The 72,089-nt window shown below is 34.9% G+C and overlaps 1 protein-coding gene, 2 long non-coding RNA genes and 2 pseudogenes across 5 annotated transcripts in view; 2 read left to right on the forward strand and 3 right to left on the reverse strand.

The window, feature by feature from the left end:
• The window catches only part of LOC107635307 (uncharacterized), a 2,810-nt gene extending 226 nt beyond the window's left edge, over positions 1–2,584 (reverse strand). The window contains exons 1-4 of the long non-coding RNA XR_001619201.3: positions 2,429–2,584; positions 2,279–2,332; positions 2,045–2,200; positions 1–14 (exon numbers count right to left, since the gene is read on the reverse strand). The exon at positions 1–14 is cut by the window's left edge and continues 226 nt beyond it. This is a non-coding gene — a long non-coding RNA (uncharacterized LOC107635307). The remainder of the gene's footprint in view (positions 15–2,044; positions 2,201–2,278; positions 2,333–2,428) is intronic.
• Positions 2,585–10,339: 7,755 nt separating this feature from the next.
• Positions 10,340–18,444, reverse strand: LOC107635313 (uncharacterized). 3 transcript variants are annotated; one of them, XR_015902470.1, is made up of 6 exons: positions 18,245–18,444; positions 17,749–17,876; positions 17,095–17,196; positions 16,756–16,859; positions 16,454–16,580; positions 10,340–11,028 (listed from the first exon to the last, which is right to left on the reverse strand). It is a non-coding gene; the product is annotated as an uncharacterized LOC107635313 (long non-coding RNA). The 3 variants fall into 3 exon arrangements; XR_015902471.1 differs by having other exon boundaries at positions 10,435–11,028; positions 16,454–16,516; positions 17,095–17,205; XR_002347334.2 differs by having other exon boundaries at positions 10,435–11,028; positions 17,095–17,205.
• Positions 18,445–32,405: 13,961 nt separating this feature from the next.
• LOC148578510 (uncharacterized) lies at positions 32,406–33,278 on the forward strand. The gene has a single exon (XM_088503075.1). It carries the CDS (start codon positions 32,406–32,408, stop codon positions 33,276–33,278), a length of 873 nt encoding a protein of 290 aa, XP_088359201.1.
• Positions 33,279–34,605: 1,327 nt separating this feature from the next.
• LOC148578511 (uncharacterized) lies at positions 34,606–35,227 on the reverse strand (annotated as a pseudogene).
• Positions 35,228–39,695: 4,468 nt separating this feature from the next.
• Positions 39,696–39,814, forward strand: LOC148578512 (5S ribosomal RNA; annotated as a pseudogene).
• The last annotated feature ends 32,275 nt before the right edge of the window (positions 39,815–72,089 follow it).

Consider the following 72,089-nt stretch of genomic DNA (forward strand, 5'->3'; position numbering starts at 1 on the left):
TTCTCAACCTGCATCTGAAAAACAACAATATTGTATGAGATAAGAATCGGGGATTCTCAATATGGTTAAGGTGCCCACATATATAATAAACAAGGTCCCGGAAAAGCCAAAGGCAATCCTAGAATGCCGACAATCAGATTATAAATCTTAAGGAACTAAAGCTGAAACCATAAACGAGGGTATGTCTCTAAGGTTCTAAACTTGATCAACATCCAATCAAAACCCTCAATCTCTTTGCCTTTCCTCCATTCCTTCAACTCCGATGAAATTGCATAGACAGACAAAACAGACATGTCAAACACATACAGAAAGTATATATAACAAGTAGGCAATTAGCAATTAACGTGAATAAACAATTAAGAAATCCAAGACAATGCACACTCAAATAAAATATACAAATACACATGATGCATGCCTTTCCTAGTGCAGGCCATGAGCTCATGCGTCGGTTGTCTACCCGCAACCCGACGTTACTCGGAGTGAACCCCGAATATGGTCCCTTTACTGTGTCAGTTAGACACCTTGGCATCACGGTTACTCGTGTCAGTTAGGCCTCATCATAATAACATTTTAATGTGTATCACAATAAGGAACAGTGCTATCAGTTAGGCGAACATTCCTACATTAGTAATCTCAGGCTATCCGTTAGGCGGGCACTTTCGTATTAGCAGTTTGGCACAAGGCCCATTCAACATACACTTTTCATAATTTATTATTTGTTTCAATTATCTCTTTCATACATGGTTTCTCATTTCCTTTCTCTTTATTATGCCTCCACATCACCAACACTTTAAAACATACCTCCACATCACTGCCTAACTACACATACTTCTGCATCACCAATTAACTTTAAACCTTCTTGGGGACAACTTACACATTTTCATTTAACTAAGTTCCTGAACTTTTACAGAAATTCGGACATAATCTCCCCTAAAATAACACTAAAACCACCTTTATGGGTTCCCTCAGTCTTAACAATGTTCAAACTTTCCTTAACAATTTACCAGATAGACATTTTTAATTGGTCATTATACTCTCTTTAATCTTCTTAGTTATTGTAAAATCACGGGTTTAGAAAATAAAACTTGGTTCTGGGGCATTCCGACCATAATTGAAACTTGTACAAATCTTTCAAAATTCTGCTATCATTGCAGAAAAACAGCAGCGAGCAGTAAATTTGTTAAATTTACTAAAAATCCAATTCTCACAAATACCTTTCAAAATTCACGTCCTTAAACAAGACTCTTCCAGATTTCCAGAAAACTGAATTTCAGATTATTACCATGTCACATGAAAAAGTTATGAGCTTAGGAACATAGCCCTGCCGTTTAAAAAATCCGTTTTCAAAATCCAGCGAGCAACTCACACTTTTTGCAACATATATAATTGGTTAAAAGATTTTTGATACAAAAAAACTAAAGATTTTGGACACATAAGGCTTGAAACTGCTGTTGGTTTCAGCTCAAAAGCTCATCAGAATTGTAAATTAAGTGGGTTGGAATTTGGTGCTTTTGCAACAGAGAAACGAAATTTTCTGCAGAATCCATCAATCTTTAAAATTTCATTTCTTCCAAACTACTCATCAATAAATTCTGAATTTTTTATGAGATACTCATAACACATTAAAGTTTCATAAAAAATAGTTTCATTCAAAAATAAGGCCTGGTCTGCTCCCAGAAACTGGTTTATTCTACTGTCAATTATGCAGAAAATTCTGCCTTGGACCTTTTCAACAACTTTACATACCATAACTCACATTTGAACTTATATCCCTTCCAAAATCACATTTCCAACCTTCCTTCAGTTATCTAGAGTTGCTTTCACAGCCAACATAACCCAAAAAGATCATCATCCTCATCATTCATCATTAAAATCATCATATATCAATATATTCTCACTACAACATCAGTTGCCAAAATTCATATTCAACCCAAATCAACAATTTAATTCAACAACCAACAATCAATTCAACTTATCCTATGGGTCAACTAGCCTAAGTTTTCACGACACGTTACATATTATATACGAGAAACCAAAATCATACCTTGACCGATTCCTCGTAAAACCCAGAACGTCACAATTTGTTACCGTTCCATGATACCCAAGTTTCCAAAGTCTCACCAAACGGGTCTCTATCTTTCCAGAGTCCAATACCAAGTCTCCAACACCACCAATTTGTTTTGAAAGTTCACAATCCAAACTAATTTCACCAAATAATACTAAAATTACCATAGGGTTCACTAATTAGATAACTTGAAAAGAATTAAATGTTTCTCACCTTACTAATGCAAAACTGGGATAAGACCCGCAAGTCCACGAAGCTAATTAGAACCTAAGACACCAAAATCATATAAATTCTCAATTTCAACACCCCTCAAATTCGAAACTGAGAAGGGAAGATTTGGGTAGGAAAAGATGAATTTCTTACCAAATTATGGGGTGGGTTTCGTAGAGGATTCCGAGACGAACGCGTGATCGCTGACGGCTCGTCAATCGGAGCTCCGGATTGAAAGTTACGACGAATTAAAATCAAGACAAGGGGTTAGGTTTTGGAGTTCATTGTTCTTTCCTTCCCCCAATTCAGTTTCTGTGTGTTTCCCATTAAAGAAGGGAAGAGAAGGCTGATCTTATAATACTTAGTGGGTTTTGGTTGGGCCTTGGGCCCAATACGGGCCCAATTTGTTCGGTTCAGCCGGTTTGGCCCAATTTTGGGCCAGATTCTTTAAATTTAGTATCAAAATTCTTATTTTAATTAGCTCTTTCATATTAAATTATAAAATTTTATTTTTTAATTTCTTAGATTAATAATTAATTTATTAACTAATTATTTACTAATTTTTCGGATTTTATAACTAGAATGGAGGGTAAAGGGGATAACTACAATTTTTGTTAATCTAATAATTCAGAAAAAAAAATATGTTAGATGATGATGTAAAAATATTTATTTCATTATAACGTAGTTAATGATATTTGGGTGTGATTTTTATTTTGTATATTTTTATTTTACTTTATTCAAAAAAAAAAAAAAACTACATTGTACTTAATTACTCATAAACATTTAGAACACCGATGAAGCTACCCATAAAAGAACAAAACTGACGTTGTACTCATGAAAGAGAAGTGCATTTGACAAAAGTATCCAAATCCTAAATTTTCATTACCTTCTTTAAAAAATTACTCAAAAATTTCAAATTATCCCTACCATTTCGTTATCTTCGACTTCTACCTCTTCATCCTCCACAAGTCACCACATTTGCCTCTTCCTCTACCACACGACATTGCCAAATCTTCCTCCACTGGATTTGGAGTAGCAACGACCCTCACAACTATATACAAGCTGCCGAATCTTTCTCTTATTTGTACCGTATGTAGTTGTGAGGGTCGTTGCCACTTCAAACTCAACTGTGACAGAGGAAGATTCAATAGTGGCATGTGGTGGAGGAAGAGACAAATACAATGGTTTGTGGAGGATGAGGAAGTAGAGGTCGAGATAATGATCGAAAAAGGTAGGGATAATATGAGAATTTTGAAAATTTTGAGTGATTTTTTAAGAAGTCAACAAAAATTTAGAATTTGGAATCTTTTGTCAAACAGGCTTCATTTTTCATAAGTATAACGTTAATTTCATTTTTTTTAGATAATTTTATCAGTTTTCTGAACATTCATAGATATAAATGGTAGTGTTTTAAAACATAATAATAATAATAAGAATAATAGTAATTATGCAGCGATACTATGTTGTTTCCAAAAATATTGTAATAGTTAGTTAATCTAGCTTTTGCAGCAACAAAATTTGGTTGCTAAAAATTTTTCGTAGCAAAAAACTTATTATCATTGATTATGATTTAGTTACGAATTATCTTGATGCAAAATCTATATCTTTAGCAGCAAATAAAGAAGTAGTTGCAATGATTTTCGACAACAAGTTCTAATACAGCAACGTGCAGCAAATTATGCAAAAATTATAAATGGCAACCAATTTCGATAGCTACTTTGGTATTCAGTATTCACTGGATTTTTTATTTAAATAAATTAAAAAAATATTTTAATTACTGAAATAAATAATTATAAAAATAATTACTGAAATTCATTCTCCAGGCTGATCTCGTTTACAGTGTAAACGAGATAAGCCTGGGGAATGTCTATATATACATGTCGTTGATAGCTTGGCTCCGGGTCCCAATTCGAATCTTTCGACCACTTTCTCCTCTCTTTTACCCCTTTCTGACCATATTACCAAGTAATACAAAGATGGCACTCGCAGATACACGTGATCGGGACATCAACCGGCTGAATGTGACATGGCACTATGCTGGGGCAGAGGACTTTGCGGTTAGTTATATTATGTTGACTTTTACGTAATCTCATACATGTATGCAATGGTTAGGGTAATTGTGCACAATGACGGATCTAAAAAATTTTGGTAGTTGGGGAAAAATTTATATAACATGATAATAATTTTTATAATAAAATAGTATGTGTACATAAAAAATTAAATATTAAATTATCTATTAACCACTATATATCTGTGTATAAATACATGTATTGTTTAACTTATTTTCAATATGTATTTTATATTCATGACTATATATTTCTGTTAGAAACAAATAAGAATGGTTTATCAATATTGTTATTCTTTTATTTGTTCATTTACAATTTTACAGCAGGAAAGCTGAGTTAACATTCATTTTAGTACAAAACTTCCTCAAATCTTAAAGTGATCAAAATTTTACATCCCTTGTTGGTACCAGTAGAATTTTCACTAACAATTTGCTCTTGCTTATCTTTTATCTTCTTCAATAGAATTCCTACCTTGTTCAAGTCTAGTTCATCCCAAAGGTCATCTAGAATCACAAGGGTATTTTTCTAAGATAGGAAAGGAGAGCAGCTCAACACAAGGGTATCTTTTATTTGCAATTGGCATGATTTCTTCATTGTTTTTTACAACATCAACTAGTTGTTGCACTGTTAGCTCATTTCTTTCAAGCTCCACATTGAGTTCTTTTAGATCCTTAACATGGTTTTCATAATTGATAATATAATCAAGTTGTTGAATACTCGCATCCAGGAGTAAGTCGATAACCTTCTCTAATGGTTTATATTACATCAAGAACAATAGAAGAAGCAAGGAAACTGAGAACTGAATTGCTTGCATTTCAAAAGAAGTGTGTATTAACATTGTGTATACAAGAGTGAAAGGAACATGTATTTATACAATTGTAAGTGGAAGATTCTAGAAATAGAAAGCTAACATGATCATAACCAACTCACAACAAAAAACAGAAACTAGTAACAAACTATAACTACCCTTCATCTCTATTGTTTATTTTACCATTAGTACTCCCTTCAAACTTAGATGGGGATTAAGACTCACTCTAAGATTGATTCTAAACTTATCAAAGAGCTTAATAGAGAGGGATTTTGTGAATATATTAGCAACTTGTTCCAAGGAAGGTATGTAAACTATGTAAAGATTTTTTGGATTGACAGGCTTCCTTAAGAAGTGTAAATCGAGCTCGAGGTGTTTGCAGTTGCTATGCAGAATGGGATTAGCTGCTAGGAGGTAAGCTGATTAATTGTCACAGTAGATGGTTAGGGGAATTTGTTGAGGGATTTTTAGCTTGCTAAGGAGTTGTTGAATGGAGATGATTTCTAATTGAGTAGAGGACAAATACCTGTATTCTGCATCAGTGTTTTTGACACTTTACTAACACCGAATTGTTGCCCAGATAGATGCAGGACCCTGCTATAGATTTGCGATCATCTACATCACTAGCCTAGTCTGCATTTGCATAGGCCAGCATTCTAAAATTAAAACACTTGTAAACACCATACCATGAGGTATTGTGCCTCTTAGATATCGAAGTATGCATTTAAGAGCTTTCCATTGCTAAATAGTAGGATGCTGCAAAAACCGATACACACGATTAACAGAATAATCCAGGTTAGGTTTGCTTGTAGCTAAATATTGTAAAGTTCTTACTATGGACCTATATAGTTTTGGATTATCAAAGGGATCAGAATCATTGACAACTAATTTGAGGTTGAAAAGCATTAGGGTTGGCACTGGATTGGCATTTATCATGCCAGTTTTTATTAATAACTCTAGCATATTTTTCTTGAGATAACATGATGTTGCCGTCATTCTGATAAGTGACTTCAACGCAAAGGAAGAAGTTGAATTTACTCAGGTCTTTCAATGGAAAAATAATATTTAATTTGGCTATTAAAACTTCAATTTATGTAGCATTGTTACCTATGACAACAATATCATCTACATAAATGAGCATATAAGTAATATAGATTGAGGTTTGTCTAATAAAAAGAGAAGTATCAGAAATAATGCTATTGAATCCAAAGTGTTGCAAAGTAGATTTTAAAGTTGAGAACCATGCTCTTCGTTCCTTTTAAAGGCCATAAAGAATATTTAGTTTGCATTCTAGATTTCTAGTTGAGAGTTCATAGCTCTAAGGCTGTCATATAGACTTGTTAAGTGAGAATGCCATTTTAGAAGGCATTATTGAAGTTAAACTGCGTCATAACCCATTTTTGAGATAGAGTAATGCTGAGGACAATTCGAACTGTGGATGGTCTGATCACAGGGGAAAATTTTGTTCATAATCAGTCCCTTCGACTTGGCGAAAGTCTTTGGCAACAAGCCTGGCTTTATATCTCATAATATCACCTTTGTTGTTTCTTTTAGTAGAAAAGTATAGGGGCACTAAGGGGTGGTTCAACTAATGTCCATGTTCCACATTGCCTCAATGCTTGGTACTTAGCATTTGTAGCAGCCTTCCAATGATCACACTACAAAACTTGAGTCACATTATTTGGCAAATTTTGTGTTAAATCATGAGGAGTAGTACACTGTATATAGTAATTTTCCTTACACCAGATTTAAACTTTGTTACTATTGGATGTTGGTTGCTAGTACTATCAATAATAGGTGGTAAACAAACTTCAATTCCATTTATTGGGATGATGTTGGTATTGTACAAAGATATTTTTTATGATGAATCAATTTGAGTGCATGGTGTTGTGTTAACATTGTCCTCTTCAATGGAAATTGAGTATGTGTAAATATAAGAGTAAGAGTGTATGTCATTGTAGTATTAGGAATAGAACTAATAGACATAAGAGGAAAAGAAAGATAAATAGTCACAGAATTTTGATTGCGAGTAGTAGATGTAAGAGTAGTATATGTGAGAATAATTCAGCATATAAAAAATTGTTTTTATCAAATTGCATATTTCTTGATAAGTATATTTTGCCTGATTTGGTCATGCATTTAAAACCATAATGATTGTTGTCATATCCTAGGAAAATAAAATTTTCATATCTAAATTGTAATTTATGTTTATTATATGGTCTTAAAAAGAGAAAGCAAGCATAATAAAAAATTCTAGGCAATGTGTAATTTGGTTTTTCATTGTACAATTTTTAAAAGGGTGATAAATGATTAAGGGTCCGTTTGGGAAACACCAAAAAGCTACTTTTTTTCAACTTTTGACTTATAGAAAGTTACATTAATGTGTTTGGTACAATTTTTTAGATAAACTTTTAACTTTTCAAAAAGTTATTTAAGAGCTTTTGAAAAAGTTAAAAAATGTGACTTCTCCTATTTTCAAAAGCTATTTTATCACTCTTATTTAATGCACAACTTTAAAACAAGGACTTCTATAATAACTTTCCAAACTCAAAATAACTTATTTAAAAGTTAATATTAATAAAAGTCCTTATATTTTAATCTCCTTTTTCAAAAGAACTTATTTAAGAAGTTTAGTCAAACTGGCCCTAAGTGTGCAAGTAGATAACCTACTTAATAAGTAGACAGCAGTTGAGACGGAATTTTCTTAAAATATCATAGGTAAAGTAGCGGTAAATGATAGATGTTCCAAATAAAATTTTTAGAATGGTTAACCACCAAAATTGCACCCAAATAATATTGTTGCTAACAAAAATATACTCGAATTTTGTTATCGACAAAAATGCTCTCAAATAATTTAAAAATGGCCAACATTAAATATATATTCTCAAAAAAATGCTTTAGAGATTCAATTTTGATGCGATTTTTTACATGCATAATTAGATAAATAAGTTATTTTTATCCTTAAAATTTGGTGACTTTTTGCTTAGTATATATTTTTTGTGATTTTTTTGTCAACAGCTAATAATACTTTTGAAAAATAAAATGAAAATATAGAGATCAAATTTTTATCCTCTTTCTTATGTGTATTTTTTTAAACAGTTATCTAAATATTTCTATAAAATTTTGGATTAAATGCATAAGCAGTTTGTCAAATACAAAAGTCGTTTGCCACTTACAAAAAGATAATATTCTTTTTAGACATTTTTGTCGTATTTTTAAATTATTTGAGAGTACTTTTTCGATAATAAAATTCGGGTGCATTTTTATGAGCGACAATTATTTGGGTGCATTTTTTATAGTTTACTCTTTTTAGAAATAGGTGCATATATGATGTGAATTAGTTAAGGATGCATAGATGTGTGTGAAAAGTGAAGTATGGATAAAGCACTATGGGTAATTAGGTTTATACATTAGGATTAAAAAAGTTGTTGTAGGTTAGATAGAGGTTTAAGCTAATCAAAGTTTAAATTTTTGGTCCACTTAACTAAATACATCCTCACCTTTTTCCTAACTACGTTGCAACTCTCTAAAATTTTCATGATATTTATATGCATTCATTAAATATTTGTTAACTGTTAGAAGAAACTGCTTTAGAATGTAAAGTCAAAAGAGGATTGAGTGATTTAAACTTATATACTAGATCGATAAACACATAAGTGTGATTCGATTATTCAATTCTATGTTCTTCTTTTTCATGAGAACCTTATCTTGCAAGTTTGTAATTCTTTTAAAACTCAATCTGAGTGATGGAATTGAATATATATATATATATATATATATATATATATATATATATATATAGCCCTCCATACTTATATATGTTCTTGATTATATTTTTATTTTAATCAAATAGATAGAAGTAGGTAGAATAAATGAGTGTCAGGTAGCTTCCTCTTAGTGAGTATTGATATTCGTTAATTTTATCTTCATTAAGTGAGGAGGAGTTGATAAATTCATATTTTATGTAATTTTTTATTGAAAAAAAAGTGAAATTTATCAACTTGAATTTTATCCTTGTTAATGCACACTTTTATGAATTTTTTTCTAATTGAACTTAATTGATTAAAATATTTTTCTTAGGCCTTTAAAATTGTTAAATTAATTTCACTTTTAGCCCTCCATACTCATATATGTTCTTGATTATATTTCTATTATATATATATATATATATATATATATATCCCTTCATACTCATATATGTTCTTGATTATATTTTTATTTTAATCAAATAGGTAGAAGTAGGTAGAATAAATGAGTGTCAGGTAGCTTCCTCTTAGTGAGTATTGATATTCGTTAATTTTATCTTCATTAAGTGAGGAGGAGTTGATAAATTCATATTTTATGTAATTTTTTATTGAAAAAAAAGTGAAATTTATCAACTTGAATTTTATCCTTGTTAATGCACACCTTTATGAATTTTTTTCTAATTGAACTTAATTGATTAAAATATTTTTCTTAGGCCTTTAAAATTGTTAAATTAATTTCACTTTTATTCCACATGCCTTGATATGTTGTTTAAGCTGTGTAAGATTTAGTATGCAACGATGGCTTGAAAAGATGAAAAAAAAAAAGTAAAACATGATGCATACGCATCATAGCTAGCATGTGACTCACTTAAAATAACATGTGCAATCAGATTTTAAATATACTTCTCTCTAGAATTCCTAGGATCTATAGCAAAATTCTCTCTAATTTTAGGATTTTAATCTTGTCCAAGTTTAATCCTTGTTCATATTTTCTTGTTCTAGCACTTTGGTTTGCTTAGATTCTCTTGTTATTTTTTTTATTTTGTCTTTAGTTTATGAACTCTTGTTGGATGATTTTTGAGTAATGAATTTGATGTTTTATATTACTCTTACTTACTTGAGATAATTAGGTAGTTATAGCTTTTACTAATTGTTGCGATTTATGTTGTTTTATGTTTATGCACTCTAAGTATTTGACAAAATGCTTGAACTAGTTATAAAATATATTTTTTTTATTCTTGAATTGGATTGAAAATTTGGGTGATCTTTAGTTATTAATTTAGAACTATTAATTACCCTTATTTTTGGTAACACTAACATTTTACTAAATTCAATTAGTAAGTTGGTTAATATTTATGAATTAGGTTAATTAAGCTTAATTGACTTTTCTTAATTCATAAAGGTTGACGAATTAAGTTCACTCTTTGTAATGATCATATTGTGATTAGTGATAATGATAATGATTTTTTAACATGTAACCCTTGTCAAGATCTTTTAGAACTTGAAAAGGGGGTGTTGACACAAAAGCAGAGCAAGACATAACAGAGAAAGAGAATCACACAAGCATATATCCTGGTTCGGTTTCCAAGTGCAATGAAACCTACATCCAGTCTCCACCACAACCATGGTGGAATTTCAACTATAATCAAACTTATTACATACACCAATTCCAATGAATTACAACCTAATTCATCTAGTATCACCTATCAAATTTCTAACCTAAACCTAGTATCTACCAAGTGCTATCTCAACTTGACTAAGGAAAACTCCAATCTAGTTCAGCAACCACCAAATGCTATCCCAACTTAACTAAGAAGAACTAATCCTAGTTCAACAAAAACCAAATACATAAAAAATTACTTTGGCTTTTTCAATTTATCTCTTTTGCCTCTTTTCACTAATGGCTTTTTCATTTTCTCACTTTACCATGATTAGCCTTTTTCTCAATTACAGAAAAATAGACATAAAAAAATCATAACAAAAAATCTCAAACAAAGTTCAAAGAAGAAGGAAACAACACTGCACGAAAATTCTCATTCTCTTTCCAATATGCATAGTTGCAGTCAACACTAAGCAAGAGGAAACTTGAATTCATGTCATGCTGCAATTCTTCAAGTTGTGCTGCAATCAACCCTAAGCAAGAGAAAACATGAATTTAAGTTGTGTTATAGCTGTTCAAGATGTAGTAATAATAGTACATTAATTTCAAAAGAAGGAACCAACACTAAAAATTGAATTCAAGTTGTGTTGCAATTAACTTTAAGCAAGAGAAAACCTAAATTCAAGTTGTGTTGGAGTTGCTCAAGGAGTGGTAGTAATAGTACTTTTTTCAAAAGAAGGAACCAACACTAAAACCTGAACTCAATTTGTGTTGCAATCAACTCTAAGCAAGAGGAAACATAAATTCAAGTTTGCTATAGTTGTTCAAGTTGTGTTGTGCTGCATTTAACTCTAAGCAATAGAATCTAGTAGCAGTAGTACCTTGTTTCAAAAGATGGAACCAATACAGAAACCAAAATTCAAGTTGTCCTACAGTCAACTCTAAGCAAGAGAAAACCTAAATTCAAGTTATGTTATAAGTAGTAGTTTCAAGTTGTGCAACAAGTAGTAGTAGTTGTGTTGTCAACTCTAAACAAGAGGAAACTTAAATTCAAGTTGTGCTACTAGTAGTAGTTGTTGTGTTGTTGTCAAGTCTAAGCAAGACAAAGTACTAATAGTAGCAGTAGTTCTGCTGTTGTTAACTCTAAGAAAGAGGAAACCTAAATTCAAGTTGTGCTACAAGTAGTAAGAGTAGTAGTAGTTGTTTTGTTGTCAACTCTAAAAGAGAAGAAACATAAATTAGTTGTGTTACAAGTAGTAGTTTCAAGTTGTGCTACAAGTAGTAGTATCGTTGTCAACTCTAAATAAGAGGAAACCTAAATTCAATTGTGCTACAAGTAGTAGTTTCAAGTTATTCTACAAGCAATAGTTTCAAGTTGTTCTACAAGTAGTAGTAGTTGTGTTGTCAACTCTAAACAAGAGGAAACTTAAATTCAAGTTGTGCTACTAGTAGTAGTAGTTGTGTTGTTGTCATGTCTAAGCAAGACAAAGTAGTAATAGTAGAAGTAGTTCTGCTGTTGTTAACTCTAAGAAAGAGGAAACCTAAATTCAAGTGGTGCTACAAGTAGTAGTAATAGCAGTTGTGTTGTTGTCAACTCTAAACAAGAGGAAACCTAAATTCAGTTGTGGCTACAAGTAGTAGTTTCAAGTTGTTCTACAAGCAGTAGTTTCAAGTTGTGCTACAAGTAGTAGTAGTTATTTTGTCAACTCTAAACAAGAGGAAACTTAAATTCAAGTTGTGCTACTAGTAGTAGTAGTTGTGTTGTCAACTCTAAGCAAGACAAAGTAGTAATAGTAGCAATAGTTCTACTGGTGTTGACACTAAGAAAGAGGAAACCTAAATTCAAGTTGTGCTACAAGTAGTAGTAGTAGTTGTGTTATTGTCAACTCTAGAAGAGAAGAAACATAAATTAGTTGTGCTACAAGTAGTTTCAAGTTCTGTAGTCTCAAGTTGTGCTACAAGTAGTAGTAATAGTAGTTGTGTTGTTGTCAACTCTAAACAAGAGGAAACCTAAATTCAGTTGTGCTACAAGTAGTAGTTTCAAGTTGTGCTACAAGTAGTAATAGTTGTGTTGTCAACTCTAAACAATAGGAAACATAAATTCAAGTTGTGCTACTAGTAATAGTAGTTGTGTTGATGTCATGTCTAAGCAAGACAAAGTAGTAATAGTAGCAGTAGTTCTGCTGTTGTTAACTCTAAGAAAAAGAAAACCTAAATTCAAGTTATGCTACAAGTAGTAGTTTCAAGTTGTACTACAAACAGTAGTCTCAAGTTGTGTAGTAGAGGAAACCTAAATTCAAATGCTACAAGTAGTAGTAGTAGTAGTTGTGTTGTTGTCAACTCTAAAAGAGAAGAAACATAAATTAGTTGTGTTACAAGTAGTAGTTTCAAGTTGTGCTATAAGTAGTAGTAATAGTAGTTGTATTGTTGTCAACTCTAAACAAGAGGAAACCTAAATTCAGTTGTGCTACAAGTAGTAGTTTCAAGTTGTTCTACAAGTAATAGTTTCAAGTTATGCTACAAGTAGTAGTAGTTGTGTTGTCAACTCTAAACAAGAGGAAACTTAAATTCAAGTTGTGCTACTAGTAGTAGTTGTTGTGTTGTTGTCATGTCTAAGCAAGACAAAGTAGTAATAGTAGCAGTAGTTCTGCTATTGTTAACTCTAAGAAAGAGGAAACCTAAATTTAAGTGATACTACAAGTAGTAGTAATAGTAGTTGTGTTGTTGTCAACTCTAAACAAGAGGAAACTTAAATTCAGTTGTGGCTACAAGTAGTAGTTTCAAGTTGTACTACAAGTAGTAGTAGTTGTTTTGTCAACTATAAACAAGAGGAAACTTAAATTCAAGTTGTGCTACTAGTAGTAGTTGTTGTGTTGTTGTCAAGTCTAAGCAAGACAAAGTAGTTGTGTTGTCAAGTCTAAGCAAGACAAAGTAGTAATAGTAGCAATAGTTCTGCTGCTGTTAACACTAAGAAAGAGGAAACCTAAATTCAAGTTGTGCTACAAGTAGTAGTAGTAGTAGTAGTTGTGTTATTGTCAACTCTAAAAGAGAAGAAACATAAATTAGTTGTGCTACAGGAAGTAGTTTCAAGTTCTGTAGTCTCAAGTTGTGCTACAAGTAGTGGTAATAGTAGTTGTGTTGTCAATTCTAAACAAGAGGAAACCTAAATTCAGTTGTGCTACAAGTAGTAGTTTCAAGTTGTGCTACAAGTAGTAGTAGTTGTGTTGTTGTCAAGTCTAAGCAAGACAAAGTAGTTGTGTTGTCAAGTCTAAGCAAGACAAAGTAGTAATAGTAGCAATAGTTCTGCAGCTGTTAACACCAAGAAAGAGGAAACCTAAATTCAAGTTGTGCTACAAGTAGTAGTAGTAGTAGTGTTATTGTCAACTCTAAAAGAGAAGAAACATAAATTAGTTGTGCTACAGGAAGTAGTTTCAAGTTCTGTAGTCTCAAGTTGTGCTACAAGTAGTGGTAATAGTAGTTGTGTTGTTGTCAATTCTAAACAAGAGAAAACCTAAATTCAGTTGTGCTACAAGTAGTAGTAGTTGTGTTGTCAACTCTAAATAAGAGAAAACTTAAATTCAGGTTGTGCTACTAGTAGTAGTAGTTGTTTGTTTTGTTGTCAAGTCTAAGCAAGACAAAGTAGTAATAGTAGCAGTAGTTCTGCTGTTGTTAACTCTAAGAAAGAGGAAACTTAAATTCAAGTTGTGCTACAAATAGTAGTTTCAAGTTGTACTACAAAGAGTAGTCTCAAGTTATATAGTAGAGGAAACCTAAATTCAAGTTGTGCTACAAGTAGTAGTAGTTGTTGTGTTGTCAACTCTAAAAGAGAAAAAACAAATTAGTTGTGCTACAAGTAGTAGTTCCAAGTTGTGCTACAAGTAATAGTAATAATAGTTGTGTTGTTGTCAACTCTAAACAAGAGGAAACCTAAATTCAGTTGTGCTACAAGTAGTAGTTTAAAGTTGTTCTACAAGTAGTAGTTTCAAGTTGTGCTACAAGTAGTAGTAGTTGTGTTATCAAGTCTAAACAAGAGAAAACTTAAATTCAAGTTGTGCTACTAACAGTAATAGTTGTGGTGTTGTCATGTCTAAGCAAGATAAAGTAGTAATAGTAGCAGTAGTACTGCTGTTGTTAACTCTAAGAAAGAGGAAACCTAAATTCAAGTTGTGCTACAAGTAGTAGTAATAGTAGTTGTGTTGTTGTCAACTCTAACCAAGAAGAAACCTAAATTCAGTTGTGGCTACAAGTAGTAGTTTCAAGTTGTTCTACAAGCAATAGTTTCAAGTTGTGTTACAAGTAGTAGTAGTTGTTTTGTCAACTCTAAACAAGAGGAAACTTAAATTCAAATTGTGCTACTAGTAGTAGTTGCGTTGTTGTCATGTCTAAGCAAGACAAAGTAGTAATAGTAGCAGTAGTTTTGCTGTTGTTAACTCTAAGAAAGAGGAAACCTAAATTCAAGTTGTGCTACAAGTAGTAGTAGTAGTAGTAGTAGTAGTAGTTGTGTTGTTGTCAACTCTAAAAGAGAAGAAACATAAATTAGTTGTGCTACAAGTAGTAGTAATAGTAGTTGTGTTGTTGTCAACTCTAAACAAGAGAAAACCTAAATTCAGTTGTGCTACAAGTAGTAGTTTCAAGTTGTTCTACAAGCAGTAGTTTCAAGTTGTGCTACAAGTAGTAGTAGTTGTGTTGTCAACTCTAAATAAGAGGAAACTTAAATTCAGGTTGTGCTACAAATAGTAGTAGTTGTGTTGTTGTCATGTCTAAGAAAGACAAAGTAGTAATAGTAGCAGTAGTTCTGCTATTGTTAACTCTAAGAAAGAGGAAACCTAAAATTCAAGTTGTGCTACAAGCAGTAATTTCAAGTTGTGCTACAAGTAGTAGTAGTTGTGTTGTCAACTCTAAACAAGAGGATACCTAAATTCAAGTTATGCTACAAGTAGTAGTAATAGTAGTTGTGCTGTTGTTAACTCTAAACAAGAGGCATCCTAAATTCAAGTTGTGCTACAAGCAGTAGTAGTAGTAGTTGTGTTGTCAACTCTAAACAAGAGGAAACCTAAATTCAAGTTGTGCTACAAGCAGTAGTAGTAGTTTCAAATTGTGCTACAAGTAGTAGTAGTAGTAATAGTTGTGTTGTCAACTCTAAACAAGAGAAAATCTAATTTCAAGTTGTGCTACTAGTAGTAATAATAGTTGTATTGTTGTCAACTCTAAACAAGAGGAAACCTAAATTCAAATTGTGCTACAAGTAGTAGTTTTAAGTTGTGCTACAAGTAGTAGTAGTTGTGCTGTCAACTCTAAACAAGAAGAAACCTAAATTCAAATTGTGCTACAAGTAGTAGTTTCAAGAAGTAGTAGTAGTAGTGTTAGTAATAGTGTTGCAACTCTAAGCAAGAGAAAACCTAAATTCAAGTTGTGCTACAAGTAGTAGTAGTAGTAATAGTACTAGTTGTATTGTTGTCAACTATAAGAAAGACGAAGTATTAGTTGTGTTAAATTCAACTCTAAAGAAGAGGAAACCTAAATTCAAGTTGTAGTAGTGGTTGTGGTGCTGTCAACTCTAAGCAAGAGAAAATAGTAGTAGTAGTTGTGTTGTTGTCAACTCTAAGCAAGAGGAAATCTAAATTCAGGTTGTGTTACAAGTAGTAGTTTCATTGTCAACTTGTCAACTCTAAGCAAGAGGAAACCTAAATTCAAATTCTGTTACAAGTAGTAGTTTCAAGTTGTGCTAAAAGTAGTAGTAATAGTAGTGTTGCAACTCTAAGCAAGAGGAAACTTCCATTCAAGTTGTGCTGCAGTCAATTCTAAACAAGAGTGATATGTGCTCAAGAGTATCAAAGAGAAACTAGTAGTAGTAGTAGTAGTAGTAGTAGTAGTAGTAGTAGTAGTAGTAGACAACATAAATGAAATCAGAAATGATCAAAGTGAAGGAATTGCAATGGAGATCGAATTCAAACTAACCTTGAATGCATACCTCATGGACTTGATTGCTTCACCGATAAGAAGCTTGGCCGATGTGATAGCCTTCAACAAGAGACACTCAACTTGGTTACTACTTGAGACAATTTTTACGTTGAGCCTACTAGATCTTTTCACCACCACAATGATTTGACAACCAATGTGTCATTTATGGAGCAGCAAAAACACAGCATTCATGATAAGAAAATAGAGATTCAAATATTAAACAAATGTGAGCCCCTCTTCAATTTCGGAAAGAAAAGGATTCAGGATTAAGACAAGAACAATTAAATCATGGTATCTACCATCCGTAGTTCAGCCAATTTTCCCATATTTAGAACCCAATCTTCTGTGCATATCCACTTGGTAACACACCATTTTGTTTTATTTGGATTTTCTCATGCCACAACTGCAAGAAATATGGCATCAAGGTCAACACTCTAAACAGCTTTCCATTATTGTGTAGTAGATAGATCTAACAAAAAAGAGGAAGAATTTATAAACCAAAAAATCACATTAAAATGTCACATGTCCACTTCCCTTCCTTTTCTTTCAGCCCAACTTTAAACTATCTTACATAAGAGTCTTACAACAACATGCTAAATTGACAAGATAATTTTTAACATAAAGCAAGAACAAGGTACCTCATCCTTCAAATTCAAAACCTTCAATCACCACAATGTAGGGAGCATGGTCAAGAGGGGGCTGTAATAGGCCTTGAGCCTCTAACCAACTAATCTTCAGCTCTACCAAAACTTAAAAGTACATCAAGTCAATAGATATGCATACAAATTGAATATATTGAATCGAACAAATTTGGTGTTTAAACTGACATGTTTTGGATAACAGGATTAATTGAAACTGTTCAAAGCCTTCCTAAAGGCTAATCTATTGGATTTGTTCCAAAGAAAATATATAAACTCTTTAGTTGTTTTAGTTGTAAATAACATACTACTCACTGCAGAAACTTAGCCACAAACATAATAAAATTGGTCAAATCAAAGGTTTCTAATAGTTTGTTACAAAATTTCAGATTGGGGTTGGTTTAAAGTATGTGAACAAGCTAGAGGAATCAATGGAATAGGGTTCTATGCATCTGAGACTTTTGTAGCTTCTGGTAAGTGAGAACAAATAATTCAAGAATAATTGTGTTTCTTCCTATCATATTTATTCATTTATGACTTGACTTATAGCAGGGCTTTCTTTTATATTGAAAACAATAATGAATAAGCCAATCAAACGGAATATGTTATGGACAGATTGATGCAAAAATGTAGTGAAAAAGAGTGAACAGAAACCTTTGGCAATTTACGGAACATTTGGTGATTGCAAATGTTTTGAAGAGCTGCCCTAAAAACCAGCATCTTCAACAGATTTACTTCTGAATGCAAACTCAGTTTCTCAGCCACTTTCTTTCTGTACACATCTTGCAAAGGAGAAAAAAAACCACAGAAATTAAAGCTCCTAAACCCGAAACAAATGTAACTTCCCTAATTTGAACAAATTCATCAGATCCTCAGAAAAATAGGGAAAAAAGAATACAAAATTAAACAAGAACCAATGACTTTGAGGCATCCAATATTTTAGAAGGGGAAAAAGATTTCAGTTATTAGGGAATTTGAAAGAAGACCATCAAAAACCTTCAAGAACATCGACAACAATGGCGTTTCTTGAATGTTAGATGACTCGTCATTGAAAAGACTGACAACATGAAAATCAGCAGCGCATAATTTTTGGCCATGAAAATTGAAATAAATGTTAAAAAAAAAGAAAAGAAAAGAAGAAGCCAGGTACATTGAAATTGCTGGTTGTGAATCTTTTTGGTGCTGTTTATGAACGAACGAGCTTTGGCGGCTCGGTTCGGCGGCTCGGTGGTGGCGGTCCTCCCCCTCCCTTCCTTCTTCTCCGTTCAGCCCTCTCTTCTCTCTTCCCTTTCTTTTCTCTCCGTCTCAGCGTTTGGGGATTTGTGGTGAATGAATGGAAAAGAGAGACAACATTAGGGGAAGGCGTTGATGTGAAGCAGTTAGGGGGACGATGTGGTAATGGCGGCTAGTTAGAGTTTTAATTTGGAGATTTTTGGATAGTTTAATAATTTTAATAAAATTAAAGATAATAGAATAATTAAAAAAATTATTTTAATTTAATACCAACATCTTATAAAAAATATTATTTAATTATTAATTTATAAATTATTTTTTAATAAAGATTTTAATTCGATAATTAGAGAAAATAATTAATTTTTTTATTTATAAAATTAAAATATTAAATTTTATAATTTTTATTATTTAATTAAATTGTATAAAATTTTTATTCTTTTGTAACTGTTAAACTGTATAATTTAAATATAGAAAATTATTTAATAATTATAAAATTAGGTAAAATTTTTAATTTAATTGTCAAAACTTGATTTAATTATTTTTAATAAAATAATTTTTAAAAATAAAATCTTTAATGAATAAATAAATTAAAATTAATTCATAATAATATTTTTTCAAAAATTATGGGTCTTACACATTAGCTATATATCAGATGGATGTTGCTAACTTCTTTTATTTTTATTTTACTCTTTCTTAAGTTATTAGTCTTCCAGTCACATTTGGTAATAAATAAAAATACCTAATTCTGTTGTACTTTTTTATAGAAAAATCTTTATTTTATATTAATAAAATAACACTTATCTTTAAAAAAAATATAAATTAAAATATAAAATTAAAAATATTTAATGACTAAAAAAATTAGTCAAAAATAACTATAATTTGTCTTATTTTAGTATTTATTAATTATTATAATAAATGTTAAATAAGACAAATTTTGTTTTTTTTTTTTAATCTTGCTAGCATTATTGTATAAAATATACATTGACAATTAGTTAAATAACACATGTATTCAGTCACAAAAAAAAATAACACATATATTTATACATAAATAATAATTAATTTTAGTGTATAAATAATATTTTTTTATCATAGATATATTAGATAAAGTGATGATCACATATATGTATCACAAAGTCTTGAATAAATTTTGATCTTACATTCTTAATATATATATATAGATAACTTATGAAAAAGTTGCCAGGGACCCGATTCCATATTCTTCTGTAGTTTGGAGTTTTAAAACTCCTTTATATTATTAATACTATAATATACGTTGGTGTAATATTTGAGGAAATATTTTATTAATGTAACTTTTAATGTACATTGATAAGATCATAATATATTTTTTTTGTAAAACTACAAAGTACAAACACATTAATTATATCCTCTAAAATATATTTTCAATAAAATGATAATTATAATTATTATTGAGTTTTTTTAAATGACTTACTATTAGAAATTTAACATGTTCTATTGGTATATAAGTTATTAAAATTATTAAATTCGTTTATAAATTCTAATTAATTAATAACTTTTATTTTTATTTATTTTAATTATTTATTTGATATTATAATTTATCTCATAAAATTTGTCTTATATATTATTCTTTTTTTTTATCTATAGTATTATGATTTTAAAAATTAACTATATTATAACATACTATTTAATTAGGATATATATAAGGAACAGAATTAATATTTTTTAAAGTGTTATTTTAAATTAATTTATCAAAAGATATTTCAAAAGAAAAAAAAGATATTAAAAACAAATTTAGATGCATTGAGGTACTGCATAATTTTTTTTAAAAGATTTTATTGGAGATGTTTATTTTAGGTTATTAGTTGAATGTAATTTTAGATTTTTATTGATAAAAGATTGAAAAGGATATTATAACAAAAAAATCAAATTAAAATGTCACATGTCCACTTCCCTTCCTTCCTTTCCTTTCAGCCCAACTTTAAACTATTTTATTGACAAGATAATTTTTAACATAAAGCAAGAACAAGGTACCTCATCCTTCAAATTCAAAACCTTCAATCACCACAATGTAGGGAGCATGGTCAAGAGGGGGCCGTAGTAGGCCTTGAGCCTCTAGCCAAGTAATCTTCAGCTCTACCAAAACTTAAAAGTACATCAAGTCAATAGATATGCATACAAATTGAATATATTGAATCGAACAAGTTTGGTGTTTAAACTGACATGTTTTGGATAACAGGATTAATTGAAACTGTTTCAAAGCCTTCCTAAGGCTAATCTATTGGACTTGTTCCAAAGAAAATATATACGCTCTTTAGTTGTAAGTAACATACTACTCACTGCAGAAACTTAGCCACAAACATAATAAACTTGGTCAAATCAAAGGTTTCTAATAGTTTGTTACAAAATTTCAGATTGGTGTTGGTTTAAAGTATGTGAACAAGCTAGTGGAATCAATGGAATAGGGTTCTATCAACTTCTATGTATCTGAGACTTTTGTAGCTTCTGGTAAGTGAGAACAAATAATTCAAGAATAATTGTGTTTCTTCCTATCATATTTATTCATTTATGATTTGACTTATTGCAGGGCTTTCTTTTATATTGAAAACAATAATGAATAACTGAATAAGCCAATCAAACGAAATATGTTATGGACAGATTGATGCAAAAATATAGTGAAAAAGAGTGAACAGAAACCTTTGGCAAGAACATTTGGTGATTGCAAATGTTTTGAAGCGCTGCCCTAAAAACCAGCATCTTCAACAGATTTACTTCTGAATGCAAACTCAGTTTCTCAGCCACTTTCTTTCTGTACACATCTTGCAAAGGAGAAAAAAAACCACAGAAGTTAAAGCTCCTAAACCCGAAACAAATGTAACTTCCCTAGTTTGAACAATTTCATCAGATCCTCAGAAAAATGAGGGGAAAAAGAATACAAAATTAAACAAGAACCAGTGGCTTTGAGGCATCCAATATTTTAGAAGGGCAAAAAGATTTCAGTTATTATGGAATTTGAAAGAAGACCATCAAAAACCTTCAAGAACATCGACAACAATGGCGGTTCTTAAATGCTAGATGACTCGTCATTGAAAAGACTGACAACATGAAAATCAGCAGCGCATAATTCTTGGCCATGAAAATTGAAATAAAAGTAAAAAAGAAAAAGAAAAGAAGAAGCCAAGTACATTGAAATATGCTGGTTGTGAATCTGTTTGGTGCTGTTTATGAACGAACGCTGGGATCAAGAAACTGACATTCAGGTGGTGGCTTCCGGCGTGTTCCACAAGCTCCTCTGCGATGATGGAGGCGGCGTCGCACTCCTGCATGGCTCCGAGGGTGAGCTAAGAATGCTTTGGTTATGAAATGTACAGCTACAGTGTTTTTCTTTTTTAGGTGAACAGATACGGTGTTATTTTATTAGATTGCGACAACACCTTTTCTTTTTTATTTGTCAGGCGACAACACGTTTTTTTTTTTTTTTTTTGGTCAGGGACAACACGTTTAGATTAGGTTGAAATGTTGTTTGGACCTTTGAGCCTTGTTCCTCTGTCTCATTAAAAAGAATAGTAACGTTTACTGTCTCATTAAAAAGAATAGTAATGTTTAGATGTATGTGGAGTTTGGGCCAAGTTCGATTGAGATCAAATTGATAGAAGACTGGGACTCAGACTGCAATTCTAGGATCAACTAGGCCGAAAAATCCTCATCCAATTGGCTGCCACTTATTGAAGAGACAACATTATTTATTTTTGGTATTAAGACGGGCCAGAGCCCAAAAAAGAAAACTACACTGAGACTAAACGAGGCAAAGATGCCCCTTGTTTATCATCTACTAATAATCTAAACACCTCTCTAGGAGGAGTATCCCAAAAGTAGAATCTTGGGTCTAGATTCAAATTTTTGCGCGCCAGGCAATCTGCACATCTATTGCATTCCCTATAAATATTCACAAAACTAATTTACCAATTCCTCTTTTTCCACTTACTGATGTCCTTAATCAAAGCATTTGGGTGGTTTATAAGATTCCTTGAGCTATTGATAATCTCTGCTGCTGATTTGGAGTCACACTCCACTCTAATTTTCCTTATCCCCAAAGTTCATGCTAGTTCCATTCCCTTGTTGATTCCCCACAGCTCTGCCATATAAGCCGTGCACCTCCCTATGTTGAAGGAAAATCCAGCAACCCATTTGCCTCTTTCATTCCTCAAGAGCCTGCCACACCCAACTTTTTCCTTGCTCCCTTGCACCGTGCCATCGATGTTAAGCGTCATCCACTCCTGCGTTGGTGGCATCCATCTTATGTTCCGGATCTCTTTGTTCTTGTTGATTTGGTTCTCCACCCTTCTCTGAAAAGCTTCCTTGACTTCCGCCACTTTCTTCATCACTTCAAGTTGAGTATTTTGTGGCCTGTTATAATTTGGCTCATGAATTTCTTTATTTCTCCAATTTCACATCTTCCAGCATGCTATAATGAATATATCCATCCAATTTTGATTCTGGTCATGCTCTAGTTGTTGTTGTATGTTCATATCCATCCATTCTTCTCTATTTGCTTGGAAGAAAATCTGTAATGCACTTGGCCGAATGAGCTGCACCCAAGTCCTGGAGACTTTGGGGCAGTCTCTCAGAGCGTGAAGAAGGTCTTCTTGATGGTTTTGACACAGGTGACAATCTCCTCTACTTGCAAACATCCTTGCCTTTTTGTGATTGGTGGGTATTCGGTTATGCTTTGCTTTCCAAATAAAGATCTTTGCTTTCTGCGGTCCTTGCCACTTCCAGATTTTACTCCAGATTGTGGTTGTGGGTTTGGTCCAATTTGCTAATGCTTTGTACGTGCTGGCGACAGAAAAATCCCCATTATCCGAGTGCATCCATCCAATTCTGTCTGTGCCATTTTCCTTGTTTGGGGGGGTGGGGGGAAGCGCCAAAATCTTCATTGTTTTTTCCTCTGGGAGGTAATTTTTTAAAATGTTTCTGTTCCAATTTCCATCTCTATTTATCCATTCACTGACAGTGCTTTCTATGTTTGTTATGTTCATAGTTGCTATGTTAAGAAGGGAGCCCTTGTTGTTCACCCATCTCTCAGTCCAGAATCTAGTTGTTGTTCCATCTCCAACGAATTTCACTGTGTGCTTCTGGAATGTTGGCCAAATCTTCACAATTTCCTTCCACAGGTTTGAATATACTTTTCTAGCAGTAGGATTGTTTATGTTGCTGTCTCCATTGCAATACTTTTGGATTAGCACTTTTGCCCAGAACGAGTTAGGGTTCTCCTGTAATTGCCAAATGATTTTCATTAAAAAAAGCATCATTCATCAAACTCAGTCTCCTAAATCCCAATCCTCCGTCATGTTTAGGTGTGCACATAGTTTTTCAGTTGATAGCATGCCATTTTCTCCTCTGATCCTCATCTCCCCATATAAAGCCTCTCTGTATTCTTTCTATTTCATTACAGATACTCCTTGGTACTCTCTCATGTTGCATTTCAAAATTAACACTTGGGCTTATTGCTGATTGTGCCAATGTTATTCTGCCCGCTAGTGATAGGCATTTTGATTTCCACCCTTTTAGCTTTCCATGCACCCTTTCTAGAACTGCTTTGTAATTTTTCCTTCCCACTTTATTGTTGTTAATCATAGCCCCCAGGTATCTTCTAAGAGCTTGATTTTCCTTGAATTCTATTTTTTCCTTGATGCTTTGCTTGATTTGCACTAGAATGTTTTTAGAGAAAACTATTGATGATTTTGTCGAATTGATCTTCAAACCAGTAGCTTTGCAGAAATTTTCCATTATTCTGTTTATTACCTCCATTTGGTGTGTTGAAGCATTAGCAAACAACAGCAGATCGTCTGCGAACATTAGATGAGAAATTTCTATTTTCTCTCTTCCCACCATGAAGGGGATCCAATGTCCATGATTCACCTCTTGCTCTATGTACTGTGATAGTTTATCCATGCACATGACAAATAGGTAAGGGGAAATAGGGTCCCCTTGTCTAATTCCCCTGTTAGGACTAAAGTTTTCTGTTTTGCTGTCATTTCATAGGATGTTGTAACTAACTGATCTAACCTCCTCCATAATGATGTGAATGATTTTCTCAGGGTGCTTTAGTTCTAAGAGCCTTTCTTGAATAAAATTCCAATTGATTGCATCATATGCTTTCTCAAAATCGATTTTGATCGCCATGTAGTTCTTCTTCCCTCTCATTTTTTTCATAGAATGCATTACCTCCTTTGCAATAAGGATGTTATCTTGAATCTTCCTACCTGGTATGAAACTTGATTGATGTGGACTAATTCTGTTATTTAAGTGAGGTTTGAGCCTTTGCACCAGGATTTTGGTTAAAATTTTAAGCCCGACGTTGCATAAGGCTATTGGCCTAAATTGTGTGATGAATTCTGGGTGTTGGAGCTTTGGGATGAGAACTATCAGGGTGGAGTTAGAGTCCTTCAAATGGGTGGGATTCCGCCAGCAATCCTTGATGTAGTCACACACTTTGCGCTTTAGAACCTCCTAGTTGTTTTTAAAGAAAATGGCTGGGAATCTATCCTCTCCTGGAGCCTTGAGGGAACCAATGCTTAAAAGGAGCTTTTTGATCTCCATATCTGTTGGTATCATCTCCATATTCCTGCAAACCAAAGGGTCCAAGTTAGGCATGTTTATATTATCTATCCGTAGCGGAGTGATAATTACCTCTTCTTGGTAAAGTCTTTTATAGGAATTAATGATGTGATCTTTCAGTTCTTGTTTCTCCTCTATCCAATTTTCATTAGCATCTCTAAGCTTGTGAATCTTGTTCTTTCTTCTTCTTATAATGGCTTTAGTGTGATAGAACTTTGTGTTTCTATCCCCTTCAACCATCCACTGCTCTCTAGATTTTTTGAGCCAGAGAGCTTCCTCTTTGTCAAGAATGTCTTCTAATTCTCTTTTTAGGTTTGTTTCCAAATTATCCAAAAAATGGTTTTTCCCATAGCTAATGCTTTTTTGGATGCCATTGATTCTGTTTAAAAGTCTTCTCTTTGTCTTGAAGATATTTCCGAAGACCTCTTTGTTCCATTTACTTAGATCTTTTTTGAGACTGTTGAGGTTTTGAATGAACATGATGTCCTCTTTCCAATGTTTTTCCAAAAACGGCCTGAAATCCGGGTGCATTGACCACATAGCTTCGAATATGAAAGGTCTGCCATTCCTACAATCTGTTCCTTCATTTTTCATTAACAAAGGAGGATGGTGGTCAGATTTGGTTCTAGGCAGGACTTTAACAACTGCTTCTTGAAATTTGGTTCTCCACGAGGGATTAGATAGAGCCCTATCCAATCTTTTGAAAACTCTGTCGTATCCTTCCCATTGCGGCCCTCTCCAGGTAAACCTAGTTTCTATAAATCCTAGATCTACTAATCCGCATCTATCGATCCAATTAGCAAAATTTCTACACATTCTAAGATCAATAGGTCTGCCACCTTTTTTCTCAGTGCCATCTTTTATCTCGTTAAAATCTCCTATTAACAGCCAAGGTTCTCCCATGTTTTTTGCTGTTCTTTCAATACTCTGCCAAATCACTCTTCTATTATTTGGTTGTGGACTTGCATAAACCGCTGTGAGGCACCAGGGATCTTGGTTGTGACGCTGCACTCTTGTATGTATGAATTGCTGGTTAGATTCTAATGTTGTAATAGAGATACTGTTGTCCTTCCAGCATATCCAAATTCCTCTTATAAAACTTTGAGCTTCCTCAATAATGAAATAGTTGAAACCAGCACCTTGGATAATTCTTCTAGCATTATTACCGCTAACTTTTGTTTCCAACAGGATCACAATGTCAAGATTGTATTGTCTTAAGAATTCTTTTAAGGTGCGTCTAAAGGCACAACTAGCCACACCTCTAACATTCCAAGACATTATAATAATTAAAATCCTTGGAAGGAATTAGTTTAGCTGTATATCCGTAGCTGTGTCTTTCTCTCTCTCACTGATTTTGGGAGTTTCATACTCCACTCCCATTATAAGGTCTTCTATCTCCTTTTGCATGTCTGTTTCCATAGGCACATCAGATCTATGTTCTAGCTCTCTAGGGTCTGGTGGTTCTTCCTCCTTTACTTTGTGGTATTTTTGCTCTTTGTTGTTGATTGTTTGGAAAATTTGATTTTGCGTGTCGTCATTAGCTACCTTCCAGTTCTCCTTGTATTTAACTATGTTGTTTTCCTTGATATTCTTGCTGCTTTCTCCCTTGTAAATCACTTTCTTTGTGTTGTTCTGATTTTTTCCTGCTTGTATTTGCTGATTTTGCGCCTGAGTCAGTTCTATCTGGTTGTTCTTGTTTTTTGTTGTGTTGCTCTTTTCAATTTGATTCTTGTTTGGTTGTTTTGTCTCTTTTTCTTTGCCTCTTTGATTCTGTTCTTTCTCTTCTTATGCTGGTTTTTTGTTGTTTTCTGGCTCTCTTTCCTCCTCATTCTCCATTCCACTTTCATCTAGCTCTTCTATTTCTAACACATTATATCTTGACTTATTATTTTTCTGGCTTTCCTTCTCTTTGGTGTGGCTGGCACCAACTTCCTCTTTGTTCATTTCCTTCCTCACTCTCCTTTGTCTCTGGATTGTCATCCATGGGCCGTACTTATCTGATTCTTGGTTCATTGTGGCTTCATTTCCTTTTTCTTTCTCTTGGTCATTTTCCCCTGCTGCTTTTTGAATTACTGCTGCTGTTTCCATATTTTTTGCTGCTTGTTTTTCCTTCTCTTCTTTCTCCTTTTGTTGCTGCTCTTTTGCCTCTTTTAATTCCTTCCAAATATCGCAGTTTTTCTGTTCATGGTCTACTTTGCCACATGTAAAGCAAATTTGGTGAATGCCCTCATAATCAACTTGATATTCCTTTCCATTTACCATATATCTTCCTAGCAGTGGCTTAGTTAAGTCCACCTCCATGCATAGCCTTGCGAATTTTCTTCGATAGAGATGCGAGGTGTTGTAATCCACTTTACAGGTTCTGCCTATGAGGTCACCTATTTTCCTTAGAATCTTTTTATTGTAGAGTTCGATGGGAAGGCCTAGAAGTCTAACCCATGCTGTGATTTTGTCAATCGAGGTAAGAATGGGGTTAAAATTTGGCTCTCAGAGTCTTAAAGCTAAGTAGTGATCATATGTTTTCCAAGGTCCATCAAGGAGAGCATGATCTAAGTCATCCTCAGCATAAAACTTCACTAGGTAGAAGTCATTGCCAAGGTCTATGACATCCACTCCACCAAATCTGCCCCATCATTTCTAGCCTCCTTTTCATAGCTGCGTATCCAATCTTTCTCCCCATGAGTTTAATAATTAGAGATTTCTACCATGGCTTCCAGAGTTCTCTTTTAGCATTATCATTTATAACAATGTTGAACAGACCATCTCCCATATCCATAACTGATATGTCTTCTTTTTCTTTTTTCCTTACATCTTCTCTTGGTTCTGTTGTTTCAGGTATTTTCTCCTGGTTACTCATCAATTCTTCATTTTCAGTCTCTGATAGGTCTTCATCGGATGTTGCTCTAGCTCCAGTGACCATGTTCGCATAGGACCTCGTTCTCTGATTCTCTACTTTATCTTCCGTCCAATCTTCATGACGAGGGACAAGCGCTTGTGTGCCTGAGAACCCATCTTCCCTTTTTCTAATCTTTTTGCTGTTCCTTGCTTGGTTCTCATGTTCCTATGGTGGTCGGGAGTGCTCATTGGAGGCCCTTTCCGGCCTATTGTTGCCAGTCATGGGTGGTGGTGGTTGTTTGAAACGTTATGTTGTGTAGAGAGAAAACAGGAGAGGTGCTAACGGCTACTATTAAGAATAGTTGTGTATCGATATTTTAGTATTAATTATTGAAGAGACAACATTAATTTGTGATAGATAAGGCCCGAAAATTCGATCTGGCCCAATAAGCAAGTTCGGGAATGGGAAGTCAGCTCTAAGTCTCTAACCCAAAGTATGACTTCTTTCTAATAACAAATTTGAGAGGATTGAGTGGTCAGCTCACTCATCTGCTTAAACAAAATATCATAGTTTAAATTTTATATTGTATATATAGTAATTTATTATTCAGTGATCAATTTTTAAATAAAATTTATTTTGGCCCAGCCCAGTTAGGCAAGAGTCCGGGTCCGGACAAACCGCCGACCCGACAACACACCGTACCCGAACCAAGAGACAACCCACATGCCACCTCCCTATCTGCGTGAATGGAGGAAGGAAAACTTTCTGGAAGGTGGGTCTACTCATGTGGGACCTGCCCTAGTACAGGGTGTATATGGGGAGGACCCTACCCCTCCCCATAGGTATGTCACCTAACCATCACCTTTTCTAGCACCTTGTACGGATTCTAACTTGAGTGTCAGAGTCCTTTTTGCAGGTGGCTCCCCCTCTCATCACTCCAAGAACTCAGGAGATCGTGAAGCTCCATTCCTCTCCCTTCAACGTTAGCCCAGGAGGTCCAATCACGCACGAGTGAACTGGATCTAGGTCCCCTGTCACCCCCGTATATCCAGCACATCCGACCCGTTCAAGAACGACCCGAACATTGGCGCCATCTGTGGAGACCGGCCTGAATGGACTTCCTGTTGGGTCCTGTGAAAGGGCAAAAGGGAGGCGAGCTGTGCATAAAAGAGAACACTTACTGAACCAGTAAGGCAGCCTCCTTGGCTTCCTCCCGCGAACACACGAGATCCCCCTCCCACGGGGATGAGCTTCCCTCCCGTTCCCGGAAAGAGCATCTTTTCAGAGAAACGGGAAGTGCTAGCTCGAGAATAATGCAGGAGTTGCGCCACAGGGTACAAAACCTTGAGAGGGAGCTGGCAACCAGGGAGCGCTACCAGCCCGGCCCAAGTCAACCTCGTTCCAGGTCTCCTCAAAGGAGAAGGGAAACCCGAGGAAGAAGCCCTCGGAAGAACCACGCCAGGCGTACACCGGGCATCCGATCCCCCCCGACCCGCGCGAAGTCGGAGGGCCAGGGGAAAAGCAGGGAAATACCAAGGATACAACAAGACCCCATAATCTACACTCAACCCTTAGCGAGACAGCTGAGGAAGAGGACCGACAAGAAAGCAGGGAGAGCCCGAGAAGGCGACGAAACCCCATAATCATGGGAGCAACCCCTTTTCACCATTCTATTCTCGAGGTCCGGTTGCCGAAACACTTCGACAAGCCAACAGACATGAGATACGACGGAACCCAGGACCCCCAGAAACACCTAACGGCCTTTGAGGCCAGGATGAACATGGAAGGTGTGGGTGATGAGGTGAGATGTCGTGCTTTTCCCATGACCCTGGCAGGACTGGCAATCCGATGGTTCAACGCGCTCCCTCAAGGGTCCGTGAGGACTTTCGCAGACATAACCTGTGGCTTCCTAGCATAATTCACCACGCGCATTGCCAAGGCCAAGCACCCGATCAACCTTCTAGGGGGTGACCCAAAGAAATGGGGAACCGACTAGGAAGTATCTTGACAGGTTCAATGACGAATGCCTAGAGATTGACGGTCTAACCGACTCGGTGGCCAGCTTATGTCTGACAAACGGGCTGTTGAATGAAGACTTCAGAAAACATCTCACTACCAAACCTGTGTAGACCATGCAGGAAATTCAGAATGTGGCGAGAGAGTACATCAATGACGAGGAGGTCAGTCAAGTGGTGGCGGCCAACAAACGGCAGCCCGCCCATCTTCCTATTTGCCAGCCCAGGAACGGGGAAAGGCCCAAGGAGCACTCCAAGGACGGAGGGCCGACTAAAGCCTTTAAGCCGTTCCCCCGAGTAGGAAAATTCACAAACTACACCCCTCTGACGGCCCTGATCGTTGAAGTATACCAACAGATAGCCGACAAGGGCATCTTGTCGAAACCTCGCTAGCTCAAGGACAGAACTGATGGAAACAAGAATCTCTACTGTGACAACCATAAAGGTTTCAGCCATAAAACCCAAGATTGCTTCGACTTGAAAGATGCTTTCAGGCAATTCGGGAAGGCAAACTGGCGGAGTTCTCACAGTTCATAAGAGAACCCAGGAGGCGAGAGTGCGACTGATCTGACGATGAAAGAAGCCACGTTGTAAAGCCAAGGCAGGAGCCCGAAGAAGACAACGACTGCGGCCTTATTGTCGTGAATGTCATAGTTAGAAGAGATGCAGCACCGAGATCGAAGTTGGCAGCAAAGAAAGACGCTAAGGTTCTAGCCGTATAATCAACTAACCAGGGACGCCCCCCAGAAGAACCCCAAGGATATCATTCGGACCAGAAGACCAATGATTCAGTGACATACCGGAGAATCCTCCCATGGTAATCACGGCTAGAGTGGGAACAAGGTTGGTCAAGCAAATTCTTGTAGACACCGGCGCCGACTCCAACATTATGTTCCGAAACGTGTTTGACGCCCTGGGCCTCCGAGAAACCGACTTAAGAACTCATCAGCACGGGAGTGGTCGGCCTAGGAGATAATTTTATAAAGCCTGAAGGGATAGTCTCCCTCCCGGTCTCCATAGGAGGATGTCAAGAAAAGAGGACGCTAATGGCGGAGTTGTCGTTCTGAGGGACTCCACGGCTTACAACCTTATCTTGGGGAGGAAAACAATCAACGATTTCTGTGCGGTAATATGTACTAAGCTGCTGATCATGAAGTTTGTAGCCGACGATGGATCGGTGGGATCCATCAGGGGAGACCTAGAAATGGCGGTCGCGTGTGACAACACCAGCCTTTCTCCAAGGAAGAAGTCGAAGGAGGCGTCCGGGGTCTTCCTAGCTGATCTGGACGCTAGGATTGACGACAAACCAAGGCCAGAATCTGAAGGAGACCTGGAAAAGTTTAGGGTTGGGGACTCAGAGGACAAGTTCACCTTTGTGAACAGGAATCTCCCCCACAATCTGAAGGAGCCCCTGATAGAGATGATTCGAGCAAACGGCGACTTGTTCACTTGGACACTTGCCGACATGCCAGGATCCTCAATTCATGTCACATCGCCTAGCCGTGAAAGCAGAGGTGAAGACCGTAGCCCAACGGCGAAGGAAGATGTCCCAGGAGAGAGCCGATGAGGTGGCCAAGCAGACGGCCGGCTTGCTACAAGCAGGGTTCATCCGGAAACTAAACTACTCGACCTAGTTATCGAATGTAGTCCTAGTCAAGAAAGCCAACGAAAAGTGGAAGATGTGTGTAGACTACTCGGACCTCAACAAGGCATGCCCTAAGGACTCATTCCCCCTCCCCAACATTGATGCTTTAGTGGACGCGGCCGTGGGGTATCATTTTCCGAGCTTCATGGACGCGTACTTTGGTTATAATCAGATACCGATGCACCGGCCGGACGAGAAGAAAACGGCGTTTATAACGCCAGGTGGCACTTACTGCTATAGGGTAATGCCGTTCGGATTGAAGAATGTGGGAGCGACTTATCAAAGGGTGATGAGTAAAGTTTTCAGCGACCTTATCGGGAAGTCGGTAGAGGTGTACGTGGATGACATCCTAGTAAAGACCAGCCAATCGGAAGACTTAGTTGGCGACCTAAAGACTGTGTTCGCGTCCCTCCGGCGACACAATATGAGGCTTAACCTCTTCAAATATGCCTTTGCCATGGAGGCCGAGAAGTTCCTGGGTTTCATGATAACACAGAGAGGAGTTGAAGCCAACCCTGAGAAATGTGAGACAATTTTGCGAATGACGAGCCCGGGATGCAACAAGGACGTGTAGAGGTTGGCCGATAGACTCACGGCCCTATCATGTTTTCTCGGCACGTCGGCGGCCAAAGCCCTTCCGTTCTTTAGCCTGATGAAAAAAAAGGAATAGCTTTTGAGTGGACTCCAGCGTGTGAAGAAGCTTTCAACCACTTTAAAAGCATACTCTCGGCACCCCCAGTCCTCAGCATGCCCAAGGACGGTGAGACGCTATTTCTATACTTAGCAGTAACGGACGAAGCCCTGGCGGCCGTTCTGGTACGAGAAGAGGGAAAAATCCAACAGCCGATCTACTTTGTTAGCAAAGCACTGTAAGGGGCAGAGTTAAGATACAGTAAATTGGAAAAACTAGCATATGCACTTTTGACCTCGTCCCGAAGGTTGTGGCAATACTTCCAAGGGCATCGGGTGATCGTCAGGACGGATGATGACTTGGGCAGTTGAGCTGTCTCAATACGATCTGCAATACGAGCCCAGGCACCCAATTAAAGCCCAGGCAATGGCCGATTTCCTAGTGGAGGTAACTGGTGACCCTCACGAGATCCCGAACACGCGGCGAAAACTCCATGTGGACCGAGCTTCCAACCAAACGTTCGGAGGAGGAGGCATAATCCTTGAAAGCCCAACCGAAATAGTATACAAGCAATCCATCAAGTTTGAATTCCCGGTCTCTAACAACCAAGCAAAATATGAGGCCCTCATTGGTGGCTTGCTCTTAGCAAAAGAAGTTGGGGCCACCAGAGTGGAGGTGAACAGCGACTCCCAAGTCATCACTTCCCAAATTAATGGAACATATCAAGCCAGGGACTCCCTGGTGCAAAAATACTTGGAAAGGGTTAAAAATTTGAGTGAAGAATTCGACGAGGTTATGGTGCAGCACGTTCCAAGAGAAAGGAATACCCAAGCCGACCTCCTGTCAAAGTTGGCGAGCATAAAACTAGGTGCAGGAAACCGTTCCTTGATCCAAGGATTGATAAAGGAACCAACGGTTACCTTACATATAACCCAAGAAGCCGACATTCCCTCATGGATAGATCCAATTACCGAATTCTTGGAGAATGGGAGACTCCCCGAGGATGAGAAGGCTTCGAAGGTGGTAAGGAGGGAAGCAGCCAAGTACGTGATAGTACAGGGTCAATTATTTAAAAGAGGACTGAATCAGCCGCTGCTGAAGTGCCTGTGTCCCGACCAGATGGACTACGTCCTAAGGGAAGTCCACGAAGGGTGTTGCGGCCACCACATCGGCGGGAAGGCCTTAGCCGGAAGCTTGTCAGGGCCGGCTACTTTTGGCCCTCAATGATGTCAGATTCCCAAGAGTTCGTAAAGAAGTGCAGGAAGTGCCCAGAAAATGCCAACTTCAACAAAGCGCCAGCAGTGGAGCTGAGCCTGCTGACGGCCTCTCGATTTTTCTCTCAATGGGGGATTGACCTATTGGGACCTTTTTTCATCGGTCCTGGTCTGGCCAAATACCTAATTGTGGCCATCGACTACTACACTAAGTGGGTGGAGGCCGAGCCGTTAGCCAGCATATCCTCGGCAAACTGCCGAAAGTTTATGTGGAGGCAGGTAATCTCCAGATTTGGAGTCCCGGAACTCGTGATATCGGACAACGGGACACAATTTGCCGACAAGAAGTTTAGAAAGTTCCTTGCTGGCTTAAGGATAAAGCAAAAGTTCTCATCTGTCAAGCACCCCCAGACTAACGGCCAAGTCGAAGTGGCAAACAAGGTCGTCCTCCAGGGTCTTAAGAAACGACTTGACCACAGGAAGGGAGCCTGGGCAGATAAACTAGCGTCGGTCCTGTGGTCCTATCGCACAACACCGCAATCCTCCACTGGGGAGACACCCTACCGGCTCACCTATGGAGTCGACGCGGTGATACCCGTGGAGATAAGAGAGCCGAGCCCCCGGCTACTCCTTGGTGGGATAGAAGAAGCAGTGGAGAAGGATCTGATCGATGAAACCAGGGAGATGGCTCACTTGTCGGAAGCGGCATTGAAACAAAGGATGGCCTTGAGGTACAACGCCAAAGTGCTGAGGAGGAGCTTCAAACCAAACGACCTGGTTCTACGACAAAACGACGTGGGCCTCTTGACTCCAGGAGAGAGGAAGCTGGCGGCCAACTGGGAAGGTCCATACAGAGTAAAGGGAGTAGTCGGTAACAACGCTTACAAGCTAGAATGGCTGGATGAAGGGACGTGCCTAGAACATGGAATGCGGCAAACTTAAAAAGGTTTTACTCTTAGGAACCCTCAACCTGCTAGACGACCCGCCGTATTTCCAAACTAGTGACACGGAAGTTTCCTTCTCTCTAAGTTACTTTCTCTTTGATTTTGTTAGCTAAATCATTTATTTCCATCTTAATTCCTTGCTTGATATTTTAATTATCTTGTTTATTCCCGATTTACCGCTTTAAACACGCATTTTAACACTGTTAAATTCAATTTTCTTGTTTTCACCCTAAAAAAAACATTACGGCACCTCCGGGACTGATCACCCTGGGAGCCAGCGAGATCGCAAATACAGCTAAACAATTAAGCGACGCAAAAGCTATAACACAAACGTTTAAACACGAAAGCCTCAAGACGGCTTGAAAATGTTAAAATGGTAGAACGGTAAAATGTGTCTTACAAACTACCAAACAAAGTACCAAGCTCTAAATGTACAAAACAAAGAGCCCATGACGGCTCAGAACTAAAATACAAAGAGTCCATAACTACAATTCACTTCTTCGAAAGATCTACAATTTTTCCATCCCTGATAGTGTTGAAAGCACCAACAGCAGACACGTCAAACTCGGGAGCCAAGAGCTTCACTTGGGCCTTAATCGCCTAGTCGGTGGCCATAATGGAGTCCCTAGCCACCTTCACGGTCTCTTTATTCTTTTTCTTCAAAGAGGCAACTTCGGCCTTGGCAGCATCCACCGATGCAACCAAAGCAGCCAACTCCTTCTCCAGCTCTGCCACCCGACCTCTGGCAGCATTAACCTGACTCTCCAAGGTGAGCTCATGCTCGAAAAGCCGGGAAACGGTCGCATCGGAAGTTTTAAACTTCTCCTCCGAGGTTGCAATCTGGGTCTTCAAGGAAGTCACCTCCGCCTTCAGCTTGTCCACAAACTTGACAGCCCCCTGGAGTTTGCCCTCCAGGTTCCAAGCACCGGCCAAAATGGGCTCCGCCTTCTTGCTATCGCAACAGCCCGGAGCAAGGTATGGTATACCCACTTGGCTTGAGAGGCAAGGTCCCCACCATCAAAGAACTCCTCAGTTCCCGGCAAAAGCTGGGCATCGATGAAGTGATCGGCATCAAAGTTCTTCTCCATGACGGTGGGAACTCCCTCTGGGCTGGAGGTCGACTTCCTCTTCCTAGGATCATCGACAATGGCGACTTCTGGACCTGCCCCCTCCCTAAAACCTCTTCCGCTGGAGGAATTAGGTCAGTACTAGTCCCAGTAACTTCCCCCTGAAAGGGGCAGGACTGGACCTCGGGACCAGGTGCGGCCGGGGGATCAACGGGCGGAGTAGTGGAACTATCTTCTTCATCCCCAAGGAGAAACTTGGACATCAAATTGTCGAAACCCACCTGATCGGCAGCCATGGACATACACTGCAACATCAAAACAGGAAAACCCGTTAAAACCACGATAAAGCAAACATAAAACCATGAAAGAGGGTGGGGGTTAACGACCACCCGATGACTCACAAATATAGGCCTTCCTCATCTCAGGATCTCCCATCAGGAGGTGGGGGTTAATGTGATTCTTGCTAAACACAGCCAACAACACATCGGCAATATTTTTATTCTCTGGGGACAACCCTTTATACGTCACCTTTGTGAACGCATTAGCCCCAGCCCCAAAACTCTAGTAGGTCGGGATGCGATGTTACCCCTCCAGAGTCAGCCAGAAGGGATGATGACCTTCGGCGGGGTGAACCTTGAAGTGTTTCTCCTTGAAACCATGATAGGAGTCCTCGAACAGGCTAAAGATCCTCCGACCTTGGGCTGATCGGAATGACATGAACCCTTTCTTGGCTCTCCCCTCTTTGGAAGGATTCGTTAAAACAAAAAAGAATAGAAAGACCTCCATGGAGGCCGGCAGCTCTAGATACTCACAAACCATCTCAAAACAGCGGATGGAGGCCCAACTGTTTGGATGCAATTGAGACGGTGCCACATCACACCAGTTTAATAGCGCCATTTGGAAGGGGTAGAAGGGAGTGCGAATTCCTAGGTTGGTAAACATCGCCTTGTACATCCAGATCCAATCAGCGACACGGGGTGTGTTCAAGTTCAAATGGCATATCCGTTCCTGTTCAGTCGGGACGAACACCTCGTAGAGGTCCTCCTCGAGACCTCCCCCACAAAGATAGTATGCTTGATGGAACTCCGTGAGTTCCTCCAAGGTCATTTGGGAAGGGGTATCTTTCATGTATGACGTGACCCAAGCGTACCGATCCACGGGAACTCTCACGACGGGACGCTGCGCCATACCTACAGTAGGAGCACCGCTTAACCATTAAAACCGCATAGTCGGGAGACCGGTGAAGCCGGAACTAATTCTACGTGTTACAGGAAGCCCACTCACTACTTACAGTTACACACAGGGTAAAAACTGAACATCCAATGGTACCCCCCCTAGAGCCTAACTAATGGCGACATAGTTTAAACAAGGAAACATGCACAACTCGAAGATTGCAAAAGCGAAATGAAATGATAGTAAAAAGGCAATAGTAACAGTAACAATAACAACACTTAAAAATTTGCAACAATTTACAATGAAGGGAGAGGATGCCTACCAGAAAGACAATCGTCATAGGAAGTTGGAGAATTTTAAAAGAATGCAATCGAACCAGAAGCGAACCTCAGCAGAAACCAGAAAATCTGAAGGGAAGAGTGAGAAAGAGTGATGCAACAAGGATTTGGGAGTGAAAAATGGAAAATGGAATGCTGAAGAGTTGGAAGAGTGGAGGAAAGAAGATAAAAACTAGGAAGTAACCGCACTAAGAAGCGCGAAAGCTAGGGGCAAAACAGACTTTTCCCCAAAACTTTAAAACAATCATAACGCACATTAAATGCCCAGTGCAAAAAACGAGGCAACGATTGACACTCCCCAGAAACGGACAAGCGCCGCTTGCGCGTAGGGGTCACGCCCCCCTTGCGAACAACCAGCCAGACGGAAAACCGGCCACAGAGAAATTGAGGAGAACGCGCCACCAATGGCGTTTGTCGACGTAGCTGACGCGTTGGGGGCATTGTTTCGACCCAGCCCAGCTAGGCAAGAGTCCGGGTCCGGACAAACCGCCGACCCGATAACACAGAGAAAACCGGCCAGACGGAAAACCGGCCACAGAGAAATTGAGGAGAACGCGCCACCAATGGCGTTTGTCGATGTAGCTGACGCGTTGGGGGCACTGTTTCGACCCAGCCCAGCTAGGCAAGAGTCCGGGTCCGGACAAACCGCCGACCCGATAACACACCGTACCCGAACCAAGGGACAACCCGTGAAACAGTAAAAAAAAAATTACCTTCGAATACTTAAACAGTAAAAAAAAAATTACCTTCGAATACTTAAACAGTCAAAACATGTGAGTAAATTAACTAGTATAAAAATTAAGTTATTTTATTGTTAATTATTAATTGATAACTTTAAACTTGATAAAAAAAAAAGTTTAATTATAGAGCGAGTTAGATGTATGTTTGTCATATGTTTGATAAAATGACAAATTAAATTATGGATAGATTATGAAAATTGAAAAATCCTTGTGCTAGTATTTTTATAGAAAACTTGAATTATAAATAAGTACACACAAAAAATTAAAAATACATAAATTAAAATAAAAACTAAATAAAATTTTATAATCTATATATGTAAATATAATATAATAGTTAAGCATAAAAGAAAAATTATTAGTTTAATTGTATTTATACTGTAAAAGAATAAAAAATAACACAAAAAATTATTAGTGTAATTGTATTTTAATTTGTTAATTTATTATTTTTATTTGAAAACAAATGTATTTTATATATTTTAACATAGTTAAAATCAAATCATCGGTCGGTTTGACCGATAAATAAAAAAAAAAAAACAAATCTAAAACTGCTTCAATTCTAAAACCCTTTAAGGTATAAAAAGGGCATAAATTAATAAGAACGGATAAAAACTAGTGAAATCTGATTTGCAAAGAAAAATTGCAAAATTTCGAAAACACAAACAAGTTAATATTTATAAAAAGAGTAAAGTATCGATTTTGTCCTAAAATTTGGGGTAAGTTCCAAAGTTGTCCATAAAAAACAAATCTAAAACTGCTTCAATTCTAGAACCCTTTAAGGTATAAAAAGGGCATAAATTAAAAAGAACGGATAAAAACTAGTGAAATCTGATTCGCAAAGAAAAATTGCAAAATTTCGAAAACATAAACAAGTTAATATTTATAAAAAGAGTAAAGTATCGATTTTGTCCTAACATTTGGGGTAAGTTCTAAAGTTATCTATAACGTTTCAATCGTTTTATTTAAATCCCTAACATTTTAAAACTGACTCAATGTTGTCCTGCTGTTAGGGATCCGTTAACAAATTGGCGGCGGGACAAAATTGAGACAATTTTGAAACGTTAAAGACTTAAATAGGACGAAAAAGTTGGGGACAAAAATGATACATAGAAATAAATTTTAATTTTATTCTTCAATAATATCAATTTTTTACTATACATAATATTTAATTATTTTTTAATCACATTAAAGTAAATTACACTTAATCATATTACTTTCATTTTAAATAAATTAATTTTTTTATAATTTTATTCTTAAAGATTTTAAGTTATCATGAAATATTTGTAGAATGACTAGTATATAAACTTGCAGAAAAGAAAAAATAATATCTATACAATAAAATATAAATTATACCTTTTGTCTCTAATGTATCAAAATTCTTTAAAAATATAAAAATAAATTTATTTAAAATGAAAGTAATGTGATTAAGTGTAATTTATTTAGATGTAATTAAAAAATAATTGAATACTATGTACAGTAGAACATTAATATTATTGAAAGATAAAATTAAATTAAAATTTATTTTTATGTATCGTTTTTGTCCCTAACGTTTTCGTCCTATTTAAGTCCCTAACGTTTCAAAATCGTCTCAATTTTGTCCCGCCGTCAATTCTTTTAACGGATCTCTAACGGCAAGACAACATTGAGTTAATTTTGAAACGTTAGGAACTTAAATAGGACGATTGAAACGTTAGGGCAATTTTGAAAATTACCCCAAACGTTGGGGACGAAAACGATATTTACTCTTATAAAAAATGCCAACTTTAAAAGGTTTTGTTGTTGTTGTATATTTTATTGTTTTAAATAATTAGATTAAATTATATACAAATTACAAATATTTTATACAAAACAAATTTTTAAATTTAATATTAAGTTAGATATTATCTAATTAATCTATAAATAATATAATAATTTTAAATTTATACTATATAGTATAATTAATTTAGATTTTAGAACAATTTACAAGTCTTAATCTAGTTTTATCTCTAAATTTATATCACTTTATCCATGTACATGTATATATACTAACGTATAATGAGTTAATGACATACTAATGTTAAATTTTGTATTCAAATAACATTCCAAATATAAAAATCAATGTCACTGGCATTTTATCAAATGCATTTTTTGGTGAAATGCTAACAAAAAAAAGAGAAAGACTAAGCTAAATCAGGTGCGATCATACCAGCACTAATGCACCGGATCCTATCAGAATTCCGCAGTTAAGCGTGCTTGGACGAGAGTAGTACTAGGATGGATGACTTTTTGGGAAGTCCTTGTATTGCACCTCTTTAGAGAGAAACTGGGAAGTCCTCGTGTTGCACCCTTTAATCAAAGCCAATGAGTAATAGCTCAAATGGCATAGTCTCCCCATACTCAATTAAGAGGTTACGGGTTCGAGTCTCCTATCTTTGGTAAAAAAAAAAAAAAAATCACAATGCAGAATTTGCAGTAAGTTCTCTGGTGATTGAAGTCAAGAACAATGATCAACGCTTTCAGTAGCACCTTGTTTTTCCAAAGTGTTCGCGATCCTATTAGCTTCTCTTGGAGTAAGAGAAAGGCAGATAAAAATACTACTCCGCATCTTTATGTCGAATAACTTTGCAAGAAGGTGAGATTTTCATTATGAGACAGAGGAAGATTCCACTAATTGACAAGTGTATATGCCTCGACGGAGTCAGTTTCACAAATAAACTTGGTGAATCTATGTTCTAACGCTACTAAGAGACCACACTTTAGATCGAAGCACATTCACACCCGGAACCTTCCCAGCACTGCCAACCACCCAACGGCCTCTTTTATAAGGCAAGTAATTTTTAGTGTAAAAGAAAATTTCTTTAATCAGTGAGGATGCTAAAGGTTAACACTGAGTGTAAAAGAAATGTTTAATTACTATGTTGGTTCTATAATTTTGCGAAAGTTTCAATTAGGTTTCTATATTTTTTTTTTAAATTGGGTTCTTGCACGAATTTTTTTTTTTAATTAGGTCCTTATTGTAGTAATTGACTTGTATAGGGACTAACAAAAAAAATTGGTGTAAGAACTCAAATAAAAGAAAAAAAAGTGTAGGAACTCAATTAAAAAAAATTAGTGCAAGAATTCAATTAAAAAGAAAAAAAGTATAGAAACCTAATTAAAAATTTTGCGAAACTATAGGGACCAACATAGTAATTAAACCTAAAAGAAAAGGATGATTTAGTTACTGTTAGTTTGAAAGTAAAAAAAAGGTATTAATCACTTAAAATTTCTCTCTTTTTTATTTTTTTGGGTTAATAGTCAAATTAGTCTCTGAAAGACATTCTTCAAATTCGTCCCGAAAAATTTTTTCAATCAAATTGGTTCTTCAAAGATTATGAATTAATCATATCCGTGCTTCAGTTACTCCACTCAAAATTTTCGTCAACGATTGATGATGTGATATATTAACTGATAGCATACATGACACAATCTTTGAAGGAGTGACTGGAGGACAAATATGATAAATTCACAATCTTTGACGGACCAATTTGATTGAAAAAATTTTTCAAGGATAAATTTAAAAAATGTCTTATTTTTCAGAGACTAATTTGACTATTAAACCTTATTTATTTTAGTATGTAAGATTTTGCCTAGACTAATCCAAATCTGGATGAGTCTTTCAATAGAAATAGCTCCATTTATAAGCTTTTGAATTCAGAACTTTATTTATGCAATATACAGTTGCACTGTACTTTGCTTAAGCTATACAGTTTATTCTGAGTTTTCTATCATAAAAGGGTTCAACACTTCAAGAAGCAAAAAAGAAAGAAAGAAGAATCGATCCTGATTAACTAATTATTTTGACAGCAAAAATTTTCGCTGTTCAATTTATTTTGTGGCCGGAGCAAACAATAGGGAAAGAATGTCAAAATGGTAAGCATCTTATACTCTAACCAAGAGGTCTCGGTTTGAATAAAACTTACCAGACGTGGCACAATGAAGCCAGAAAACAAAGTGAGCAGCATGGTGTAAGCAGAAGAACACACAATGGAAGCAACTTGAATATTTGGTGTGAATGAAACAATGACCATTCCTAGGTAATTGAAGTATAGCAGGTTGCAGAACAGTTGTACAATGACTAAAATATTTTGTATGCAGACCAATGGTACCCGATCATAGGGCATGTGATTATGACATATAGGACAGCTTGAGTTAACAAATAGGGAACCTCAATTATCACCTACAACACATGGAAAAAATGGAAAAATGGTTTATGGTTTCAACATCTTTTTCCAATTAAGAAAGGAAAATGAACAGAACATGAATGGTGAACCTGTGCAAATGAATAGGCCCACGGAGAGTACATTCCAGCAAATTTTTCGCGATACAAAACGGTGCGCTCTGTTGCCACGACTGACAAAACTGATGAGCAGTAGTTATTTATCCCCAAGATGAAAACAGCAATGAACATTGAACAAATACATTGAACAAATCCTGCTGGTTGTCTTTGTAAAGGAAATAAGCAAAAATGAAGTAAACTTTTCAACATTAACAGCGCATCAAAATCAGTTCCTAAATAAATACACCAAACATCTAAAGAATGCTGATAGCAGAAATCTGTTAAATTAAATGAAGAGAACATGTATTGAGAAGATGACTTGAATGCCAACGTTCAAATGGTGCTCGTATATAAGGTATGACGTACTCTTCATTTATTAAGACAAATGCTCATCTTTTATATCTTAATGCTCTCTTCTTAATTGTGGGACTAAATTTCTATAGTGGTTTTCCATATTTGTCTCGTGCACCAATTTAGCCTCTAAAATTCTAATTGCACTATTCTGGTCTTTGAGATTGCGCTCCGAGCTACATACTAACCCTTCACACCAATTTCAGCGTGAGTCAGCAATCGGTTTGCTGATGTGGCACAATCACTGCCACCTAGAATCAACATAACAGATAGATGACGTGGATAGTGTTTTGCAATTTCCCAATTTAGTTCCTTCCCCCTTTATAAACCCTAAAGCTTCTTCTGCTTCCTCTCATTCTGATTCCCTCCATCGACGTCTCGTTCTTTATCTCTTGTCTACATTAATAGTCATCCTTCATGATAGGAACTGGGAGCCACGTTGCAAAAAAGAGTCCAGAAACTGGCATGCTATCAGGGCTAAAGATACTGGCTATGAGAAGTTTGAAGTTCATGGGCGTCTTACCAATCATGTGATTGACTTGGAAAAAAGGCGATGTACTTGCCGGTTTTGGATATTAACAAGTTATATTTCCCAACCCAGTTCATCAAGTATTTCATGATTTGTTGCTTATTAATGTTGTCTTATACAATTTTGTATTTTTTTAATGTCTTGAAATGATAATTTGTAGGGATTTCATGTGTTCATGCTTGTACTACACTTGTCAGAGTGAACAAGTACCCGGAGGACTTTTGCCACAAATTGATCACCATAAAGTCTTACAAAGAAACATACAAGTACCACAATAATCCTATACCTGGCCAACTTTTTTGGGAATAAAGTTAGTATAACAGGCCATTGACACCACCAATCAAGAGAAGACAGGGAAGCTTCAAACAAAGAGGAGGAAGGATGCCGATGAAGGCACCAGTTCTAACAAGAAATCTAAGCCAAGTTCAACAATGAAAAGACAACTAAGATAATTCACCTGCAATTACTATTTACAAAAAGATCATACCAAGAGAGGGTGTGAGAAGAAGAGGACTTTTGATGCTACTCAAGCTGCTGCTGATGTTACTGCAACTGCAAAGGCTGCCGAAACTGCTAAAGATCCTAAGAATGCTGTTGCTCATGCCACTGCAACTACTACTACTGTTTCTACCTCAGATGTCACTGCTACTGCTATTACACCCATTGCTATTGCTACTGTTACAGCTGCTGCTATAAATAATGTCCTTGCAACAAGTACTGCTGTTCCAACTGGTTACGCTTCAAAGATTGATCTGTCACAACTAAGTTGTTCTAAACCAGAAGACCAAAAGGTTTAATAATAATTTTTCACTAAACTTTTTTTTATTAAATCTTCACTAATAACTCTCAAAAAGGTTTAAGGTCTTTCGTAGTGGTTTATGTGTATAGGTTTTCCTTTTTTGTATGCTTTTGGTGTAGTTAACTAAAGCAAGTACTAAACCAGTCACAAGACCTGTAAAATTACTTCCTAAAAGAAGATCACCACCTCAAACACCCTCTATGACAGTGAATCTAATGAAGGGAGCAAGTTCAGCCACTGTCTCACGTTTCACAAATTTTTTGAAGTTTGTACCCACTCTTGGATTCAAGCACCCACAAAAGAAGTGAAACTTAAGACTAGGATATAGTTTTGTGACCTAGTACTATTCATCTTTTGTTTAAAAAACTGTGACAATACTCACTATAAACTACTTTATTCATGTTTTTAAGTCTAGTCAAGTATGTCATATTACTTACTTTTGTCAAATACTTATGACTGTATTGTGTAAAAACTATGAATGTTCGATCTGTAGTATTTTGATTTTGATTAAGTAATACTATGGATGGTTTGAATCAACTTTGCTATTAATTATTAACTTGTATTGTCTGTTCATTTTACATGACATGAGAGACGAACCCACATGCAACAAAGAAAGGGCATTTATCCCCACAAAATTTAAAAAAAAAATACTAATATTTATATACATTTGTCTCTTATTATATTATGTTTGCCCTAAAATAAAATATAAATGATTTCCTCGGTGTTTTATGTTAATTTTTTTGTTGTTAAATTTAACATATAATAATAATAATATTAAATTTGAGTTAGTATAATAATAAAAAATAAATAATAAATAAACTCAAAAAATAGTGATAATTTTTATTATATTAGTTAATTAGTTAATAATTAAATTAAAACTTAGTTTTCTAATTAAATACAACTTAAATTATTAGTAATTTTTAAAATATTATTTAAGATAAAAAATATATTATCTACATATTAATATTTATTATTAAAATAGTCTTGATTATAGTAATTACTTTGATTAAAATTTTATTTATACAAAAAAGACTATAGTAAGTAGACTTAACAATTAAATATGAGATAATAAAAAATAAAATAATTATTTAAGAACATATATAAAAAAATAATATTGTCCTGTTAAAAATAAAAAGAAAGCTATTATAAATTATTATTTTTATTATTTTGAATATTATACTGTGTGTAAAATTATCTTTTTATTATTTTACATAATATAATAAGTGATTGTGTGTATATTTTTAGTTTTTATCAGCATGTATTAATAGTTCTAATTTAAAATTTTAAATATATCTAAACCAATTTGGTTTGATCGAATAAACAGCTTAGTCGTTCGCTTAAGTAAGTGTTAGGAGTTCAAATTCTGTCTCGTATGTGCAACAACTTATTGGCAAGCAGACTCTTAAATAAAACTCAAATTAATGACGGATTAGTTCTTAACTTTTTGGGTATTGTGGGAAGCCAATTATCACGGCCCAAAATGAGCCATGACCGGCGCTCAGGAAAAAAAAAAAGTCCCCTAGCAAGCCTAACCAACTCAAATATAAGTTGAATAAGAAAGTTACAAATATTTTACAAGTTATAAAATAAATAATTATACATTTTTAACGGAATTAGAGTAATTAATAAACGGTTTGATCCGGCCTGTGTCATATGGAGCATATACATCTAAGAACTCGACAAAAATAGATACTCATTGCAGATCGTGACTCTTGATTAGAAAGTCTCACAGACCCAAGTATTTGTTCCTGAAAAATATTTTTTGAAAAAGGGGTGAGTTTTGCAACTCAGTGACTAGACAATACATCTAAAATTCACATGAGACCATATAAACATTATTATAAAAATAAGTTTAGTTAGAAAATAATAATTTATATGAATGAGTGAATTAATAAGGGAGTTCTCATACAGAAATCAAATCAAATAGTCCACACTTGGGTGGCTCCACCTCTAAGGGCAGCCCTTTCCTCTCGTGTGTCCGTACGGAATAACAGATCCAACGTGTGGCCTACACGTTAGGCTAGCAACGCCCCTGCTAGCTGAGGTCTGAGCCAGATGCATCTAGGTTAACGTCATAACCGCCGTTAACTACGGTTTTCTAATACGAGCCTCCCAAACCAATTCAAAACATATAATTTCAAATACAACCAATCTTTGATCTTTCAAATATATACCATATCAAATCAAAGCAAATAATACTTTCTCATCAAAATCCTTTTTAATCATATGAATTGTCCAATATACTTTACAAATTCAGAGTATATAAGTGCATATCAAAAATACTTCAATGTTCCAGAAACACATATTCAAATAAAATCGAATATTCTAAAATAATACAAAACTTCATCAAACATGTATACAGTCTCATGTGCAGATTGAAAATCTGAATTTCACAAAAATAAATATTTAGTTTTAATACATCCATTATTAAAATCAAATTCAAATCTTTGTTGGTAATTTGTAAGTATAGTCATAAATTCAAGCATCACATATCAAAATAATTATAAATAATTATAGATGTAAAGCCAAATAATTATAAATGTAAAGCCTACTCACAAATTGGTACCAAGGGACCGAAGAAACCAAACCCAGAGTGCCAAGATAAAAGGTGAGGAAGGTTGAAGCAACATGGAATGAAAACACGAGATTTGGACGGGGCAGCAGAAAGTTGCGGCTGCACAACATAAGCTTCATGTCTACCAATATACACACGAATCAATGGAGCAATGACAGCATCATCACTGACAGCCCTAGTAACAACAACATGGGGCAACTACAGTAACGATGGCAGCGAATCCCATAACCTACGGTGGTTTAAAACTAAACAAAGGCAGAAAGGAAATCAAGATAGGACAGAGTCAATAATAGAGCTTTACGGCAAGACAAGGCAGAACAAGATTAGTTTTACCAAAGAAAACAAGGGGATGGAGCATGAACAGCTCCGGTGATCCTCTCCAACGTCGACGGTAAAGGACACAACAGAACAGCAGTGGTGGCAATTCCTCTCCTCTAGCAGTGACTCCCGCAGCAGCACCACAAGCTTTGACGAACAGCAAAGAGGCAGGGCTCAGCCCCCGGCGAAGCAAAGCAAGGGCAGAATGCAAAGCAGGCAGGCAGGGGCTCTAGCAGCCTCAATGGCGAGCTTCGACGGTGGCAGTTGCTCGGCGGTGATAGCGGTACAGCTCCATTCTTCTCTGTCGCAATGTCTTGTTCTCTCTCTCGTGTACGGGCTCCTCTTTTGTCTCTCTCTCTTTCTCTCTCTCTCTCTCCTCTGTGACAACGACACAACAACTATGTCAATGGCGGCAGCAAGACCAAGCCTTGTCATGCGGTCTCTCTCTTCCCTCCTCTCTTCTTCTCTTCTTCCAATCTTCTTCCGTTTCCTCCTCTTCCTCAGTTTCTTTTTCTCTCCTTTCTTTCTTTCCTTATGGTTCCAGATTGAGAGAGAGTGAGAGTAACTAAGTGAGTGAGAAGTAAGAGTGTGTGTATTTAAAATTAGGGTTAGGTAAAAACAAAAAGGAGTAAGGATATTTTAGAGATTTTAATAAAATTAGATAGTAGTGTAGTAATTAAAAACTAAATGTATTTTAATAAAGCTATTATAAAAATATTATTTATTTATTAACTTGCTAATTAGTTTCTAATAAGTACTTTAACATTAAATTAGAGATAATTCAATTAAATTCTTTTTAGTCCATAAGATTAAAGCATTAAATTTCAAATCTCAATTATTCAAAATAGATAATCAAATTTTTATTATTTTCAAATTATTAAAACTTTTAAATATTAAATAAGAAAATATCTAATAATTATGAATATTATATATAAGGGTCCTAATAAATTTTTAAACTCAAAGTATCATAAAATTTAATTTAATTACTATTAATAAAAATATTTTCTGAAAATAAAATCCTAAACAAAGATAATGAATCATAAATAAATCATTATTTAGTTTGCAAAAACTTGGGTGTTACATTCTACCCTCCTTACAAAAATTTTCGTCCTCGAAAATTTACATAATTTGCAAAAAGTTACGCTTTTTTTTTTTTTTTGCCATTTAATAAACATGAGAAAGAAGTATAAGATAGTGACAGTGTTATAAAATAGGTTTGCGTTAAAAATGCATGGTTAACATTCACACACTCTTGTTCCCTTGATAAGACAAACACATTTAGCACCCTTTAACTTGTAATAAAATCTCCTTAACTTCCTCCTCAGAACACTCTCACTTCATAATCTCCCTATTCTGCTACACATATACAATATATCTATGATAGCAACCAGGCTCACATCAAGACTTGGAATTTTAACTTTCCAAATTTCAGCGTTACTACTTCGCTTTGACAAAATTCTCCAACAATACATGCAAATTTAGCATAACTTACTTCAACCATTCCCGACTATACTTTACCAAATAAGTCATTCGAGAATTTTTAAGTTCTCACTAATTACCAAGGGGCAATCCGATCACCAAAATGACTCATTGCGACGTTATCCACATATGATCACATTTTAACGAAGCATGATCACCTTACCTAACACTTTCTTAACCCACAATCAGCTCCCAAATCTATCACCAACAACCATAAATCTGACATTAAAATTTTTCCGCCATAATCAAGGCTTGACAACTCGTGACGTCGAACATTTACAAGTTTCACCTTCCGCATCCGAAAGTTGTGTTCTAAAGAACTAACGTATCGCTTGCTATATCTAGGAAATGCACATTACACTGAAACAAGCTCAAGCTTACTCAATGGGATACAAAACTTAGGAAGAGAAGAACAAACATCACAAACGGTCTTCGCAGGAATTCAGAAGGGTGTTTAGGACCGCAACTATGCAACAATGTACAGAAACAACGAGGTCTTCTAGAAAGAAAGTCAATTCGCATTTTAAGAAAGAAATCTGAATCAAGGAACTTTGATAAGAACAATAAAAGGAAAGATAGAGTATTAAGTCGAAACAAGTTCAAACTGAATAAAAGAAGTACAAAGCTCACAAGAATTGATCACTAAAGTCAATGGCAATATTCACAAAGATTTAAGAGAATGATTAGGAACACAATCAAATAGGACATTCATTAACAATGGATAACACTAAGAGAGTCATTTCACATGCTCAAAGGAAAAATATGAGACAAACATTTCAAAAAAATGATAAATGCATAAATGCTATCACGTCAAACAAAATTAAGTTGAAACAAGGGATACAAGGTTCATAAATTGGTGCTTAATAGTGGTTAGGGGCAAGGGTTTTTCCTCAAGATCTTTGGAGGATACCTAGGTGCACAATCAAGCAAGGATATGCATAAGTAAATGGAATGTGGTTGAAAAAGAATCAAGTTGTATTCAGAAAAAAAATATTGGGGTAAAAGTCTCCAATAAAGTTAATAAGCGAATAGGTGGTGTTAATCATTGGAATTTAACTTTGACCAAAGATTTTTCTTTAATATATCTACCTAAAAGCATTGTACAGCTCCTTTGAGTTAATGAATTGAACCACAAATAAGTAGTTGTAAGTGAATTGTATTTGACTATGGAATGAGTTATATTTTGATGCGTTAAAGTTGAAGAAGGCTGTGATGGTCAGAATAGAGAATGTGATGCAGTGAATATAGAGGGGGCAGAAATACCATTACATTCAGAAGTAGTAATAATCAACAATATCATATCACATAACAATAGCAAACCAAGAATTAGTAGTCTACCTATATAAAAGTAGAATTGAGAAACTCTTATAGTTTTCTCTTTCTTCTCAATATACTAATTATTTCAAATTCTTTCATTTAATATTTCCTACTTGAAGGAAAGAAGGGTGCAAAAATCATAAAGTTTTCTTTCTCAGTTAATAACCTTACCAAATAACAAGGATATAGCATTCTTTCAAGTATGCGAATCTTTTCCTATGAATCTTTTCTCAATAACATTACCAAATAATTTCTCCTTTATTTATTGAAAATCAAGTATGAAATTTGGGATTGAATCAGATGTGACAATTGCAAACCAAGGTTCAAAAGCAAAATGACAGATCAATAATTGATTTCATCGAAACACCAGATTCCATAACAATAGCAAATGCTTTTACTCGGCACTTTGAAATGTTGTATGTCCAAGATCCAAAAAGGAACAAAAGATAGATCAAGAACTACAAACAATTACATGCAAGGCAGTGAAGGAACTATTACATTGTGTTTAATGAAGATGGATTAGTGAACCTAAATGGCAAGCATAAAAAAAGAAGCAAACTAAGGCCTATCTTGCTATCTCATTTCATTTATCTTCAATTAACTTCAAATGACAAGCAAATTAGGGCTCCATAATGTTAATTAGTTCACCCTTACATAAAGTAACAAGGTTTAATCATAAACAGGCAAATCAAGGCTCTATAAATCAAACTTAATCACACACTGTATTTTCACCTCATGAAGAGGCAAAACACCTAAACTAATATAAAAAGATAGAAATCTGAAAATTGAACTAATCTATATTCTAAACAGAATGAGTAATCAATATTCAATATTTAATAATCAATTAATCAGAAATCAAGATGTCAAGAGAAGCACAAAAACTAGAAGAGAGACATTACATAGCTACAGCGCGGTGGAGAGAGAAGACAATGATTACTGTAAACTTTCTTCATAGATGAGTCAGTAGTTATAATGTATTAAAGATTATTTTATATGACAAAGGAAGGAAAATTCTAGTACCAAAAACCAGTATTATTAGTATAGGGTAACAAATTAACACAGCAACCTTTCTTATAGTTGGGTTCTTTATACCTTTGGCAGAACAAATTCCTTGCTTTTAAAACACAAACCAACAATCTTTACGAGACAAATAACAAGGTTCATCAGGCGAAATAGTTCGCATCAAAAGCACTACAAATCAAGAAAATCCATCTCTCTAAAAACCCTGAGAATACAAACAATAATTGAGAATCGGGAAGTTTTTAGAAAAGCAATAGTTAAAAAAATTCTCAGATCTTAGCGAAAAGCAAAATCATCTTATAATCACCAACCAAAAAGCAAGCATTCACAATCTTCCTCTCAACTTATCAAGCCGGAAATAGTTCCGTGACAAAAAAAGCCATGTTCAACAACAAAGAACCATAACGGAACCGGATCATCAAATTAGAAAAGCACAACTAAACTTCTAGATCAGAAAAAAACTTCCAATCCAGCTAACTGATCACCCAAATAATTCACTATACTTAAGCAAAGAAAACCACCAATCAAACAAACAACAATAACACTCTATTCATATGTTTCATCACATAGTTATTTTTCTTGAGCAACTAAATAACAATTTTTCAAAATTATTGATTTGAAAGAAAGAATCAAAAGCAAATCAAAATTATGTTATAACATTAAAGATCATGTACATAAGAAGAAAAATTCCAATATCGCTTATCAAATCCAGAACAAAGCATTTCGATCATAACTCAGCAAATCCATGCAACAAATCCAAATACAAGTTCTATAAGGAAATTAAATAATAATTCACAGCAAACACCGATCAAATCTTCCAAGTAATGCATGAGATATTGACATCCAGAATCATAGAGAACAACACGAAGAATAGATGAAGAAGATTAAAGCACATTCACAAGAGCGAAAAAAGATTAGAAGTAGCTACAAAGCGGAAATCACGAATCAGAACCGAAACTGAAGTGATTGCAAAAACAAGTTCAAGAAAAGCTACCAAATGATGACTAGAGGTTGGATACAAAGAAGAAGAAAGAGATAGCAAGAAGCGGCAAAGAACACATGATAACAAGAACCAGAAGACAAGAATGATAGAAAGAGCCAAGAATCACATAAAAGACAAGGATGACATTCCTACAGGCCTCTGATAGTGCCACAATTTGTACAAATAGGCGCGCTTCTATTTATACAATTGTGATCCTACCATAGGACACTTGCTCCATATTACACAGATTAAACCTAAGCTCTGATACCACTCTATCACGGCCCAAAATGAGCCATGACCGGCGCTCAGGAAAAAAAAAAAGTCCCCTAGCAAGCCTAACCAACTCAAATATAAGTTGAATAAGAAAGTTACAAATATTTTACAAGTTATAAAATAAATAATTATACATTTTTAACGGAATTAGAGTAATTAATAAACGGTTTGATCCGGCCTGTGTCATATGGAGCATATACATCTAAGAACTCGACAAAAATAGATACTCATTGCAGATCGTGACTCTTGATTAGAAAGTCTCACAGACCCAAGTATTTGTTCCTGAAAAATATTTTTTGAAAAAGGGGTGAGTTTTGCAACTCAGTGACTAGACAATACATCTAAAATTCACATGAGACCATATAAACATTATTATAAAAATAAGTTTAGTTAGAAAATAATAATTTATATGAATGAGTGAATTAATAAGGGAGTTCTCATACAGAAATCAAATCAAATAGTCCACACTTGGGTGGCTCCACCTCTAAGGGCAGCCCTTTCCTCTCGTGTGTCCGTACGGAATAACAGATCCAACGTGTGGCCTACACGTTAGGCTAGCAACGCCCCTGCTAGCTGAGGTCTGAGCCAGATGCATCTAGGTTAACGTCATAACCGCCGTTAACTACGGTTTTCTAATACGAGCCTCCCAAACCAATTCAAAACATATAATTTCAAATACAACCAATCTTTGATCTTTCAAATATATACCATATCAAATCAAAGCAAATAATACTTTCTCATCAAAATCCTTTTTAATCATATGAATTGTCCAATATACTTTACAAATTCAGAGTATATAAGTGCATATCAAAAATACTTCAATGTTCCAGAAACACATATTCAAATAAAATCGAATATTCTAAAATAATACAAAACTTCATCAAACATGTATACAGTCTCATGTGCAGATTGAAAATCTGAATTTCACAAAAATAAATATTTAGTTTTAATAAATCCATTATTAAAATCAAATTCAAATCTTTGTTGGTAATTTGTAAGTATAGTCATAAATTCAAGCATCACATATCAAAATAATTATAAATAATTATAGATGTAAAGCCAAATAATTATAAATGTAAAGCCTACTCACAAATTGGTACCAAGGGACCGAAGAAACCAAACCCAGAGTGCCAAGATAAAAGGTGAGGAAGGTTGAAGCAACATGGAATGAAAACACGAGATTTGGACGGGGCAGCAGAAAGTTGCGGCTGCACAACATAAGCTTCATGTCTACCAATATACACACGAATCAATGGAGCAATGACAGCATCATCACTGACAGCCCTAGTAACAACAACATGGGGCAACTACAGTAACGATGGCAGCGAATCCCATAACCTACGGTGGTTTAAAACTAAACAAAGGCAGAAAGGAAATCAAGATAGGACAGAGTCAATAATAGAGCTTTACGGCAAGACAAGGCAGAACAAGATTAGTTTTACCAAAGAAAACAAGGGGATGGAGCATGAACAGCTCCGGTGATCCTCTCCAACGTCGACGGTAAAGGACACAACAGAACAGCAGTGGTGGCAATTCCTCTCCTCTAGCAGTGACTCCCGCAGCAGCACCACAAGCTTTGACGAACAGCAAAGAGGCAGGGCTCAGCCCCCGGCGAAGCAAAGCAAGGGCAGAATGCAAAGCAGGCAGGCAGGGGCTCTAGCAGCCTCAATGGCGAGCTTCGACGGTGGCAGTTGCTCGGCGGTGATAGCGGTACAGCTCCATTCTTCTCTGTCGCAATGTCTTGTTCTCTCTCTCGTGTACGGGCTCCTCTTTTGTCTCTCTCTCTTTCTCTCTCTCTCTCTCCTCTGTGACAACGACACAACAACTATGTCAATGGCGGCAGCAAGACCAAGCCTTGTCATGCGGTCTCTCTCTTCCCTCCTCTCTTCTTCTCTTCTTCCAATCTTCTTCCGTTTCCTCCTCTTCCTCAGTTTCTTTTTCTCTCCTTTCTTTCTTTCCTTATGGTTCCAGATTGAGAGAGAGTGAGAGTAACTAAGTGAGTGAGAAGTAAGAGTGTGTGTATTTAAAATTAGGGTTAGGTAAAAACAAAAAGGAGTAAGGATATTTTAGAGATTTTAATAAAATTAGATAGTAGTGTAGTAATTAAAAACTAAATGTATTTTAATAAAGCTATTATAAAAATATTATTTATTTATTAACTTGCTAATTAGTTTCTAATAAGTACTTTAACATTAAATTAGAGATAATTCAATTAAATTCTTTTTAGTCCATAAGATTAAAGCATTAAATTTCAAATCTCAATTATTCAAAATAGATAATCAAATTTTTATTATTTTCAAATTATTAAAACTTTTAAATATTAAATAAGAAAATATCTAATAATTATGAATATTATATATAAGGGTCCTAATAAATTTTTAAACTCAAAGTATCATAAAATTTAATTTAATTACTATTAATAAAAATATTTTCTGAAAATAAAATCCTAAACAAAGATAATGAATCATAAATAAATCATTATTTAGTTTGCAAAAACTTGGGTGTTACACCAATATATATACCTAAATTTAATTATATTTTTGTCCCAACTGTAAAATTTTTTGGGATCCGTTACCGCATGACATTACATTATATAAAAATAACATCAATAATAGAATTATGAAGTCCACAGAGCCACAACCACAACAGATAAAATAGACTCAAAACACTTTCATTCATTATATTATATTATATTACATTGTCATGTTCTCAACTCTTTAACAATATCATCCCTACAAAAATAACAACTACCAAAAACTCAAAACCTAGAACTTGAATCATGAATTTTAGATTTCAAAGTCTGCATCCATTTTGCCAAACCGCCATGCAAAGTTCATTTTCATTTCACCATCATCATCTCCTAGAACAACTTTTTCAACCAACTCCTCTTGTACACAATCTGCTCAAACGAATAAGTCATACCATTTTTTTCCACTTGTTTGCAAATAACCCTCTACAAATTATGTGACAACCACAAAAAATTTAAATTACAAAGAAGTTACCTTCACTTATATTATAGTTGGGACAACCAAAAAAAGATTTGTTAGGATGTGTCTTTATCGCTGACCACCTAAGTACAGGGCGACAACTATAGCCGCACCACTTCGGAGCCCGCCCATGCCTGCTTCATGTCATGCTTCTTGTCCAGTTCTCTGTCAACGATGACCGGCTTGAGCTTTCTGTAACGTGGCTCTCAGTTCCTATTATGGAGGACGACTATTAATGTAGATAAGAGATAAAGAACGAGACGTCGATTATAACATCCCGAATTTTTAAAAATTAAATAATAAGTTAGTTATGATTTATTATTTTATTTAAAAAAAATTATTTTTTCTAAAAGTAATTAAATTAAATTGGATGATACTTTAAGTTTAAAATTTATTAGAATTTATAAATAATTTTATTATAATGAGATATTTTAAAAAAATATTTTATATATAAATATAAAATCATGACACGACACCACTTTTCTTTTAACAACTAATAACACTTAATCATGAGCATCATTAACCACCTTCCTTTCACCTCATGCATCACCATTTGATGAGGAAAAACAAAGAAAGAAAGGGACCGACAGTGTGGGGAAAGGAACCGTGACCTCCCATGAGTTTCTGACTCCAAATTTCTTGTAATCCGTAACTCCAATAAAAAATGTAGTCAGCTAAAAGTGTTTGTATCTTCTTCCTCTATACGTTGGTATTATTTTTATCTGGTAGAAATTGACGGTGACGTAGCTCTTCTTCCCCTTAAGTTTAGTCAATTGGAGTTCTAGGAGGCACAAATGATTTCTGACGTTTTCTTCTTCAACAGTTCGGTCAAAAAACTTCTCCAGAGGTCCCGTTGGTTTGATTTCATACGGAGGTAGGGTTTGGTAATTTTATAATAATTAATTGTGAATTTGATAAGTGAATGTTGGTTTGATTGATTATTCTTTGAGTTTATGTTGAATTATTATTGTTGCTTGTGATTTGTTGGTTTGGCTACGAGGAATAGCTCAGTTGTGATTATTTTAATGGTTTTGGATTGTTGTGATGTGAGATTTTGAAGAAATTGAAGAGATTTGGTGGTTGAAAGATTAAATTAAAGAAAAAAATCGTAACCGAAAGAGTCGAAAACGGAATAAAACATAAGTAATATTTTGAAAGAAAAGGGTTAAGGGTTTCAGTTTTTGTATAAGAGGAAGATTAGTATTTAAACTTTATTTTTTAAGGGGAACATTGTATTTGTATATAAAAATCGAGGTACAATTTGTAATTATATAAGTTTTCGGATTTTGGGTAATAAATAAAGTATGGGAGTAAAAATAGGCATTTTATAAAAGTTCAGGGTTATTTTTATACATATGAAAACAAGTGAGGGTTTTAAATATAATTTTATAAAATATTAAGATTAAAAATAAAATATTAAAAAGTTTGTGACTTAAAAAGTAATTAATAAAAGTTTAAAAATAAGATTTTATAAACTAAGTTTTAAGAAAAGATATAAATATATTATTTAATTACTATTTAAAATATCTTATTTATATTATTGTTATTATTATTTTATTAAGAATATTATCTAGTAAAAATATTATTAATATTATTATATGTTAGAGAAGAGCAAATAGAGTAATCTTAAAAGTTTTAGAGAATGCAGACTTAATTAAAGTACTTTACGATTCTTTTCCATAAGATACTTAGGGAAAGACGAGGGAATAATGTGAAGTTGAGTTACGATAAATAATTAAAAGATTGAAGAAAAGAGGAGAGAAAGGAAAGAAGTAAGAAAATAAAAAGAAAGATGAGAAAGAAAAGAATGTATTAACTAAAGGGATATCTACCACAGGAGAGCAGAGACCAAAGATAAAAAGACTTTAAAAGACTGTCTGTCACAGGAGAACAAAGAGCAAAGACTAAAAGATTTTAATGAACGTCTGCCACAATACAGCAGATAGAAAAGAAGGTATTAATTAAATGGATCTCTATCATAGTAGAGTAGAAAGCAAAGATTGAAAAGAAATTGAGTATTGTTTGGGCCTTAGTTTCAAGTGTCTATTGGAGACGGCGATATGTAACGCTCACTTGACACTATAAGGACGGCTCAGTGAGGATGAAGATGCGTAACGCTCACTAGAGACCGAAAGGAAGATTCTCCCATGAGAACGGCGATGTGTAACGCTCATGGAGGGGACGTTGATACTATAGGGATGGCTCAGTGAGGACGGTGATGCGTAACACTCACTGGAGACCGTAAAGAAGGTTTCCCCATGAGGACGGTGATGCGTAACGCTTATGGAGGAGACGTTGGCTGAGATAAGGACGGCGGTACGAAACGCTTATCTCAGGACCAGTGTCGGTAATCGGGCAACAAACCGACACATGAGCTCATGGCCTGTATAAGACTAGACATACATCATACTTGTTGTGATTATGTTTTCATGATTGTGTGTGCTTGTGATTGGATTCTATGTTCTGTAATTGCCTTCTGATTTGTGTTTATCTTGCATTGTTTGTGCCTATGATTTATTCTGTTTTGTGATTGAGTTTTGATGGAGATTCGTGTTGAATTGGGCTGTAGGCCGAGTTGATTTAATTTGGACCAGAGATCGAGTTGATTTGATTTGGGTCAAAGGCCGTGATTGAAAGGACCAACAGTAGGATTTGGTTAAAATGGTTTCTCAGTAAGCGGTGAAATATATGAAATGTCATTTTGTGTGAAATTTTTATAAGAAAAATAAGAATTTTAAATTTGGATAATAAACTTAACTTTTAACCCCGACCCTACTAAGAACTTCCTAGTTCTTACCCCCTATTTCCACCCCTTTCAGCTACAGGTGCGAAGGTTTAGTGCGGGGCTACAGGAGCATAGAAGATTATGTTTATGAGTTGAGTTGTTAGAATTTATTTTTCCTCTCGTTATTTATTGTTTTTAGTTTTTAGAGGGGTATGATTTCTTTTTGAGAATCTTGAAATAAGTATAATATATAAACCTTTCCATTTTCTTAATTAAACTTTCAATTCGTACTCGCGAAGGCTCAATATTAAATAAACATAGTATATAATCAAAGGAATAGATGTAAGTAGCGCTCGGACTTTTAGTGCAATCATGAGATGCTAAAAGTTAGGTGTTACATCGATGGAGAGAACTAAAATAAGAGGAAGTAGAAGAAGCTTTAGGTTTATAAAAGGGGCATGGACTAAATTGGGGAATTGCAAAACACTATCCACGTCATCTATCTGTTATGTTGAGGAGCGAGTTGGTTGTGCCACATCAGCAAGTTGGTTGCTGACTCACGCCAGAATTGGTGTGAAGGGCCAGTATGTAGCTCGGAGTGCAATCTCAAAGACTAAAATAGTGCAATTGGAATCTCAAAAGCTAAATTAGTGTACGAGACGAATCTGGAGGACCATTATAAGAACAAAATAAATTTGTTTTTCAAACTTTTTATACTAGTCAGATTTTGAAATTCGTTATATTAAGAGTTAATAGTCAAATTAGTCCTTAAAAGATAAGACATTCATTAAATTCGTCTTTGAAAGATTTTTTCAATCAAATTGGTCATTCAAAAATTACAAATTAATCATATCTGTCCTTCAGTTACTCCACTCACAATTTTTGTTAACGATTGATGATGTGAAATGTTAACTGATAGCATATATGACACATGATATGTTCAATTAGATGTTGACTAAATATATTTACGAAAATCTATCAATTTAGTCACTAGGTCATATTAGGAATATGATTTTTGTAATTGAAAAAAATGACTAAATTAATAAATTTTCATAAACATATTTAGTCAATACCCAATTAGACATATCACGTATTATATATGTTATCAATTAACGTTTTACAACATCAATTTTTGAAGAAATTTGTTAATGGAGTTATTGGAGGACAAATATGATTAATTCGCAATTTTTGAAGGACCAATTTGATTAAAAAAATTATTCAAGGATAAATTTAAAAAATGTCTTATTTTTGAGGGACTAATTTGACTATTAACCCTTCTATTAAAATTGAACTTTTTTATTCATATTTTCAATTTTTTTTAATTTCTAATTTTCAAAAGTTCATTATTTTTTACTCTTAATTATTAAATAAGGAGTGCTACATTTTTTGCTAACTAACAAATCTTAGCTCTCTATTTATTATTTTATATCCATAGCTAAAATTTAGAGTTTAGAATTTAAGATTTAGGGTTAAAGTTTAAGATTTAGGTATCCTAAATTTAAAAGGTTTAGGATTTAAGATTTAAGTCGTAGGATTTAAGATTTTGAATCTAAACTTTAAAATTTAAGAAGTGCTACATTTTTTATTTTATCATAGCACATTATCATTCACCTTTTTTAAACAGTATAATTTTATAATTATATATAAAAGTCAAAAATACATATTGTATAACAGATCGGATATTTTACTTATAATTTGATTCTCATAAATAACATCAATATTTTTTAATTTTAATTTTAGATAGCTTATTTTAAATACTCTTCAATAATATTTTAGAGGGGTAAGTACGATTTTGGTCCCTTAAGTTTAGTGCCAGAATCGAATTCGTCCCTCTTGTTATTTTGCCATTAAAGTCGTCCTTAATGTTTTTTTTCGTATTAAAATCGTCCTTTTTAATAAAAATTTTTGTTTTATTCCTAAACTACCCCTATTCCTATTTTAATAATAAAAATTATAAAATTAAAAAAAAAAACAAAACGGGTGTTTGGGGAAGGGGGGAAGAAAACGCGTGGGTGGGGAGGGGAGGGGAAGGGAAGGGGGGAGGGGAGGGGGCTGGCGCCGGGGAGGGAGCAGCTCGCTGCTGCTCGCGTTGCTGCCGTCAGACCCTGTCGCCGCCGTTCGTGCTTCAGTCGCCGCCACCATCGCACCGTTTGGAGCCGCCGTCAGACCCAGTGAGAGAGGTCACGGGCTTGGAGCCGCCGCGCGTTCATCACCACCGCGTCCTCGCCGCGCTGCCGCCGTCGTCCTCACCACGCTACCGGGGGGTGGAGGTGGAAAGAAGGGGGGAACAGGGAGGTCGCCGCCGTGACCTCCTCGTCGTCGTCGCTTGCGCTCCGCTGCTGGTCGCCGCCTCGCCACTGCTGGTCGCCGCCTCTGCTTCTTGCTTCGATTTCTTTCTGTTTCGTCTTCTGGTTCTTGATTTGTTGAATTTTTGATTTGTTGAATCTTTGATTTGTTGATTTATCTCTGTTTGTTGTTTGCTGTGGTGGTGGTGGTGGTGGGGGTGGAGGGGAAGGGAAGAGCGGGGAGGGAGGTGACGTGGGGTGGGGTGGGGGTGCTGGGAAGGGAAGACAGGGAGGGGGTGACGCGAGGTGGGAGTGGGGGTGCTGGGAAGGGAAGAAGGGGAGGGGGGTGACGCGGGGTGGGAGTGGGGGAAGGGAAGAGGGGGAGGGGAGGCGGGGAGGGGGTGGGGGTGGAGGTGGGGGGAAGGGGAGGCGGGGAGGGGGTGGAGGTGGGGGGAAGGGGAGGACGACGCGGTGTGGTGGTGGTGGTGGGGGGAAAGGGGACGCGGGGTGGTGGTGGGGGTGTGGGGGTGGGGGTGGTGGTGGGGGGTGGGGACGTAGGGGTGCTGGGAAGGGAAGACGGGGAGGGGCATTTTTGTCCAAAAAAATAAAAAGGACGATTTTAATACGAAAAAAAACATTAACGACGATTTTAATGGCAAAATAACAAGAGGGACGAATTCGATTCTGGCACTAAACTTAAGGGACCAAAATCGTACTTACCCCTATTTTAGAAGTCTACATGAAAAGGAAAAAAAATCTTCAATTCTTTTTGCTAAAATGTTGAATTCTTATTATGTCCAAATTTTCATGACATTACAAGAATGTATTAATTTATTTGAAACTCTTTTAGTAGCAACAAAATTTTATATGCTAATAGATATTATTTTATAATAAAAAAATATTAAATATAAATATTATATTAATATTACAATTTCAGTATCTTTCAAAATATATAAACTCTAAAAAGTGGCTGCAATTGAAAGATTCAAATGATAAAAAATATAAGCATTTTAATTTTAATTTCTATATTTCTCACATTTTATTCCCCCTCTTTAAATACTATAATCGGACCTATTTTATTCTCTTTTGTCGAGTAAGTTCATTCCTCTCCTTCTTCTTTTACTTCATCTTTTAAACAAAATGAACTTGTAATTCTTCTTCTTTCCTAAACTAATATCTTTAACTCTTTAGTTTGTTCTTGAATTAATTTTAAATTGATCAGGTTCTTCAATTGTTATCTGATGTTTCTATTTTCTTTTCTATGTAGTGTTTGAGATCTATGACAAAATATAAGAGAATTTAATCATCACAGGTACTATATATGCTTTTGACGGTTCATATTTATAATTTTATTTTTTATTTTTTTTAAATTAGAAGTGAGACTCGAATGCAAAATCTCTAGGTGAGGAGGGAAGACTATGCCGATAGCTCTTTGGCAATTTTATTTTAATTTTGAGAGCTAGTAATTAGTGAAAAGTAATGTTTGATTATTATCATTGAATTATATTGGTCAATTTTAGTAAGATTTTTTGATGATGAATCCAATTTTTTTTAGGGTAAAGTATTAAATTGGTCCCTTACGTTTGGGCGTAATCCTATTTTAATCCTTAAGGTTTAAAGTATTCTATTTGAAACCAAAAAAAGTTTCATTTAACTTCAATATAGTCTCACCGTGGGGTCAAAGTTATAATTTTGATCCCACCGTGGGACTACATTGAAGCTAAATGAAACTTTTTTGGATTTAAATAGTACACTTTAAACCTTAAAGATTGAAATAGGATTACACCCAAACGCAAAGGACTAATTTAGAATTTTACCCCTTTTTTTTAGGTTAAGTTGTCTGATAAAAATTTTTTATTATGTTTTTTTAGAGTGCATTCAAGGTGTTTGAAAAAAAAGTATTAGAGAAAAATATAAAATAATATTTCTGGCTTGTTATATTAAAAAGAATAATTTTATCATTTTACTATTTTAAACTTATTTGATAATATCATATTTCTTGACTAGTTGTAGCTACCAACAAAATTAATTCTTGTACTATTTAACGAGAATACTTAATTCATTAGATAAATAGTACTAATTATTTTTTGTTAATGCTATCTTAATAATTATAGTAACCAATAGGATTTTCTTTACTTTTTGTTTTCTTTTATATCATTAATATATTTAATTTAAATTAGGAGTTTATGATCTTGTATATTTATCAATGTTTTCACTTTCAGAACTCATCTATTTTACTACTACTCATTGTCTCAAAATGAGTTCACGCTTTTAATAAGTTTTAGATGTATATTTAGCTATATTTACCTGTCGAGGTTTTGTGTTATTATTGACCTTTAATTTATAATTCATTTTAAAGGTTTAATTTAAATGATTAGTACACCTTTTTTACAATTGTAACTGAGACTTTGGTCGAGTGACAAAATATAGTACCTTTTAATATGTTACATTTGGGTTTGAAATTTGGCAATGACTAAATAGTGGATAAAATCTTTAAATATTGTTGCGTAATATGCATAAGTTTGTGATGTTATAACACCTAAAATGGGAGCTGTCCAATCCTTTTGATAAAAAAAAAAAAAAAAACATTTCTTAAAATTATTGTTGTAATTGTAATATTTGTTGCAGGGGAAATGAAATCAAGCAATTGGAATTTTTTCTCTCATTAGAACATTTCTTTCTTTTTTTTTCGGCCCTCATCATGCCTTGTGGCAATTATTGTTCCTATTGTTCAGAGATACTACCATAACCTTGGATTTAGAAAATCAAATCCATATCTGAACTAGATTCTTATTTTCTCTTGATATTTTCTAGAATAATATACATGGCTACTATGATATCGGTAAAGTTTTTGCCTATAACCATATAAAAGTAACACTAATATGATGGTAAAACTCGATTGTAACATTTAGCTAAACAAACTTACATTCCGTTATATAAGTTATATATATATATTTTTTTGGTGACGTTATATAAGTTATATTAGTCATTGTGGAGTAGCAAATGATTTTTTTATTCTTAATCAAAATAACTAGAGTAGAGGGTAAGAAGGATAATTATAACTTTTGTTGATCCAATAATCCAAAAAAAAAAAATTAGATGATGATGTAAAACATTTATTCCATTATAACATAGTTTATAATATTTGAGTGTGTTTTTTGTTTTGTATAATATTTTTAGGGATAAGTACTTTTTTAGTCCTTAAGGTTTAAGATCAAAATTAAAATCGTTCCTGATCTTTTTTTTTTCATTCGAAATGGTTTTCAACGTTGAAATTATCTTTAAAATCATCCATTTGACTATTTTACCTTTATCTCACTAATTCTATCACCATCTCCATCAGACTACCCATTCTTTCTTCTTCTAATTCTGATGTTCTTCTTGTCACTCGCACACATTCAAAAGAAACGAAAAGAAGAAAGAAGCAGAGAGGGTGAGTGAGAAGAAGAGGAGGAGTAAGAAGAAGAGAGGATAAGAAGGGACAGCGTCGGTGAGATTGAGTGTGCCACCGTCGCCATTGACGAGAGAGAGAGAGAGAGAGAGAGAGAGAGAGAGAGAGAGAGAGAGAGAGAGAGAGAGAGAGAGAGAGGGGGGGAGGGAGGGAGGGAGGGAGGGAGGGATGCCACCGTCGCCATTGACGAGAGAGAGAGAGAGAGAGAGAGAGAGAGGGAGGGAGGGAGGGAGGGAGGGAGAGATGCCACCGTCGCCATTGACGAGAGAGAGAGAGAGAGAGAGAGAGAGAGGGAGGGAGGGAGGGAGGGAGGGAGGGAGGGAGGGAGATGACGTCGATGGTTTTAGATCTCCTCTTTCTTCCTTTTTTGGCAGCGATTTCGAAGAACATGAGCAACGATCACAGTGATTTCAGCAGTAGTAGCAACAGTGATGGTGACGATTTCAGCAGCAATCTCATATCTTCTCTTCTTCTTTTCGGCAAGCTCTCTCTCTTTCTCTCCCTCCACACCCCCGGCATTCTTCCTCTTTTCTCAATCTCTCTTTCTAATGAGCCAACCAACGGCTATGGCAGCGAATTTTGTCGCCGCCAATGCCCAGCTCTCCATTACTCCTCTTATCTCTCTCTGATTTAGTTTTTTTTCTTTCAAAAAAAATATGAATGATGTGTTGTTGTTGTTGAATTTAAAAGATTATGTTACAATAGATGATGTTGTTGTTGTTGTTCTTGAATTTGAATGTTGTGTTGTTGTTGGAAATAGATGAAATAGATATAGTTGTTTGAATTTGAATATTGTATTGTTGTTGAATATTGTGTTCTTGAATTTGAATGTTGGTATTTGGTAGAAGTAAAAGGGTGATAGTGGTGGATGATCAAATTAGAGTTAGAACAAAGAAAATGGCATTTTTGTCCGAAAAATTTTAAAGGGATGATTTTAATTCGAAATGCAACGTTGAGGATGATTTTGAATTAAAAAAAGGTTAAGAATGATTTTGATTTTAACCACAAATCTTAGAGACCAAAACGATACTTATCCCATTTTTTTATTTTACTTTATTCAAAGAAGCTATATTTGTACACACAAATGTTTATAACGCTGATAAAACTGCCTACAAAAGAACAAAACTGACGTTGTACCCATGAAAAAGAAGTCCATTTGACAAAAGTATCTAAATCCTAAATTTTCACTAACTTCTTTAAAAAATCACTCGAAATTTCAAATTATCCATATCCTTTCATTATCTTCAATATCTACCTCTTCATCCTCCACAAGTCATCACATTTTCCTCTTCCTCCACCACACAGCATTGCCAAATCTTCCTCCGCCAAAATTGAATTTAGAGTGGCAACGATCCTCAAACTACACATGATGTACATAAGAGAAAGATTTGATAGCTTGTGTATAGTTATGAGGGTTGTTGCCACTCAAAATTCAATTGTAACAGTGAAAGATTCAATAGTGGCATGCGGTGGAGCAAGAGGCAAATACGATGCCTTTGTGGAGAATGAGAAAGTAGGGGTTGAAAATAATTATCAAAAGAGATAGGGATAATTTGAGAATTTTGATTGATTTTTTTACGGAAGTCAATGAAATAAAAAATTAATAATTATTACTTATCAATATATCAATTATTATTATTATTATTATTATTATTATTATTATTATTATTATTATTATTTAATTTATAAAAAGATAAATTAATAACTATTACTTATCAATATATTAATATTATTGATGATGAATAAATAAAAATTATTTAATAGTTAATATTTTCACGTTATTAGTTTTGTATGCTTTGATATATTTATAAGATTTTTTTTGTTATTTTTATGTGCTATGTATTTACCCCACAGTTTAAAATTTTTAGATCCATTACTAAATATGACGTTAAAACTCTATTATAGTATTTAGTTAAATAAACTTTCCAACAATGTAAGTTGTATTAGTCATCATGGAGTAGCAAATAGCTTTATTTTATTCTTAATCAAAACAACTAGTGTAACATTCTACCATACAGAGTCTTATGCCTAAGTCATAAAATTGAGGTGATGAGGTGTTACAACCACTATAATAATAATAATAATAATAATAATAATAATAATAATAGTTGAAAGGAATTTATACCGAGGAGCCTTGGAAAGAAATTTTAAAATAAAAGTCGTAACACTCACGTAAACAGAAACTTGCGTACGAAGAAACGTAAGATATATGTGTATGAATAATAAAAAAGGAGCGTCAAAGATATAATTAATAAAGTTTCTAACTCGGTTCGCGAAAATAAACCGGCCAGAACATACAAGTATATATATATATATATATATATATATAAGAGGATCCCAAAATGACCCAAAGCAGAAAACTACAACTTGTTTCTCTCAGTCAACCTCTAAGAGGGAGAAACATAAAATACAAGGTGGAGTATCTATATACATTCATAAATATAAACAAAGATTCGACCCTAAGTCTCAAGAGTTCTTCGCTTCGTCAGCGTCTCCAGAATACAGAGTAATGCTTCTCAACCTGCATCTGAAAAACAACAATATTGTATGGGATGAGAACCGGGGGTTCTCAGTATGGTTAAAGTGCCCACATATATAATAAACAAGGTCCTGGGAAAGCCAAAGGCAATCCTAGAACGCCGACAATTAGATTATAAATCTTAAGGAACTAAAGCTGAAACCATAAACGAGGGCAGGTCTCTAAGGTTCTAAACTTGATCAACATCCAATCAAAACCCTCAATCTCTTCGCCTTTCCTCCGTTCCTCCAACTCCGATGAAATCACACAGACAGACAAAACAGACATGTCAAACACATACAGAAAGCATATATAACAAGTAGGCAATTAGCAATTAACATGAATAAACAATTAAGAAAGCCAAGACAATGCAGACTCAAACAAAATATACAAATGCACATGATGCATGCCTTTCCTAGCGCAGGCCATGAGCTCATGCGTCGGTTGTCTACCCGCAACCCGACGTCACTCGGAGTAAACCCCGAATATGGTCTCTTTACTGTGTCAATTAGACACCTTGGCATCACGGTTACCCGTGTCAGTTAGGCGTCATCATAATAACATTTTAATGTGTATCACAGTAAGAAACAGTGCTATCAGTTAGGCGAACATTCCCGCATTAGCAATCTCAGGCTATCCGTTAGGCGGGCACTTTCGTATTAGCAGTTTGGCACAAGACCTATTCAACATACACTTTTCATAATTTATTATTTGTTTCAATTATCTCTTTCATACTTGGTTTCTCATTTCCTTTCTCTTTATTATGCCTCCACATCACCAACACTATAAAATATACCTTCACCGCCTAACTACACATACCTCCAGCATCACTAATTAACTTTAAAGCTTCTTGGGGACAACTTACACATTTTTATTTAACTAAGTCCCTGAACTTTTACAGAAATTCGGACATAATCTCCCCTAAAATAGCACTAAAACCACCCTTACGGGTTCCCTCAGTCTTAACAACATTCAAACTTTCCTTAACAATTTACTAGATAGACATTTTTAATTGGTCATTATACTCTCTTTAATCTTCTTAGTTATTGTAAAATTACGGATTTAGAAAATAAAACTTGGTTCTGGGGCATTCCGACCATTATTGAAACTTGTACAAATCTTTCAAAATTCTGCTATCATTGCAGAAAAACTGCAGCGAGCAGTAAATTTGTTAAATTTACTAAAAATCCAATTATCATCCATTACCTTTCAAAATTTACGTCCTTAAACAACACTCTTCCAGATTTTCAGAAAACTGAATTTTAGATTATTACCATGTCACATGAATAAGTTATGAGCTTAGGAATACAGCCCTGCTGTTTAAAAAATCTGTTTTCAAAATCCAGCGAGCAACTCACACTTTTTGCAACATATCTAATTGGTTAAAAAGAGTTTTGATACAAAATTTAAACTGAAGATTTTGGACACATAAGGCTTGAAACTGCCATTAGTTTCAGCTCAAAAGCTCATTAGAATTGTAAATTAAGTGGGTTGGAATTTGGTGCTTCTGCAGCAGAGAAACGAAATTTTCTGCAGAATCTATCAATCTTTAAAAATTCATTTCTTCCAAACCACTCATCAATAAATTCTGAATTTTTTACGAGACACTCATATCACATTAAAGTTTCGTAAAAAATAGTTTTATTCAAAAATAAGGCCTGGTCTGGTCCTAGAAACTAGTTTATTCTACTGTCAATTATGCAGAAAATTCTGCCTTGGACCTTTTCAACAACCTTACATACCATAACTCACATTTGAACTTATATCCCTTCCAAAATCACATTTCCATACCTTGGCCGATTCCTCGTAAAACCCAGAACATCACAATTTGTTACCATTCCATGATACCCAAGTTTCCAAAGTCTCACCAAACGGGTCTCCGGCTCCCCAGAGTCCAATACCAAGTCTCCAACACCACCAATTTGTTTTCAAAGTTCACAATCCAAACTAATTTTACCAAATAACACTAAAATTACCGTAGAGTTCACTAATTAGATAACTTAAAAAGGATTAAACGTTTCTCACCTTACCAATACAAAATTGGGACAAGACCCGACAAGTCCACGAAGCTAATTCGAACCTAAGACACCAAAATCATATAAATTCTCAATTTCAACACCCCTCAAATTCGAAATTGAGAAGGGAAGATTTGGGTAGGAAAAGATGAATTTCTTACCAAATTATGGGGTGGGTTTCGTAGAGGATTCCGAGACGAACGCGTGACCCTGACGGCTCGTCAATCGGAGCTCCGGATTGAAAGTTACGACGAATTGAAATCAAGACAAGGGTTAGGTTTTGGAGTTCATTGTTCTTCCCTTCCCCCAATTCAGTTTCTGCGTGTCTCCCATTAAAGAAGGGAAGAGAAGGCTGATCTTATAATACTTAGGCCCAGTTTGGGTAAATAACTTAAATAAGTTCTTTTAGAAAAAGAGCTTAAAGCATAAGAACTTTTATTAATAGCAACTTATAAATAAGTTATTTTGTGTTTGGATTTTTAGTTATAAAAGTACTTATTTTGAAGTTGTAGCGTTTGGATAAATAACTCAAAAAATAATTTTTTTACAGAAGAAAATGAATATTAAAATAACGATGATAACAAATACTTTCCAATATTGAATGTTGATTTTACATAACCTAATCACTAATATTGTGTATGATATGGTAGGTGAAAATAAAAAATAAATATAAAATATATGTCAATCATAACAAATACTTTTATTGATGTCAAGAACTTGCTATAATTAACTATGAAAATAATAGCAAGCTATAAAATCACATGTAAAAAAATAAAATTAAAATTAAAATTTCATACCACAGTTAAATACAAATTTAATAATAAAAAATAGATTGATAAAATGATAAAAAAAAAATACTTAGAAGGAATATATGCAGTAGGTTGTTCAGATGCAATATTGTTTGAAAATGAAAATGGTGGTGGAGTCAGATGAATCATTACGTGAAAATGGTGAGGTTTGGAACATTGCGTGAGAATGATGGTGGAATAATGGTGGAAGGCCAGTGCTTCTAGCAGATCTTGCGTGAAAATGATGGTGAAGGATCAGTATTTTTCACAGAGTTAAGAAGGAAAGTAGATTTTTTTTTGTTTTGAAATTAATTTTTTTTAAGGAAGTTGTAGAATGACTTATCGAGAAGCAGAGAAGTCATATATTTTTAGTTCTTCAAAAAGCTCTAAATTAACTTTTCGGGAAGTTAAAAGTTTTTTTTTTAAAATGATGCCAAACACGCAGATTGTGACTTTTCATAATCTAAAAGTAAAAAAAAGTAGCTTCTGCTACTTCCCAAACGGGCTCTTAATGGGTTTTGGTTAGGCCTTGGGCCCAATACAGGCCCAGTTCGTTCGGTTTGGCCCGTTTGGCCCAATCTTGGGCCAAATTCTTTAAAATTAGTGTCAAAATTCTTGTTTTAATTAGCTCTTTCACATTAAATTATAAAATTTTATTTTCTAATTTCTTAGATTAATAATTAATTTATTAACAAATTATTTACTAATTTCTCGGATTTTATAACTAGAATGGAGGGTAAAGGGGACAACTACAATTTTTGTTAATCTAATAATTCAGAAAAAAAAATATGTTAGATGATGATGTAAAAATATTTATTTCATTATAACGTAGTTAATGATATTTGGGTGTGATTTTTATTTTGTATATTTTTATTTTACTTTATTCAAAAAAAAAATTACATTGTATTTAATTACTCATATACATTTAGAACGTTGATGAAACTACCCATAAAAGAACAAAACTGACGTTGTACTCATGAAAGAGAAGTTCATTTGACAAAAATATCCAAATCCTAAATTTTTATTAACTTCTTTAAAAAATTACTCAAAATTTTCAAATTATTCCTACCATTTCGTTATCTTCAACTTCTACCTCTTCATCCTCCACACATTTGCCTCTTCCTCTACCACACGACATTGCCAAATCTTCCTTCGCCACAGCTGGATTTGGAGTAGCAACGACCCTCACAACTATATACAAGCTGCCAAATCTTTCTCTTATTTGTACTGTGTCTGTCTGTAGTTGTGAGGATCGTTGCCACTTCAAATTCAACTGTGACAGAGGAAGATTCGGCATGTGGTGGAGGAAGAGACAAATACAATGGTTTGTGGAGGATGAGGAAGTAGAGGTCGAGATAATGATTGAAAGAGGTAGGGATAATATGAGAATTTTGAAAATTTTGAGTGATTTTTTAAGAAGTCAACAAAAATTTAGAATTTGAAATTTTTTGTCAAACAGGCTTCATTTTTCATAAGTATAACGTTAATTTCGTTCTTTTTTAGATAATTTTATCAGTTTTATGAACATTCGTAAATATAAATGGTAGTGTTTTACAACATAATAATAATAAGAATAATAACAATTATGCAGCAATACTATGTTGTTTCCAAAAATATTGTAATAGTTAGTTAATCTAGCTTTTGCAGCAACAAAATTTGGTTGCTAAAAATTTTTCATAGCAAAAAACTTATTGTCATATGATTTAGCTACGAATTTTCTTGATGCAAAATCTATATCTTTAGCAGCAAATAAAGAAGTAGTTGCAATGACTTTCGACAACAAGTTCTAATACAGCAACGTGCAGCAAGTTATGCAAAAATTATAAATGGCAACCAATTTCGATAGCTACTTTGGTATTCAGTATTCACTGGATTTTTTATTTAAATAAATTTAAAAAATATTTTAATTACTGAAATAAATAATTATAAAAATAATTACTGAAATTCGTTCTCTAGGCTGATCTCGTTTATACTGTAAACGAGATATACACTGTAAACGAGATAAGCCTGGGGAACACCTATATATATATATGTCGTTGATAGCTTGGTTCCGGGTCCCAATTCGAACCTTTCGACCACTTTTTCCTCTCTTTTATCCCTTTCTAACCATATTACCGAGTAATACAAAAATGGCACTCGCAAATGCACGTGATCGGGACATCAACCGGCTGAATGTGACATGGCACTACGCTGGGGCAGAGGACTTTGCGGTTAGTTATATTATGTTGACTTTTACGTAATCTCATACATGTATGCGATGGTTAGGGTACTTGCGCACAGTGACGGATCTAGAAAATTTTGGTAGTGGGAGCAAAATTTATATAACATGATAATAATTTTTATAATAAAAATAGTATGTGTACGTAAAAAATTAAATATTAAATTATCTATTAATCACTATATATCTGTGTATAAATACATGTATTGTTTAACTTATTTTCAATATGTATTTTATATTTTATGACTATATATTTCTGTTAGAAAAAAATAAGAATGGTTTATCCATATTGCGATTCTTTTATTTGTTCATTTATAATTTTACAGCAGGAAAGCTGAGTTAACATTCATTTTAGCGCAAAACTTCCTCAAATCTTAAAGTGATCAAAATTTTACATCCCTTGTTGGTACCAGTAGAATTTTCACTAACAATTTGCTCTTGCTTATCTTTTATTTTCTTCAATAGAATTCCTACCTTGTTCAAGTCTAGTTCATCCCAAAGGTCATCTAGAATCACAAGGGTATTTTTCTGAGATAGGAAAGGAGAGCAGCTCAACACAAAGGTATCTTTTATTTGCAATTGGCATGATTTCTTCATTGTTTTTTACAACATCAACTAGTTGTTGCACTGTTAGCTCATTTCTTTCAAGCTCCACATTGAGTTCTTTTAGATCCTTAACATGGTTTTCGTAATTAATAATATAATCAAGTTGTCGAATACTCGCATCCAGGAGTAAGTCGATAACTTTCTCTAATGGTTTATATTACATCAAGAACAATAGAAGAAGCAAGGAAACTGAGAACTGAATTACTTGCATTTCAAAAGAAGTGTGTATTAACATTGTGTATACAAGAGTGAAAGGAACATGCATTTATACAATTGTGAGTGGAAGATTCTAGAAATAGAAAGCTAACACGATCATAACGAACTCACAACAAAAAATAGAAACTAGTAACAAACTATAACTACCCTTCATCTCTATTGTTTATTTTACCATTAGTACTCCCTTCAAACTTAGATGGGGATTAAGACTCACTCTAAGATTGATTCTAAACTTATCAAAGAGCTTAATAGAGAGGGGTTTTGTGAATATATTAGCAACTTGTTCCAAGGAAGGGATGTAAACTATGTAAAGCTGTTTCTGATTTGACAAGCTTCCTTAAGAAGTGTAAATCGAGCTCGAGGTGTTTGCAGTTGCTATGCAGAATGGGATTAGCTGCTAGGAGGTAAGCTGATTAATTGTCACAGTAGATGGTTAGGGGAATTTGTTGAGGGATTTTTAGCTTGCTAAGGAGTTGTTGAATGGAGATGATTTCTAATTGAGTAGAGGCCATATACCTGTATTCTGCATCAGTGTTGCTCCTACTCAGTTTGCTTTGTTTTTGACACTTTCCTAACACCAAATTGTTGCCCAAATAGATGCAGGACCCTGTTACAGATTTGCAATCATCTACATCACTAGCCTAGTCTGCATTTGCATAGGCCAGCATTCTAAAATTAAAACACTTGTAAACACCATACCATGAGATATTGTGCCTCTTAGATATCGCAGTATGCGTTTAAGAGCTTTTCATTGCTAAATAGTAGGATGCTGCAAAAACCGATACACACGATTAATAGAATAATCCAGGTCAGGTT

Source organism: Arachis ipaensis, chromosome B1 (assembly GCF_059453495.1).
Source record: "Arachis ipaensis isolate K30076 ecotype BB chromosome B1, ASM5945349v1, whole genome shotgun sequence".
In the NCBI taxonomy this organism is placed as follows: Eukaryota; Viridiplantae; Streptophyta; class Magnoliopsida; order Fabales; family Fabaceae; genus Arachis; species Arachis ipaensis.

Excerpts from the sequence above, each read along its gene's own strand:
- LOC148578510 (XM_088503075.1), top strand. The coding sequence starts at position 32,406 with ATGACTTGGGCAGTTGAGCTGTCTCAATACGATCTGCAATACGAGCCC.